Source organism: Brassica napus, unplaced genomic scaffold (assembly GCF_020379485.1).
Source record: "Brassica napus cultivar Da-Ae unplaced genomic scaffold, Da-Ae ScsIHWf_1320;HRSCAF=1886, whole genome shotgun sequence".
Lineage (NCBI taxonomy): Eukaryota > Viridiplantae > Streptophyta > Magnoliopsida > Brassicales > Brassicaceae > Brassica > Brassica napus.
The window spans coordinates 167,374-236,294 of record NW_026014737.1 but is presented as its reverse complement, the minus strand read 5'-3'; the positions used below and the strand labels follow the sequence as shown (position 1 = coordinate 236,294).

General features: G+C 35.6%; 9 protein-coding genes, 2 long non-coding RNA genes and 1 other non-coding gene across 18 annotated transcripts; 7 read left to right on the top strand and 5 right to left on the bottom strand.

The window, feature by feature from the left end:
• Positions 1–6,567: 6,567 nt before the first annotated feature.
• On the bottom strand, positions 6,568–8,447 carry LOC106453886. Of its 3 annotated transcripts, none has more exons than XR_007331317.1 (6): positions 8,365–8,441; positions 8,169–8,230; positions 7,959–8,052; positions 7,413–7,748; positions 7,118–7,336; positions 6,568–6,807 (listed from the first exon to the last, which is right to left on the bottom strand). It is a non-coding gene; the product is annotated as an uncharacterized LOC106453886 (long non-coding RNA). The 3 variants fall into 3 exon arrangements; XR_007331318.1 differs by lacking the exon at positions 6,568–6,807 and having other exon boundaries at positions 6,814–7,336; positions 7,413–7,502; positions 7,576–7,748; XR_007331316.1 differs by lacking the exon at positions 6,568–6,807 and having other exon boundaries at positions 6,814–7,336; positions 8,365–8,447.
• A 625-nt stretch (positions 8,448–9,072) lies between these two features.
• LOC125575506 lies at positions 9,073–11,891 on the bottom strand. Its single transcript, XR_007331319.1, has 7 exons — positions 10,286–11,891; positions 10,072–10,193; positions 9,813–9,904; positions 9,600–9,709; positions 9,424–9,519; positions 9,255–9,348; positions 9,073–9,176 (listed from the first exon to the last, which is right to left on the bottom strand). It is a non-coding gene; the product is annotated as an uncharacterized LOC125575506 (long non-coding RNA).
• Positions 11,892–13,242: 1,351 nt separating this feature from the next.
• Positions 13,243–15,519, top strand: LOC125596912. Its single transcript, XM_048771912.1, has one exon. The coding sequence runs from the start codon at positions 13,243–13,245 to the stop codon at positions 15,517–15,519; it is 2,277 nt and encodes a 758-aa protein (XP_048627869.1).
• An 87-nt stretch (positions 15,520–15,606) lies between these two features.
• LOC111198579 lies at positions 15,607–18,102 on the bottom strand. Its single transcript, XM_022687278.2, has 2 exons — positions 18,004–18,102; positions 15,607–17,920 (listed from the first exon to the last, which is right to left on the bottom strand). The coding sequence occupies exons 1-2, from the start codon at positions 18,100–18,102 to the stop codon at positions 17,237–17,239; spliced, it is 783 nt and encodes a 260-aa protein (XP_022542999.2). The 3' UTR covers positions 15,607–17,236.
• LOC111199032 (uncharacterized protein At4g04775-like) lies at positions 15,911–16,440 on the bottom strand. Its single transcript, XM_022688467.2, has 2 exons — positions 16,285–16,440; positions 15,911–16,213 (listed from the first exon to the last, which is right to left on the bottom strand). The coding sequence occupies exons 1-2, from the start codon at positions 16,438–16,440 to the stop codon at positions 15,911–15,913; spliced, it is 459 nt and encodes a 152-aa protein (XP_022544188.1).
• Positions 18,103–18,690: 588 nt separating the features above from the next.
• Positions 18,691–21,239, bottom strand: LOC125596915. 2 transcript variants are annotated; one of them, XM_048771917.1, is made up of 3 exons: positions 20,745–21,239; positions 19,570–20,426; positions 18,691–19,479 (listed from the first exon to the last, which is right to left on the bottom strand). In XM_048771917.1, the coding sequence occupies exons 2-3, from the start codon at positions 20,422–20,424 to the stop codon at positions 18,691–18,693; spliced, it is 1,644 nt and encodes a 547-aa protein (XP_048627874.1). In that variant the 5' UTR covers positions 20,425–20,426; positions 20,745–21,239. The 2 variants fall into 2 exon arrangements, with proteins under 2 accessions (XP_048627874.1, XP_048627875.1); XM_048771918.1 differs by having other exon boundaries at positions 19,570–21,239.
• Positions 21,240–22,681: 1,442 nt separating this feature from the next.
• On the top strand, positions 22,682–22,754 carry TRNAR-ACG. Its single transcript has one exon. It is a non-coding gene; the product is annotated as a tRNA-Arg (tRNA).
• A 44-nt stretch (positions 22,755–22,798) lies between these two features.
• Positions 22,799–25,588, top strand: LOC125596914 (mRNA cap guanine-N7 methyltransferase 1). Its single transcript, XM_048771916.1, has 13 exons — positions 22,799–22,999; positions 23,352–23,491; positions 23,581–23,649; positions 23,721–23,792; positions 23,857–23,958; positions 24,115–24,171; positions 24,290–24,428; positions 24,548–24,612; positions 24,704–24,754; positions 24,841–24,903; positions 25,013–25,136; positions 25,209–25,270; positions 25,345–25,588. Exons 1-13 carry the CDS (start codon positions 22,924–22,926, stop codon positions 25,438–25,440), a joined length of 1,116 nt encoding a protein of 371 aa, XP_048627873.1. The 5' UTR covers positions 22,799–22,923; the 3' UTR covers positions 25,441–25,588.
• Positions 25,589–45,434: 19,846 nt separating this feature from the next.
• LOC125596909 (transcription factor bHLH123-like) lies at positions 45,435–50,033 on the top strand. Of its 2 annotated transcripts, none has more exons than XM_048771907.1 (7): positions 45,435–45,804; positions 45,916–46,612; positions 46,692–46,805; positions 47,212–47,277; positions 47,490–47,555; positions 47,681–47,731; positions 47,958–50,033. In XM_048771907.1, the coding sequence occupies exons 1-7, from the start codon at positions 45,566–45,568 to the stop codon at positions 48,105–48,107; spliced, it is 1,383 nt and encodes a 460-aa protein (XP_048627864.1). In that variant the 5' UTR covers positions 45,435–45,565; the 3' UTR covers positions 48,108–50,033. The 2 variants fall into 2 exon arrangements, with proteins under 2 accessions (XP_048627864.1, XP_048627863.1); XM_048771906.1 differs by having other exon boundaries at positions 45,441–45,804; positions 45,913–46,612.
• Positions 50,034–53,765: 3,732 nt separating this feature from the next.
• On the top strand, positions 53,766–59,347 carry LOC106357483 (ubiquitin carboxyl-terminal hydrolase 14). Its single transcript, XM_013797144.3, has 20 exons — positions 53,766–54,057; positions 54,153–54,324; positions 54,726–54,838; positions 54,916–55,252; positions 55,502–55,596; positions 56,024–56,157; positions 56,237–56,293; positions 56,448–56,525; positions 56,788–56,842; positions 56,927–56,950; positions 57,098–57,178; positions 57,292–57,490; positions 57,586–57,643; positions 57,716–57,838; positions 57,918–58,006; positions 58,095–58,184; positions 58,260–58,430; positions 58,501–58,613; positions 58,711–58,840; positions 58,919–59,347. The coding sequence occupies exons 1-20, from the start codon at positions 53,962–53,964 to the stop codon at positions 59,095–59,097; spliced, it is 2,394 nt and encodes a 797-aa protein (XP_013652598.1). The 5' UTR covers positions 53,766–53,961; the 3' UTR covers positions 59,098–59,347.
• A 1,195-nt stretch (positions 59,348–60,542) lies between these two features.
• On the top strand, positions 60,543–64,356 carry LOC106357484 (F-box protein At5g07610). 3 transcript variants are annotated; one of them, XM_013797145.3, is made up of 4 exons: positions 60,543–60,806; positions 60,990–61,077; positions 62,759–63,917; positions 64,033–64,356. In XM_013797145.3, exons 2-4 carry the CDS (start codon positions 61,075–61,077, stop codon positions 64,062–64,064), a joined length of 1,194 nt encoding a protein of 397 aa, XP_013652599.2. In that variant the 5' UTR covers positions 60,543–60,806; positions 60,990–61,074; the 3' UTR covers positions 64,065–64,356. The 3 variants fall into 3 exon arrangements, with proteins under 3 accessions (XP_013652599.2, XP_022549497.2, XP_022549498.2); XM_022693776.2 differs by lacking the exons at positions 60,543–60,806; positions 60,990–61,077 and adding an exon at positions 61,087–62,064; XM_022693777.2 differs by lacking the exons at positions 60,543–60,806; positions 60,990–61,077 and adding an exon at positions 61,087–62,068.
• Positions 64,357–65,432: 1,076 nt separating this feature from the next.
• Positions 65,433–67,916, top strand: LOC125574835 (putative F-box protein At3g23260). The gene is made up of 3 exons (XM_013797147.3): positions 65,433–65,645; positions 66,338–67,486; positions 67,596–67,916. The coding sequence occupies exons 2-3, from the start codon at positions 66,367–66,369 to the stop codon at positions 67,625–67,627; spliced, it is 1,152 nt and encodes a 383-aa protein (XP_013652601.2). The 5' UTR covers positions 65,433–65,645; positions 66,338–66,366; the 3' UTR covers positions 67,628–67,916.
• Positions 67,917–68,921: the final 1,005 nt, after the last annotated feature.

Here is a 68,921-nt window from a genome sequence, read left to right as displayed (position 1 = left end):
TCCTTGCATCATCTCGTCAAACCTTCGAATGCTATCTCCCGAACCGTACAAGCTCAGTCTATGTTTCCCCTTTCTAATTCTAATTCATCGATCAAACTTCGCGGATTAGAAACCGCGGAAAACTCGTGGTAAACGTGTCGAGTCGGAAGACGGCCCAAAGGGACCTAAACACGACTCGAGGCCCATCCTAACGATTTTTCCTAACCAAAAGCCCGTGAACCACAGCATGGTTCACGCTTGGCCCGCGAGGAAGGATAAATGTCAAGTTTCCGCGGATAAATACGGAAGTTTTGAAGATAATTGTGAAGATCGGGAAAAATGGAATATCTCCATTTTTATGCTATGACGGCTTAAGGGCAGAAGAGTAAAAGCGTAAACCGACCTTGGAGCTAGTATATAAGGAGTCCTAGGCGAGGAGCAGAGGGAGAACTTTTTCAGAGCAAACTTAGCACTTAGAGCGATTTAGGCAACTTTCCGTTTTTGTTATTTCGAGCTGCGACTCAATTAGGTTTAGCCGTCTTAGGGTTGCTAGAACTAGGAATCTCGCCGACAGCTCTCGAGCCCAGGCTTATACCTTGTTGTAACGCTCATACGCAGATTCGGAATAAGATCTACTTTGCTCTCTTTTTCGATTTCTTATTTTTATCGTTGTTATTCTCGTGTTCTGATTGCTTGACGTGTGGTAATTAACAGATATCCGGGTCCTCTGGGAAACTAGGGTTTTCTTAGTTTCCTTATTTAAACGGAAATCGACAGGCGAATTTCGGTTCCCACACTTTTATGCTCCCAACCGTTGAAGACAAGTCACTTTCACTCTCTGGATCAGAACACAATTCTTTACTCATTTCCATTAGTTTATTGTTTATGTACTTAAGCAATAGATTAGTTTAATAGTTTCTTCTGAAAAGGCTCTACTTGCCTTTAATACATGTAGTATGTTTCACATTCAGATTAGGAAAAATATCCTTCTTTACTCTCTCTCTTCTCTCCTCTCTCTCTCTCTCTCTCTCTCTCTCTCTCGCCTCTCTCTCTCTCTCTCTCTCTCTCTCTCTCTCCCTCTCTCCTGCTCTCTCTCTCTCGCTCTCTCCTCTTCTCTCTCTCTCTCTCTGTTTCTTGAGCATTATCACTCTTGTTCTTCATTTTCAACATGGTATCAGAGCTTTAAGCTCCTGATTACCTCAAACACTTCCGCAAACTCACTCTGTTACTTCATTTCTCTTGATTCTCTATTTTATTTCACAAATTTCTCTACAGATTTTTTAATCCAGTGGATAATAAATCTGAGTTCTTGAGTGTTCTTGAGTATTTTCTTCTTCAAATTTCTTGGATGTGCTCACTCTGTTCTGTCTCTAATCTTATTTCTTGAGAGTTTATCTTGTTTCTAAGCTTGAGATCTCTCAGTTCCAGAACTAATTTCTCTCAAATCCAGTTTGAAATTTCAAAATATTCTTGAGAGAAATGGAACAGTACAGAGCAATTCACATTCCAGTCACACTCAAGGGACCAGGAAACTATATTACCTGGTCTAGGATGGCCAGGACAGCCCTTGGAGGTAGAGATCTTTGGGAGCATGTCTCTTCAAGTTCAGCTCCAAAGAAAATCACCCAAGGAGAAGATGGTAAGGAGGTTGTAGTGGTAGATGAAGGCAAATGGGTTCAAGAAGATCTCATGGTACTGTCTACCTTGCAAAGCTCTCTTGATGGTCCTCTTATGGATTCTTACTCACATTGTACCACCACAAAACAGTTGTGGGATACTTTGCACAAGGTATATGGCAACACTTCAAATCTCACCAGAATCTTTGAAGTGAAGAAAGCCATCAACAACTTACAACAAGAAGAAGGAGACTTCACCAAGCACCTTGGGAAGTATAGTCAGCTGTGGTCTGAGCTGGAGATGCTAAGGCCAAGCACCAATGACCCTGACACACTTGAAGCCAGGCGTGAGCAAGACAAGACCTTTGGACTGCTTCTCACACTCAGCCCAAGCTTCAATGATGTGGTGAAACATATATTGAGAGACAAGGAGCTTCCATGCTATGATGAAGTGTGTGCTCAACTTCAAAAGGAGATAGGCTCAGATGGTCTCTTTGGAGGTGGAAAAGGAGGTCTTTCCGTGGCACACAAGGCTGAGAATATGGGAAATGCATCAGCTAACAAAGCTTACTTCAAGCCAAGGGGAGGAGTAGACAAAACAGTGACTTGTGAACATTGCAAGAAGCAAGGACACTCCAAAACCAACTGTTGGATCCTCCATCCTCATCTCAGGCCAGCCTCAGCCAATAAATACAACCAGGCCAGAGCCCACGAAGCAAGAGCTCAGGAGCATCCAGGACCAAGCTACATGCACATGGGAGATGGTGGGAGAGCCTTTGTCTCTACAACCCGCACTGGTACCTCCACCTCTCATGCCATGCCTCAGCCATCTCATGAAGATGAATTCATCAGGAAGTCAGACATTGAGGCCTTGATCAAGGCTTTCAATGCAAATTCTGGTAACCAAAGTATTAATGCTTTAAATTCTATTCACAATGAACCACACATTGCTAGGCCAATGATCATTGATTCAGGAGCTTCTCATCATATGATTAGGGATGCTAGACTGATTAGTGATATTAAACCAGCTCTAGGAAGTGTTGTGATTGCAAATGGTGATAGAATTCCAATTAAAGGAGTAGGAAATCTGAATCTGTTTGATAAAGAATCTCAAGCCTTTTATATGCCTACATTTACCTCTAATCTTTTATCTGTGAAAAGAGCCACTAATGATTTAAATTGCAATATTATTTTTAGTCCTAATGATGTGTGCTTTCAGGATATTGAGACAAGAAAGATGCTAGGCAAAGGTGTGAGTAAGGGAGAGCTGTATTTCCTTGAAGATGCCAAGCTTAGATCAGATTCTACTTATGCATTTACTTCTGCCTCTGTTTTAGCTAATGATGTGTTATGGCATGCTAGATTAGGCCACCCTCATTTTCATGCTTTGCAACTGATGTTACCTAATCTATCTCTTAAAAATGAAACTTGTGAGGCTTGTATTCTTGGTAAACATCATAAATCTGTTTTTTCTTCATCTATGACTATGTATGAGAATTGTTTTGATCTAGTTCACTCTGATGTTTGGACTGCACCTTGTGTTTCTAGAGAAAACCATAGATATTTTGTGACATTCATAGATGAGAAATCAAAATATACTTGGCTCACATTGATTCAAAGTAAAGATAGAGTTTTAGAAGCTTTTATTAACTTCCAAAACTATGTAACTAACCATTTCAATTCCAAGATCAAAATTTTTAGGTCGGATAATGGGGGAGAATACATTAGTAATACCTTCAAACAATACTTAGCAAAACATGGAATTATTCACCAGACAAGCTGTCCATATACACCACAACAAAATGGAGTGGCTGAGAGAACGAATCGCCACCTTATGGAGGTTGCAAGAAGCATGATGTTTCACACCAATGTTCCAAAGAGATTTTGGGGAGATGCTGTGGTTTCTGCATGCTATCTCATCAATAGAATCCCAACCAGAGTCCTCAAAGATGTCTCTCCATTTCAGGTATTGAACAAAACTAAACCTCCTATTGATCACTTGCGTGTGTTTGGGTGTGTGTGCTATGTGTTGCTACCAGGTGAGCAAAGGACCAAGCTTGATCCCAAGAGTATCAAAGCTATGTTCATAGGATACTCTCACACACAGAAAGGATACAAGTGTTACCTGCCAAACTCAAGAAGGGTAATAGTCTCAAGAGATGTCAAGTTTGTAGAATCAAAGGGGTACTATGATGAGAAGAGCTGGGAAAACCTTAGGGATCTCTCACATGGACCATCTGATAGAGCAAACAACCTGAAGATCATCCTGGAAAGTTTAGGAATCAGTAAGCCTCAGAGCAGTGAGGCGCCTAGAACCTCTCCATCAACACCAGTGGCTGTAACCAATGAAGAAACAATACCAATTGTTGAGCCAGTCCATCCTGATCCTGAGGAGGGCAATGAGCATGAATCAACACCAGAAACACCAGAAGATGATTCAGCCTCAGTTCATGATCAGGATGGAGCTGAATATGATCAGTATAAAGACACAGTGGTAGAACATGATCAGTATGAAGACGCAGTGGTAGAAGAACATATTCAACCACCAAGGAGGAGTACTAGAGCGAGGAAACCATCTAAGTGGGTCGACACCAGAGTATACTTCAACAGCAATGCAGTGGCTCATCCTATCCAAGCAACCTGCTCCTTTGCAAGCTATCCTCAAGAGCATGTAGCTTTCATTAGTAACTTGGACCAAGAGTATGTTCCAAAAACATATGAGGAGGCTATGGCTGATGAAGAATGGAGAGAGTCAGTTGGAGATGAAGTCAATGCCATGGTCAAGAATGATACTTGGTATGAAACTGAACTTCCGAAAGGCAAGAGAGCAGTAACAAGTCGCCTCATCTACACTGTCAAGTACTTTGCTAATGGAAAGCCAGAAAGAAAGAAAACAAGACTAGTTGCAAGAGGATACACTCAAGTCTATGGAGAAGACTATCTAGATACTTTTGCACCAGTAGCTAAACTCCACACCATAAGAATTCTGTTCTCTTTGGCTGTGAACTTGGAATGGGATCTATGGCAGATGGATGTCAAGAATGCTTTTCTTCAAGGAGAGCTTGAGGATGAGGTGTATATGAGACCACCACCTGGTATGGAAGACATGGTCAAGCCAGGAAATGTCCTAAGGCTGAAGAAAGCAATCTATGGATTAAAACAGTCTCCAAGAGCCTGATATCACAAGCTGAGTACAACCCTCAATGGAAAAGGGTTTGTAAAGTCAGAAGCTGATCACACACTCTTTACCCTCACAAGTAAGCAAGGAATGGTAGTGATTCTGATCTATGTAGATGATATCATCATCACAGGAAGTGACAAGGAAGGTATCATCTCTACTAAAGTTTTTCTTAAGTCTAACTTTGATATTAAAGATTTGGGTGAGCTAAAGTACTTTCTAGGGATAGAAATATGCCGCTCTAAAGAGGGGCTTTTCTTATCTCAAAGAAAGTACACACTTGATCTTTTAAAAGAGACAGGTGAACTTGGAGCAAGAGTAGCTAAGACGCCATTTGAAGAAGGTTACAAGGTCTTGCGTGAGGGGGAGTTTGAAGATACTCCATTTGGAGACTTCAGGCTATATAGAAGGATGGTAGGGAAGCTGATCTATCTCACAATTACAAGACCAGACATCTGCTTTGCTGTGAATCAAGTTAGCCAGCATATGCAAGCACCTAAGGTTCATCATTGGAACATGGTGGAAAGGATCATGAGGTACCTAAGGGAGGCTCCTGGTCAAGGTGTTTGGATGGCATGCAACAAGAGCACAGAGATTGTGGGATATTGTGATGCAGATTGGGCTGGTGATAGAGTGGACAGGAAGTCTACTACAGGATATTGCACTTTCATTGGAGGCAATCTAGTTACTTGGAAGAGCAAGAAGCAGAAAGTGGTGTCTTGTTCAAGTGCTGAGGCAGAATATAGAGCAATGAGGAAGCTGACTAGTGAACTCATCTGGATCAGGAACCTGCTGAGAGACTTAGGCGTGGAAACAACAACACCAATCACCATGCATTGTGATAACCAGGCAGCCATTCATATAGCTTCAAACTCAGTGTTTCATGAAAGGACAAAGCATATTGAAGTGGATTGTCATAAGGTGAGACAAGCTGTGGAGCAAAAGATCATTCTACCTTGCTACACTAGGAGTGAAGACCAGCTAGCTGATATCTTTACCAAAGGAGCAAGCACAAAAGTCTGTGAGTTCATTCATCCAAGATTGGGACTCATAGACTTGTCCAGATCATGATTTCCTTAGCCATGAAACATCTACTCTTTTTCCTTTGTGTGTGTTTTGTTCCATTGGGTTTTTCACACAAAGGTTTTAATGAGAGATGTGTTCATGGTTTCCAAGCTCAACCATGTTATATGGTTAAGCTTGAGGGGAAGTATTGACAAAGGATATAAAAGCTAGACTTCAGAAACAAATGCTGGACTTGAGAAGGTTAAAGAGCTGGACTTGAGAAACAAGTGACCGTTGGAGATATTATGGAACAAAAGAGATTATTAAAATAAGCAAAGTCACATGTTCCTTTATGCTCCCAACCGTTGAAGACAAGTCACTTTCACTCTCTGGATCAGAACACAATTCTTTACTCATTTCCATTAGTTTATTGTTTATGTACTTAAGCAATAGATTAGTTTAATAGTTTCTGGAAAAAGGCTACTTGCCTTTAAATACATGTAGTATGTTTCACATTCAGATTAAGGAAAAATATCCTTCTTTCCCTCTCTCTCTCTCTTGTTCTTGAGCATTATCACTCTTGTTCTTCATTTTCTAACAAAAATGTTAATGAAAGAAAATCTCAAAAAATTTCATTGAAGGTCAGTAATGCAACGATAAAATGTCGACTTATGTGAAATAATCCACTTCTCCTTCCTAGATGCAAATTGTTATGTCATTTTACAGTTTTAAAGAAGTGAGGAGAGTACATATATTTATTTTTATATCTGAAAAAAAAAATGCAAACAGTTTTAGACTCAAAAAGATAAACAATGTCAATTTTCTTTTAAAAGCTGATACTTTGCAACATGAGACGAAGATGAAAATTTAATATTTACCGTTAATCTTTTGGATCCATCAGACATTCTCCTAAACAAACAATACAATACTGGTCAAGGCAACCAGCCATCTCTTTGGGAGTACTGACGCTTACTTCAGTGAATCCTGCTAATGTGATCTGGCCGTTTATCTAAGAGCATGGGGTATTATCTTGCATGTAAGAAATGAACATGTTAGAGAAAAAGCAGATATAAGAAGGACAGCTGAGTAAAAGTATATCACGAGAAAGAGTTCCATATGCTTTACATGATCCTTTTCCATTCTAGACGAAATACAAACCAACATATCCAGCAAGCAGAAATGCAAACATTTGAGTTAAGAAATCAAGGAATTAAGGAAGAAGCTTGGCACCTGCATGAGCACAAAGAAAGGACATGAACACACTTGTTGAAGGCTAATTTTACCGCTGAAATATATTCTCTTTGATGTTAGAGGTGTGTCACTTGGAATCTGGAGGCACCTTGTTTCTGCAAGAGAGTTGAACATATATTGAAGCAAGTTCTTTGCCTCTCCCACTGAACGTAGCTGGTTCCAGCAGGCAGTTTGTTAAAGCATGTTCCTGTTCTTCTGCCTCAGAGAGTTGTGAGGCCATGGCTACTAGAGAATTTGAAGATATGCCGAGCTGTTCTCAAGTGAAGATATTCGAGCCATCCTTGCATTAGGTGACAACGATGATCCCCTGAGACAAAACTTGTAAAATAAGGTCAAAGGCAAAATTAGAAACCGAATGAAAAAGTTCATCCGAGAAGAAGTACCTAACAAAGCCATTCTTCCCTCTTGGAGGACTTAAGCCTTTCACTGCCAACTCTTCCACTTGTCTTAACACAGAAAACTCTTTGACAAGGCTAACCACACAAAGTGAACAGTCTTGGTGATGATTAACTTATTACAAAGGCTAAATGCATTAGGGACACATACACATGGCTTTGTTTCTTGTACTTCATGTACATTCACCATGACTTCCAATTCATGATCTAGCCATCGCTGCAACGCCTTCTCATTGGTATAGAAGAGTATGAACTAAATTAGATTTGTAATGAAGGTGATATGGTGAATGCGCACCTAATTTGTTCCAAAACCGTGTGTACCACCTGCACAAAGAGTGTTCTACTTAGAATCTCAAAAGCACAAAAGGATCACCATTTAATTTCTTTAAATACGAGGATAACTCATGTATGGCCCAAGCTAACTATTCAACAGGCTTCACATATCAACTACTTTACTCAGTGACATGATTCCATTTAAGTGTTAAAAGCATTTTACAACATACCTGTGTGTTCTGTTTCAAAAAAAAAACATACTTGTGTGTTCACGAGGAGAAGATTTTCGAGCTTCCAACAATTCTTTTAATCTCTTGGTACCCATTGCAGCCTCTTCTATCTTCCTCTGAAGAACCTGAGAGTGAAAATTTTCCTTAATATCACAGCTGAATCTTTTTATCTTTCAGAGACCATGGAACACTACTCAAGGTTCAAACTTATAGAATTACATAGTAAGAATCTTGTGCATACCATTTTCTGGCGCTGATTCGAAGCTTGTAGCTTATGCCTTTCATACTCGCTCTTTCTGCCATCTTGCCGTAATTTTGTTAGCCAGGAAGTATAAGTGTAAAGGTACAGTTAGAATCTAAGATTATTTGAGAGAAGATTTCTTATGGATAAAAATATCAACGCAAGGACTTAGGTAAGATATAAAAGGCAAAGGTACCTGCACAAGTTCCTTCTCCCGGGAGGCTTTCCACTGTCAAAACTGTTCTGCTTCTTGTTTCATTCTATGTTGCAGCTGAACCTATCAAATCCAAGGAAGAAAATCAAACAAATGCATTTTCAAAGAGAAGATGTGACATGAGTATATATGATAACTGAAAAATATATATTCGAAGTTGAAAAACGCATCATGCTTATACCTTCTGTGCCTTTATGGATAGAATTCTTCCTCTAACCTCTGAGCAGCGTCGTCACTCTTTTGTTTCTGCTTTAGTAGCTGACAATGGTTCTCTTTCTTTTTCTTAAGGTTTTGAAGCTGTACTGCAAGCGATTTCAAATTCTGAGCATGCACATCTTGCAACTTCTGTGCTTCACCAACAGAAGCAAGGTTATCAATTCCAGCCAACAAACGGTTTCTCTCTTCCATAAAGCAAGAAATAGACAAACAGTTCAACAACTCAAAATGGTCCTTTTTGATGAGACTTGAGCATCAAATGCAAAAAAATTTCCACCTGAACAAATCTCTTTTCATCCTCCACCTCGGCAACTTTCTTCCCAAAATGTTGCTTTAGTGCAGCCGGATCATAGCCGTCAAAAGGCTTCATTTCAGACTGTTTTCACACATCAATTATGTAGTTATGGACAAGAATAAATCTCAAACCCTCCAGGACGTTTTAGTTCTACGAAAACAAGTGAAAGATACCTCCTTTTCCTCCAGACAACGGTTCAGTTCATGCAACTCTTTATCCATACTACTTTGCAAGAGTTTGTGCTCCCACTCCTTTGCCTCTTCATCTATTTCCCTTGAATCACCTGCACATAATGAGAAGTCTCGTCTTAAATAACATTGTTTTCTTCTAGTATCAGAACTCTTTGGAAGATTTCTTTTACCTATTGTGGCTTCAACCATAGCACAATTGGACGACTCCATACTGTGCAAGCTCTTTTTTAGCCCATCAGGTTTGACGAGACCGATGATTTCATCCTACCACCAAACAATTCAATACTTCATAAAAATAACGAGTACACAAAATTATAAATGTATCAGTTCGAACATTACATATTGTATGTCTTTAAAGTCTTTTCATAATGCTTTACACCAGCATATCTGCTACGACACTGATGGAGTTCACGGCAAAGGTCTTCATTAGCGTTTCTAGATAAGCAATCCTTTCCTTTATACGTCAATTTTTTCTTGAATTTTCAAGTAAAAACTAGATAATAAGGTCAACATACCTAGAGTTTGCACATGAGGATCCTCCATTCCGTAAGGGAAGCTCTGCCTGCAAGTACTCTAGCTGTTGGCGCATTTTCAGCATCTCACTGGACACATGATCTCTATTAACCTATGTTTAAAGATATCAAATTATAGAAAAAGAAAATTAGAGTAACTTAGTTTCAAGCAATAACTAGTCTCTTCTATTGACATGATATATCAGAATAGCTTACAACAGGTTTGTTCCGGATGTTTCGAGCACGGATTGCATATTTAACTGTGTTAAGTGTTTCCTCAGCATTAATATCTGCAGTACTGATGCAAGCTGAAACCCACATAGCAAGCATTAGAGATACAAAACCAGCATTAACCAAAATGTTAAGGGCTTAAAAGAACCCTGCAGGTTACCTAAGAAGTTAGCATGCAACAACTTGTGAGAAAGGAGCAAACACTGAGCAATGTGATATTCAAGAAATTAGAAGACAAGTATACCTTAATTTATGTGTAAGTTTACTCTCTGTAAGGAACATGAGCACCATCTTTACGCTTTCTCTCATCTTCAAGCGCAGTGATGACATTACCCAGCGCAAGGAAGCCTTTATTTATGTAAACTCCTGGTGAAAAAAAGGATCAACTTCCATTACAACAAAATAATATCGACAAGGCTTTATTGCTGGTCTAAGAAATGAAACACAAGAACACTAACCTTCTTTAACTTTCATACCGTCAGAACCAGTTCTATTGGCTCGTTCTGAACCGGCAACGTACACTATGTGCAACTTGGCACAAAGATACTCTTCTTTCAAGCTCCCATTGTAAATACCATTTTCAGGAGAATCTGTATTGATCTTGCGCATTTGTTCCACAGTGATAGTGAAAATGGCATGTGAACGACTACAAGACAAACAGACTTTATGATTGCAGTGCCCAATATGACGTTTAATTAGTAAACACTGAAATAATAAAGATACAAGATTATAAGTCACATGGACTGATTGGTCAAGGCAAGCAGCCAAGCCATCTCTTTGGGACTACTGACGCTTACTTCCGTGGATCCTGCTAATGTGATCTAGCCGTTTTTCTAAGACTCCGGGGTAATATCTTGCATTCAGAAACTGAATAAGTTAGAGAGAAGGCAGATATAAAAAGGTCAGTTGAGTAAAAGTATATATCACGAGAAGAAGTGTCAGATGCTTTACAGGATCCATCCGTTGTAGAAGAAATAGAAACCAACTTATCGAGCAAGCAGGTATACAAACAATTGAATCAAGAAACCAAGGAATTAAGGAAGAAACTAAGAAAACACACAACCAAGGAAGGAAGCAAAGAGAATAGACAACAAAGAAAATAAGGACAAAGAAGCAAAGAATCAACGAAGAAACAGAAAATAAAAAAGAAGCAAGCTGTAAATAAGTAAAGTACAAAAAATCTAAAAAAGAAAGAAGTAAGTTGGGTATGTATGTAAGCACATATAATATATGTATGTTATTGTGGATGTATGCATATGTATATGATGAATGTATGAATAACATATGATGAAATGTATGAATGCACATGATGAATGTTTGAATGCATATCAATGCATGCAGATGTGTATTACTTTGAGTGATTGGGAAAAACCCATTTCAGATTACGTAGTTTCTGAGCTCTTACTGCAAAAGAAAGATACAGTTTGTGAAATTATAAAAATCAAAAGAGTAAAGTTACACCACCTCCCAAATGATTTCTGGAAATTTGGCGATGTATTATGTATAACTGCAAACCTAAAATCCCACAAGAAAAACTGAAAGAGAAAAAAAACTAGTGATGATGAAAATTGAAAAAAAAAACAACCAATTAATCGAACAAATTCATTACCCTGATGATTAAACATGAACAAATCTGAGAACCGGTGAGGAAACGACGTCGTCCTCTCGAACGCAAATAAACCTAAACCGTTGATTGGACCGGAGCTTCTCAGAATCAGTTGCAAAGGAATCGAAGAAACGACGTCGTTATGTCGAACTCGGCGACATTTGCGGCGGGGATTGTACGGAACGTCGCCGTCGTCTGAGTGAGATTGTAACCTAAATATTCAGATTAAATTTGAAATTAACCTAAACATTCTTTAACAAAAATAAACACCCAATTTCAAGTTCTGATTCAAATTCATCTCTATAAACGGCTACAAGAAAAATTAGATAGAGAAAAGAAGAAAAAGAAAAGAAAAGAAAAAAAGCAATTCATGTTCACGAAGAAAAAGAATCATGGAGATGAAACTTTAATATAACTTTGGAAAAAAATAAGAATGCAAACCTCCAATATCCAAGTTCGGATTCAAAAGCCATGATCCTCTAGCTAAACGGCTATTTGATGATTCATTTTAATACGTTAGTGTTTATATACTTTCAAATTTTGATGTTAAAATTTTTTTTTCAAAATTTGAATGTAAATAACAAAAGCTCAAAATAGCCCAATGCCCGACCCATTTCAATAGTCTAGTTCCTCTTTTTCTCTACAGAGTAAGAAGAAGTTCTTAAATGTTAATCTTTCGCCCGACTCAACGCATTTAAAGAGGCTCGTTTTTTTTTGTCAAAAAGAAGCTCGTATTTAAATGGAACGTGGGAGCTTCCCAGAGGTTCACCCAGTGAACCCGAGAATAAGTCATAAAGAAAAAGTTTTGGTTTTTAATAATTTTATCCAGCATACTCTTTAGTTTGAGGTGAATCAAAACACACTGTATGCAGAGGAGGATCTACATTGCCCAAAAGGTGGCAGCTGCCCCACAATAATTACAAATAAATTTATTTCTATCAGAATATACTTGTATCTTCCATTTTAGTTGGCTAGTTATCTCACTATGCCCCCACTTAACAAAGCTTGACTCCCCCATCCTTCCCTCTCTACAAAAAAAAATTGCCAAAACGGAATAGAAAAACAAGTACATTGTCCCTTTGCCATAAATCTCTTTTTGGTCAGATTTGGACTTAGGTACCCCTGATGAACTTTGAAAAATCATATCAATTATTTTAAGAATCCTAAAAATATGGAAAAATATACAAAATGTATATAAACAAGAGACAAACATATGAAAAATACTTTGGTTGACTAAATAATTGTGGAACACAATTTCATATTTTGGTCTACCGATGGCAGAAAACATAATCTAGTGTCTACGAGGATGTAGATTGCATATTCGGTTAACTACATAAATATCTGCAAACACCAGAAATTTAAATCGACCATTTGTTATAATTCTAGCATGATAGAATTGAACGACTACTCTTTCTTTTATTTCTGAACTACGGTAGACATGGTAGAAGTAAACGACTACCATAACTTTTATTTCTGAACTACGGTAGATTTGATTTACTATTATTTCCTGATATAACTACAGAGGCCAAATGACAAAATCTGCCATGTTTCACGAGTCTGCCATAATATTATTCCATAATCTACCACATTCCTTTATTCTTCGGACAACGTAATGTACGTTCTACGAATTTCGAATTGTATAGTTTCCTTAAATATCTCCATAATCTGGTAAGAGAATATCTTCTAAATCTATTTTCCTTAAATTTCGTGTATTCCAAGTAAATTTTTTAAAAAAAATCGTGGTCTTCTTCTTGGTGAGAGGATTTTGATATTTTTCATCCAAAAATTTTGAATTTCTTGTTGAAGAAGATGCATATCTATGCTTCTTGTGGGTTGTGGAAATTTGATCCCCTTAAAGGATGGGGATTTGCGGTTGATACGAACAAACGAGGTAGAGTATTGTACATGGAATTGACAAGTTCCTTTGAAGACCTAAGCCGTATGGTTTTAGAAGATTTTGGAATTGACCAAAACCTTGTCGAGCTTGAGTTAAGCTACTTACCTATGGAGTTAATCGGTTCAATAGACTGTCCTCCAGTTATCATTGAGAGTGATCGGCAAGTCAAAAATTTTCTTACTTATGTACGTGGAAAAACTTCTACAAGGTTGTGTGTGTCTACTTCACCTATCAGTGGAAACAACAGCAACATTGGGGTTGATAATGAGAAATCTAGCTCGCCTATCAGAGAACAAGGTGAACCTTCCTCGTTTCCACCTCGAGCTGACAGTGTTCGTTCATCTGAATCAAGCAAGGATGTTGAAGATAATTCCAACTCAAACGCCAATAAAGAAGATGATGTTCTCGCCATTAAAGCAAAAGAAGACGATAATGGAAAAAGTGTTCGGTTTTCTTTGGTGGATGTTGTGAAGAGGGGTGAAACGTTTCAAAACAAAACCATGTTGAAAGCAACTATGGAAATGTCGGCAATGACGCATAATTTCGATTACAAAGTTGTGAAATCTGACAGAAACCTTTGGTACATCCGATGCAAATACAACCCTTGCAAATGGAGTGTTCGAGCTGAGGGGTTATCAGGTTCCACATATTTCATCATCAAAAAATATGTGGCGGATCATACATGCGCTGCGTCGAGTATGAATAATGGTGGTCGGACAGCTTCTGCAAAGACAATTGGCAGTCTAATAATGCATAGGTATGATGGTGTGAAAGAAGGTCCCAAAACAAATGATGTCATACAGATTATGAGGATGGAACATGGATGTGAGATATCTAAGTCCTTAGCATGGGATGCTCGGGAGTTTGCAATTAGCATGGTTAGAGGTATTCCAGAGAAGAGTTTTGGAAAAATTCCAAAGTACTTGCACATGCTGAGAGAAGCTAATCCAGGAACACATACGTTTTATGAAACCGATGTTGATGGTAGATTCAGATTTCTCTTCGTTTCGTTTGGCCAATCAGTACGAGGTTTTCAGACAGCCATGCGACAAGTTCTTGTGGTAGATGGGACATTTTTGAAGAGCAAATACAAAGGGGTCTTACTTGCTGCGACCGCTTTAGATGGAAACTCTAACTTGTATCCTGTTGCGTTTGCGGTTGTGGACTCAGAAAATGATCGTTCATGGGATTGGTTTATGAGACAGCTAAAGGTTGTTATTGCGGACGAGCATTCTCTAGCTTTTGTGTCAGACAGAAATGCCTCACTTTGTAAGGCAATAGAGAATGTGTATCCTCTTTCTCATCATGGAATTTGCATCCACCATTTGTTGAATAATGTGGTCACACATTACAGAGGAAAGGGACTGGCTGGATTAATTGCAAAAGCTTCTAAAGCTTATAGAGTCATTGATTTTCAGAAGCGATTCCAAGCTGTCTGCAATATTAGTCCAGCTATTGGAAAATATTTAACAGATGCAGATGTTACAAAGTGGGCTCGCTGTCAGTTTCCAGGATTCAGGTATGACATCAGAACGACTAACCCAGCTGAATCAATAAACTCTGCTTTGCGCACACCAAGAGAGTATCCAGTCATTCCTTTGTTGGATAGCATCAGAGAAATGCTGACCCGTTGGTTCTTCGAACGGCGCACACGAAGCAGGAAGCACACAAAACCATTAACTATTGCCATCGAGAAAAAGATAGACAGGCGGATTAATAAGGGTAAAACGTTTCTGGTTCAGCCAGTTGATGAGTACCGTTTTTTGGTTCGCGGAGATACAATCGACTGCCTGGTTGATTTGGATAGAAGAACCTGCTCATGTGGGAAATACGACCTACTGAAAATCCCATGTAGACACGCAATCAAGGCTGGTTTAACAGTTGGTCGAGCCCCATCCTCACTAACGGATGAAATGTACACGACTTCCACTTGGAGAACAGCTTATGAAGAAACTATCAATCCAATAGGTGTTCCGGAGGATAGTTGGGTTGTTCCAGATGATGTCTGGAATGCTAATGTGGAACCTCCTGAATCAAGAAGAGGAGCAGGAAGGAGAAGAAAGCGCAGATACGAGACGGTCGAAGACAAACTTCGTTCATCGCAAGGAGCTGAAGAAAAGAAGAGGCGCAGATGCAGTCGATGTGGCGAAGAGAATCATAACAGAGCTACATGCGACAGAGTGATTTAGTCAGTTCGTTGTTTTGGATTTTTCTTGCTTTTGATTAGCTTGTTTTCATTATGGTGTTGGTTACTTGATTTACTCGTTTTGCTTGGTTTTGGATTTTTTTGTTCTTGGTTATGGATATTAGACATCGTGTTATCTCTCTTGTATTTTTACTAGCTTCGTGAACAACATGAAGGAGAAGAAAATTGTGAACTGAAGCTACTAGCTTTGAAACAACATGAAGGAGAAGAAAAGTATTAGATTGTGAACTGAAGCTGATAATAGTCAGCAACCGAGAGTCAACAAGAAGCCATCAAGTGTATTATAGGCGATCATAATGAAAACAATAATGCAATCTTAAGCTATTTTGAACCCATCAAACTCAAACGACAAGCAACCAATCACTGAAACTTGATCAGACAGTAAGAGAAGTCCATATTCCCACGATTGCTCCCACAACAACCATAGCAACCGTCGTAATCTTTAGCTTCTGTTTCATATCCTGTGCAACTCTAGCAATCTCCAAGTTCACCTTCTCTTTGAACTTTTCTGACATCTCAGCTTCAACTCTAACAATTTCGGACTTCACTTTTTCCATAACCCTTTCTTCAAACTTTGTAATCTCTTGAGCAACTCTCTCATGTTTCGCATCTACCATCCGTATCTCGTCAATCAAAGCTTCATCAATCCATTTAAATAGATGATTCTCAGTTTTTCTCTATAGCAAAAGAAACCAAAAATCAGTCAGTATGGTGTTATGTGGAACACAAAATTGAAACATGGACTTACATCTCTTGCGATTTGACATCTGTAGAATCGTCGATACCTATTCTCCGCCGTCGATGAACCAAAAGTGGTTATACCCTCGCCACACCAACATCTTGTGGGCACACCATGATTAGAGATGCGAGGAAAACGAGCAGAAGAAGTCGTCGAACTGGTCATTGTTAATTCGTTTCGAGGCTCACAGGAATCGCAGACAAAGAACCCTAATCCCCTTTTCTCTCAAATTTATTTTTCTTAGGTTTCGACAACTGAAAAGAAAATCACGTCTTTGGGGGTGTGTGGATCCGGGTTCAGGGTCGGGTTTTAATAACTTTCGGGTGGGCCTACTGGGTATAAACCATAAACGGTTAATACTCTATAACCCTTATATTGACTGGTAAAATACTACACCCTAATACACAAAAATCGACATTTGACAATTGTAAGAAGACAAATTTTGAAAATACGAATTTCTATAACTCCAACTTAAAATCGTCTTTTGAATATACTTAATTTTTATTTTTTAAAACAAAAAATTATTTTTCTTTCTTTATGTGATTTAGGGTATTGTATTTGAAACCTATCTATACTAAAGTTTTTGATATAACTTCAAGCTAATTTAGGGTGTAGGGTATGAATCATAGTTAATGTAGGATTTAGGGTATGAATCATAGCTAATAAACGGTTTAGTGTATGAATCATAGCTAATAAACGGTTTAGGGTATGAATCAAAGTTACTTTAGGTTCTAGAGTATGAATCGGAGCTGATTTAGGGTTTACGGTATTTTAGGGTTTAGAGTATATAATGACACCCTATGTGATTTATTTCCTTAAAGTAATTCATGAAACAGTAAAATAGTAGAAAAACCAATAATTCCATAACAATAAGAGTAATGTAAGAATCAATTAACCATGTCTTAAACCCAAAGAAGAAACAAACTTGAAATCTAAGAGGATCAAGCTAAAAATCATGAAGTCAACCGAGGTCAACAGGTTTCACCGGAGCACGTTTTGGAGGCTTAAATGTAGACATCCGAGATTGCAAGACCGCATCATTTGCTGCTTCCCAAAGATCAAAAGCTATCTTGTGTCGGGCTTCTTTGATGTTCTCGTCGTTCACCAATGAGAAATCTAATCCAAGTAGATGGCACTCTATGAACTTCAATGAATAAGCACCACAATCATTACCACTCATGTTTAGGCCGCGCATGGGGACATATGAAACAGTATACTGTTTCACATTGAAATCTTTCTTCCTCTCTGGCGACTGGACTGCCTTGACGATTCGTGGAATGAGGACGGCAAAAGCTTCGATGACCCTGTTGTTCTTCTTACCCCCACAATCGAAGACATCAATTGTCCGGTTCACAAGATTGACGCAAATAGAGATCCAGTGGATTTGGTTAACACATATAGGGATGTAGAGACGATCGACATCAACGCTCCATACTGAACCTGTGCTTCCATGATATGGAAGCTCGCCTCTTCCATACTCGAGAAAATTGTCGTCGATTTTGTACCCTCTCCTGTTTCCATCAAACTTCCCATAGGCCGTGATAATCTGATTACTGAACATACAGTTCAAAAATGCGACTCGGTCTGGACTCCACCGACGCAATGTGGTTTTCTCCCGAAACAAATACATCATGGCGTCCATGTCCTGAAAAAGACAATACAATTTTGTTTAGGAATGAGAACCAACAACAAAAAGCAATCTGCAAAATATTTCAGAGCTAAACTCACAAAGTTCTTCAACCAAATATTAGGCCCAATAATCCGCGAGGCTAACTCTGCATCAAATGTAGATGGCCCAATCTGAAGTACTCTGTAAAAAGAAAGCATTGCTGTGATGTTAGTGAAGAGGTAGATTTGAGGAAAAATAAATAAAACAATTCAAATAACTTACGTGGGATTCAATGTCCATTCAGTTAGTTTGGCCCATTTCTCTTCTGGAAGGAAAACTAGCTCGTAGTCTTTCGCTTTGCAACGAACTTCTATATCATCACTATCAACCAAGAATGGTGTTTTGAAGATCTGTGGCCGAAACGAAGTCATTGGCGTAGTGAAATCAGAAGGTCCTTCGGACTGCTTGTCTTGAGATGGATCAAAACCGTCAACATTTGACTCTTGTGTAAGGTTACCCATTGTCTTCTGTAAGTACTCTTGGGTCCCTATATTCACATCTAAGGTGCTAAATAAGCTGCCAAACACATCAGACAAATCTGCATCCTGGTTATAAAACACAAAACATGACATTAATATTTTTAAAAGAAAGATTCCATCCAAAACATCATCCTTACATAATTATTACACACAGCAAAGACAACATCATCCTTAAAATAATATTACAAACCGCAAACCGAGTACATGAAAAAGAAAAGCAACCAAAGACATGAAAATATAACAGCAACCGAAGACATGAAAAATGATCTACTTCTTGTTTACCTTTGTCTGAGACCTTGTCTTCGCAGCATTCGCAGGCCCACCATTGTGAGCAGTCGCAGAAGCTCGACTGCGATAAGGAGCAGAAGCCGCACTGCGAGAAGGAGCAAGACCACGAGTAGAAACTGATGCAGGAGCTTCGGTAGAAGCCCGAGTAGGAGCAGGAGGACGACCAGAAACCGAAGCCGGAGCAGTGGCAGCAGCAGCAGCAGCAGAAGGAGTCCAAAACGGATCAGTACCACGAGTCTGAGTATTAGCAGGCGCACCACCCTGAGTCTGAGATGAAAGGATCTTCTCCTCTAATTTGGTAAAGCGGTCTTCAATAATCTCGCGTACCTCGAGGCCTAAGGCAGTAAAAGAAGAGTTAAACATACTCTGGATATAGGACTTCATTTCCTCTTCAAGATCTCTATATTTCTCGGTTGATCTTTGGCAAAGTAACCTCTTCTTCCTCGACTCCGCACCAGTATCCCGAAACCTGTTCTTCCTCTTCTTAGTAGGAGACACACGGGTGCTTTCTATTTCTTCTTCAATTTCAGTTTCACTTGTCTCTACAGCCGCTTCCTCATCTGAACCATCTTCCTCAGAACTGTACTGAAATGGTTTCACTGTTTCCTTATAAGCCCAAACATGCTTACTCCAGTCATACTTGTTTCGCTGCATGTCAATGATTAGATCAACTCTTTCATCCTTCATCTCACAGGCTCGAACAAACTCGGCATCAGTAATCACGTCTTTGAAATTTCCAGATGTAGAAATGGATGGAAACACATCTCCCTACAAAAAAAAAATTTAAAACAGGTTAAAGACACACCAATTTAAGAACTATGCACATCAATAACATCAATTAAAGGAAACAGAACTTACGGTGGAAGCAAAATTAGACTCTATGGTAATAATATCCTCATAGGAAATCTTAGCAGATCCTTTCCAATTCCTGCACCTCATGGTAGTCACGCCTTCTCTCAGTTTCTGACCCAAAAGAGACCCAATGTCCGGAACAGCTTCCATCAACCAAATCTGAAGTGCATACGAGAATCCATCTACGACATAACTGTTTTGCGTCTTCACTTTATCCCTAGCGTTGATAATGGAACTCACCAGCATATCAAAAGAGTGAAGACCCCACGGATATTTCCTCATCTTCTCGAAGTTCATCACGAGCTTGATGTACTTGTATGGGATCCACACCTTCTCATCCTTCGCCATAAGAATACCAGCAATCACACACAAATAGACCAACCGCAGCCTATCAACACGAGACCATGTATTACACAACTTCACATGAACCTTCCTGATTTGCTGAACCGAAATATTTTTCTGTCTCCTTAGCAACTTACTCCAAAACCCTCCATCATATGCCCAGTCATCAATCTCCAAGTCGGGCTCGTCTTTGTATTTCAAACCTGTGATGGCATAGAATTCTTGCATTGAAAATCTGAGAGGCCTCCTAGCATAATGGAACCACAACTCATAACGCTTTGCGGACAGAAGCTGCTTGCAAACGAAGGTGTGGATCGCTCTTGCCGAAAACTGAAGCTTGTGTACATGAATGGCCACAATCTGAGCAAATAGCGGATCCTCCGACACTTCTTTGTACTCGTCTGGACAGTACTTCGCCACCTTCGCAAGTATGGAAGTTCGACAACTGTTGTTGACCTTCTCAACTTGTGTTTCAGTTCCCTCTTTGAATAAGCATTTAGGCAACTGATCAATTGTCATACCTATAAACAATGCAAGAAACACAATCACTACAGTCAATATTTATAAACGCATGCATCATAATATAATTCACAAGATAAAACAAGAGAATTAACCAAAGCTCAAAAAAGTAGGAAATTTTGATAAGAAACACAATCACTAGAGATCGGTTGCTACAAAAACAAATTAACCAAAGCTCAAAAAAGTAGGAAATTTTGATAAGATTGAAGCCTAAATAATAATTCACAGAAAAAAGAATCGAAACTTATGACATTCAAAATCGATCTTAAACAAGCTCAAGTAAGAGATACAAAGACATGCAAAAAAATTCATAAACAAACCTGAGGAGAATCGATTGGTTTGCTTGAAACTATGGCTGAGAGAGTGAGAGCGGAGCGGTGAGGCACGAGTTCAGTTATCGGCGAGGTACGAGCTTCAGCGGTCTTCGGCGACTTAATTGAGAACGAGTCGCGAAGTGAGACGAGGTCTCTGAGACTTCGATTAAGAAGAAGAAGAACACCGGCGGAGTATTACCGGCCAAAACGACACCGGCGACGGCGAGATCCCCTTCAAATCGTCCTTTCTCTCTGTCGCCAAAGGAGGAGAGAGCAATTAGGGTTCGTCGAGCTTGGGGGAAATTTTGGTCGATTTTCCCCTTTTGTATTTTTTTTTTAATAATTAAATTAATTAAAAATAATAATAATATTTTTTTAACATAATTAAATTAACAAAAACGTTTAAAAGATTAGATTAGGGGTTTAATTGGGTTTACAGAAAACATTATGACATTAGGACAACTTATAATTCATATTATGGCAAAGGGACAATCTACTTGTCTTTTTATTCCATATTTCCAATTTTATTTTTATAATATTGTTTTCTTCTTACTTTTCTGATTTTTTTTTCCATGTATTAGTTCTTCCCTCACCTTGTTTTCTTTTGAGTCTTTCCGTTCATGAGTTCTTTTCAGTCAATTAATTTTTTTTTCACAATAGTTCCAGTTTTTTTGTTAATGGGTCATTCTTTTTCTTCCGGTTTAAATTTTTGTAGCTGTATTATTTAGTTTATTTTTTCTTTTAAATGTTATCTTTATTAAATAAAACATCAAACAAAAAATTATTAATACATTAAATTTTTTTTTGCTCCCACTCAAAATATTTTCTAGATTCACCACTGACTGTATGATAGCTATTTCCACTTCATCAAGGACGGGCCGGTTTATGAGAGACTGGACATTAACCAGCTTTATGTGCCCAACAACATATACATCCATGTTGAGAAAATTACTAGTAAAAGGTGGCCTAGAGTTATCTAAATTAGGATGTATCAAACCAATTAATTTGCAGACGATTTTAGGGTTTTGACGCCTTACCTTAGAGGTCACCTTCATGTAAGTGAAACCGGGAACTGTCTGTGTCAATAGTGACAGAGGTGTCGTCGCTTAACTCCGATTCCGCAAGTCCTGGAGAGAAGTTACCGAAAAATTAGATCAGTAAAGTCTTGCTGGAGATCTTTACCGATTTCATCACCATTTTTTCCGCTGATGTATTGAGTTTAATGATGACCGTTGTAGCTAAGAATCTGAGGCAGATGAGTTTATATATTGGGAGAAACAGAGGGAGTCGGAGTGGTAGCATCTCTGAAGTGGTCATGATAAATGAGGAAAATTAATTGTGAAAGAGTGGGTCAAATTAACTGCATGATCCTTAACTACAGAGAACCGGCAATTTTAGAAATGCGAAAAATTTTCAGATAATTTTAGAAAAAAAAAAGGTTAGCAGATGATCACGATGAAGATTAAGTGGAGTCGCAAGTCGTTACGTCAAAGTTATGTTGAAGCTTGTTTGCATGTATGTGGGACACAATGAATTTGATTAAGTCCATGTGTTAGGCGTATCCCAGTTAGACAATGAATTTTGTGATGTGGAAGAAACTTGATCTCTCATATGATGAATTTCCAGGCCGAGGTGAACAACTTAAAAAAACTTCCATCAATCCTGTTTTATATATTGGGATTTGATTGATTGAATCTCTCCACATTTTTTTTTCAACTTCTTTTATTTTTTTAATATAGAAAAACTAAACCAATTTTCATTTTTGAACTCAGTAGGAACTATCTTAAAAAAAAAAGGGTTCCCATTTTAGAACTCAGAAGAACCTTGGGCTATCAGCCAAACCATGCACCGGAACTACTGCTATATACTATCAAAGTCTATAATCTGATCTAACGTGTTATACTATAAAATATAAATATATCTTGGTGAAATAACCAACATCTGGTTCCATGGCCCAATGGATAAGGCGCTGGTCTACGAAACCAGAGATTCTGAGTTCGATCCTCAGTGGAATCGATATTTTTAATCTTGTACGTCCGACCACTCGACCAGAAACTCCTTTCTTTTTGGTTCGGCAGTAGATTCAGAAATCAGAAAGAAGAGCGGCGTGAAACAAACAAACAGAGATTCTCTAAAATTATAAACCCTATTCTCCTCCTTTGCACAAACAGAGATTCTCTTTATTATGAAAAGAGGATACTCCCAATCTCCTTCAAGCTCCACTCCTCCTCCTTCTTCCAGATTCAAATCAAACCCTGAAGGTAATCGTCCCCCCCCCTTCTTCTTCTGTTGATTCGATTTGGGTTTTACAGTTTCTTTATCTTAATTTCATTCCTTTGCCCTGAAAGCTATCTTCTTTGCTCCCTGGGAAACAAAAAGTTGTGTCCTTTATATAGTGGATTGTGTGTTTGCTGTCTTGTTTCAATTCTTGTGATTTTACTGCTTATTGAGTGTGACTGTGTAAGAGATGACTTTGTTTGAGGACTGTGTTTTGCTGTCTTGTTTCAATTCTTGTGATTTTATTGCTATGTGAGAGATTACTTTTGTTTGTTGAGTTTGCTTAAAGCAATACTTGTAAAGCTTAGTGTCAGATTCGTTTTGGTTTGAGAGCAGGTGATTCTCAGTTTCTGGATGATGATACCACAAAGAACTTTGCACGGAAGGTTGCTGATCATTACAGTCGAAGAACAAACCAGACTTTGGAAGAGAGAGAAGCTAGTCCCATCATTCATCTTAAGAAACTCAACAATTGGGTTGGTTAATCACAGCATCTTCTTTCATCCAGGAGGCTTCTTGTGTTTAAAGATATTGATTTCGTTCTTCTTCTTCGCAAACAAAACAGATTAAAAGTGTGTTGATCCAGCTATATGCTCGTCCTGATGATGCTGTTCTAGACCTTGCCTGCGGGAAGGTTATTGTCTCTTGTTGTGTTCATGTCAGTGGTTATGTTTCTTAAGACTGATTGCTTTTAGGGTCTACCAGGGTGGTGATTTGATCAAGTGGGACAAGGCAAGGATTGGTTACTATGTTGGAATTGATATAGCTGAAGGGTCGGTAAGTGACCGCTGGATATCTTTATTTCTTGATATATATATTATGTAATGTTTTTATGTGACAGATTGAAGATTGTCGGACGCGTTATAATGGTGACGCAGACCATCACCAACGTCGTAAGAAGTTCAGCTTTCCCTCCCGTTTATTATGTGGGGACTGTTTTGAGGTATAAATGTGAAAAGCTCCTAGAATAGTTTTGGAAATTTTGGAATCTTGTTCAGTACACAAGTTCTTGGCATGATACTATATCAGATGCAGATGTAAAACACACAACTCAATGCTTCTCAATCTTAATAGTGGAATTGCATATCAATGATTTCAGGTAGAACTAGACAAGATTCTTGAAGAGGATGCCCCTTTTGATATTTGCAGTTGCCAGGTTCTTTTTTCTGTGTTTCAATTCTTTTTGTTTCCTCAAGATTAAGTATTAGGTGAAATGAGGTTCATGGTGTGGTTAAAGATTCTAAATTTGGCAAGCCATTGGGTACTAATTGTAGTTTGCTATGCATTACTCATGGACTACTGAGGCACGTGCACGGCGAGCTTTGGCTAATGTCTCAGCTCTACTTCGTCCTGGAGGCGTCTTTATAGGAACAATGCCAGATGCCAATGTTATCATTAAAAAACTCCGAGAAGGTTCTTAATGTTTTTTTTCTGTCTCCTTGCTTTACAATTTGATCTTTTATCTTATTAGCACTTGATTCTTGGTTTTGGCAAAACTAAATTTGGTTATTTGTTGTTGTCTGAATACGCAGCTGAAGGTTTGGAGATTGGTAATAGTGTATACTGGATTCGTTTTGGTGAAGAGCATTCCCAGAAGGTCATACTTGTTTTGTTACTTCAGTACCAAAACTTTTAATAGCTTTCTCATTTCCTATTCTGATGATGACTCTTGCTGTATCCTCCTTCAGAAGTTCAAATCCAGCAGCCCTTTTGGTATTGAATACGTATTTCATCTTGAGGTACTTAAATTTTTCTTCTATCTTATTCACTTAGTAGTCTACCACGGTTACACATTTAGAGGTATCATGCAAATTTTGTATGGTAGGATGCTGTTGATTGTCCTGAATGGATTGTGCCCTTTAACGTCTTCAAGTCTTTAGCCGAAGAGGTATATCATTTTCCTCCTCTCCATGTTTCATAGGCTTAGCTTAGAAACTGTTTATTTTTTTCGAATGTGTATGTATAAGCTTGACATTGTCCCATGAACTTGTGAACAGTATGATTTAGAGTTGGTGTTTGTGAAGAACTCACACGAGTTTGTCCATGAGTATATGAAGAAACCAGAGTTTGTAGAGCTCATGAGAAGGCTTGGTGCTTTGGGTGATGGTAACCAAGATCAGAGTAAGTCTTTGTTCGACTTCATATGACTCGTTTTGATTCTATTGAAACATAAACTCACTTGTTCTTTTTCAGGCACATTATCAGCTGATGAATGGGAAGCTGCATATCTATACCTCTCTTTTGTCTTGAGGAAGGTTTGTCTTCTTTTCTTTCACCATCATTATGTTTTCACTTCGTTTTTCTTATGATTCAGATATGTTTTTAACAGAGAGGAGAATCTGATGGAGCTCAAAGGAGAGGAGGGAGGAGGAAGAATGGGAAAATGAACTTGTCGAAAGACGATGTTTTGTATATCGACAACTGAAGTGTAACAGAGTTGTAACTTTACACACACTCACTTATGTTACTTGGCCATTTGCATTTGAGAGATTGTTCTATCTACTTCAAACAATATTTATCCCTTCACAGCGAAAGATGAGAAGATGTTTAGTAATAAGCCAAGTCTTTGAACACTTGCAAGTTTTCAAGTTGTGTAGGGCTTTAACAGAATATACCTGTCAAGATGCTTCTTCATCATAACACTATTCATGTTTTGTATTATGATGAATTTGCAGACTACTTTGTCTGACAGGGTCCACGGCATTTTATTTTTATTGAGAAAACCGATTCAAGATTCGAACTGTCTGATTGATCCTGTTCTTTTCAAACATCTTGAAGACCCTCTGACTCAGACAAAGACTTCCAATTCTTTGTCGGCAATTTCCAAGTTTATAACCACGTTTTACATAAGGATTTTGTATATTTTTGTTTGTTTGCAGGTTTCTTAAGAAAAATAAATACAATTGTCTTTAGTCGGTTTGGAGAAATTACCTAAAATAAATACCCATCTCTACCTAAAATAATACTTATATTATAATGCATTTAATTAAATTAATACAAAAAACTTTTGTGTATGTAAATTTTTAATTGTGATCCCTTTGAATAATTCTTATACTTCAACTAATATGAAAAAATGGTTGTTTCTCATATACAAAAAAAAAAAAAAAACTTCTGTCGGTTTGAAGGATTATACAAAAATACTTACTGAAAACTAGCTTTATTATGATACGTTTATTTATATCAATATTGAAAAAAATATTTTGTAAAAACGATTCAACTGAACAATTAATCTTTTTCATATGCATAAACTAATACTCCATCTGTTTCATAATATTTGATGTTTTGTAGTAGTGCACAAAGATTAAGAAAAAATACATTTCTCTAAAAAATATGATAAAGATATAATTTTAAAATTAATTAACCAATTACAAAAAGATAATAAAATCTAATTAGTTGAATAGATTCTAATAAAGTTAAAGTTAACCTTAAAATCTCAAAATTTGATGTAAATTGAAATAAAATTCTACTAAAACATTGTCTATATTGAAACAGAGGGAATATATGTTTTAAACATTTGTACCGACAACATTATTTGTCTTGTATCAGTCTCATTAACAACATTATTTATCATGTTGCAAGCATTCTAAGTCTAATAACAAAGATACAAATTCCTTTGGTACAAAAAGCTAAACCTCTCTCTAAACGTAGGCAAACTATATATACTTTTTATAATCTTATAGGTTAATCATTATGTGATAATCAAATGCACAAAGTCCAAGAATTAAACAAACGTTACTTTCTCTTTAAGATTATTCAATTAAGTATAATAAGTAAGTTTAGTCTCAAGAATATAATCAATCATCATGGCAGATCGAGAAAAGCAGAACAAAAAGTGTCTCCATTATTTGCTCTCTTCGTATTGTTATCATCAATCCTTTTTTCCCTTTTGGAGTAAAGAAATGTTTTTGTTTGTTTGTCAATAAAATATATTATTTTGTTGATAAAATATTTTGCTTAATTCATTATATTTTATGATGCAAAAATGAGGTATTGCTATCATCCGATCACGACAACCTAATATGATCTTATGCAGTGCTCTTACAAATTTTTCACATATTGATGACGATTGAAATTGAAAATATGAATGTTGTATCATCAACGAATAGTCTAGTGCTATACGTTTTAGTCTATATGTTAGAAGTTGGTTTATCGTCGCAAATGATATTTTCTCTTAGTTAAAACTGCAATCATATAAATTTCACTAGACGTTATATATACAGCTACAAATCGACAGTTTAAGTTATTAATGAAGAATGTGTTACAAAAAAAACTATACTAGTCTAGCTCTATAATATTGAAACTTAGCAGCGGCTTTTGAAAAAAGTAATTGATATTGATACACATGTATATGCACCAAATTATTGTATACTATATGTTAGATATTTAAAATATTAGATAAAAACTAATCTAATTTGGAAAATATGGTTTTGAAAGATTAATTCAAGATTGGTACCTACCTTTTAAGAAATAGTGATTTGAATGAGAATGAGCCTGCCCAAACAATAGAGATCGGGAGAATGTTCGGAGAGATGTGTCCCGAATGGTTGTCCATATCACTTCTATGATGTTTTGTTGTCAACCTTTTCGGTTTTTTTTTTTGGTTTTGTTTTTTTTGGTTTTGTTGTCAATCTTATATTGTTGTTTTATTGATAAGATGAATTCTTTAAAAAACAAATTTGAAAGCACTAGGGGAAAAAATAAGTAAATTAATATGTCAACTCCTATTCTTAAGGATATGATATTACATATTTATTTCTTTGTTGACTTGTAAGTTCCTGTCATACTTTAATGTTTTTTAAAGACCACTTAAAGTTTTCATTTTTTCCACAAATATCCATTTACGTATTTTTACCCGAAATTTCTGAGAAGTAACTCAACCTCGTTAAGGGTGAACCTAAGAATTTCTCCCTCACTAATATACTAGTCACTGCAACTAAAATACTGCTTCAATTGGTGATTATGTTGATATAAAAAAAATTATGGCAAATTTTTGTTCCTCAAAATTTATATTAATTAGATCAAACTTTTGGTCAAATTATTAATATGTGGATCCCACTTTTTCTCTAATTTTTTTATGGAAGAATAAATATATAAAAAAAATTCTTCGAAAATACTAATGATGAACAAAATAAACAAATTTTTTTTTTCAGTTTCTCAAATAAAAATTTATTTTTCATTCTGTTTATTTTTTTCATTCATCTAATGGTGGTCACCAATCAAAACCACCAAATTATCAAATATTTTTTTTTCTAATGTATCGATAACTGCTTTAGCTTTACACGAGTAATCAAGGGATACAACCACTTTAATTTGTTACAAAAAATAATCTGACAGTCTCGTTTAACTTAAAACTTCTCTTTTATTTTATTTACGAAAAATAACATTTTACGATATTTTTTTTTAAACGATAAATTAAAAAATAAAAAGTTAAATATATGAATGTTATGTCAAATGAAATTCCCATAAAAATACATCATGGACAGCATATACCTCGTATATTACACACACAATAAAACATCTGAACTGGTATTTTGATTTCATCCGTATTATCAGAGAGAGTCACAATCAGATAAGATGTTATTTAGGAGGGGTGAACATGTTTTTGTATATATGTCAACCCCTATTATACTAATTTAAAAACAGAAATCGTTAATGACCTCTAGAAAGAAGGATTATGATTTGGTCTACATCTCTGTGGGGCTAGGACGGGTGGGAAAGTTGGTGACGATGAATACATTAGGTTTATTGATAAATTATCAACTCGATTATTAATCTTTCCACTTAAGTAATTATTTTCAGGATATATTTAAATAACTAATTAAGATGTTACTTAAACGAATATAAGTATGTAAGTTCAACTTTTTTTTTCCGAAACTGATATGTAAGTTCATACTTCTGTTCAGAGGTACGCTTAACTAAAAATCCTATTATCAAATTAGTTTTTATAATCACTAGGACAATATCGCAGTTATGATCTATTAGATTTTTAACTATATAACGTTTTAACATTCTTGAAATTTTTAAAAACAAAAGTGAAATCAGAAAACTTTTAAACAATGGCTAAGCCGAGGACAGTCACATAGTATGAACTATGAATTAGGGTTTTTTGGTAAAAATGTTAAATTATAATTAGGGTCAGGTTAGACTTACATAATAAATTAAGGAATGACGAGGTTGGGGTTTGTTTTCTTGTAGTAATAGGAATAGATTATATTAGTCTTAGACTGTTACGTTTTCCTTTAAACCAAAGACTATTAATCATGAAAATTCCAAGAGAAACACACATTTTTTAACATATCTACCAACAAATCAAAACTTGAATTATCCGAAGGTAGAAGTCATCAATATGGATATTAACTCTACCACTAACTGACCTTAATGTAGCTTTTACATAATATTTAATATTACATAGGTTTAAAATATAAAATAATGTAATAATCAATTAATCATAACATTTGTGAAGGGTAAGATTTGCTACTAGAATAAGCAAGTACGGCGGAGATATGATTGAAAGAAGAAAAATAAATAAAAATAATAATGAAGCAATCGACGAATTAAGTGCGCGAGATTATGATTAATTAACTAATATATTCAATATCATAAGGTAGTTGAAAGAATTAAGATATTAATATTATATTAGAAAAGGGGTTTTGTCACGTTATGACTTTTAGAAGACATATTAAGACGGACAACACATCCATTCGATCTGCCCAAGTTGAAGTCTTAGCTGTTTTTAATTCCTTCAACTCTTCTTATTCTGCTTGCGTGTTGCGTCTTAGTGCTTCTGGGCGGCTTATATTACTTATTAGTAGTATTTTTTTTTTTTTGAAACTCACTTATTAGTAGTATATAGTATGTAAATAATATTAGTACTAGGTTAAGATCCGCGCCTTGCACAGAATGAACATTATATATATAATTTTTTTATACATTATATGTTTTTAACATATTATAAAAATAAAAAATATATATTGAATAATTAAAATAACGGTAACTATTACTTATATAATTAAATTAGTGAGAACATATAAATAAATTTGATTAATCCAAATTTTTTTTTTCTATTTGATATGGTATATAATTAAATTTAAATAATAGTAACATATATATAGAATATTTTAATATTTATTAAATGTTAATTTTTGCTCATATTTTTTTTTATCATTTGTATGTGTTATAGCAAAATATTTAAATTACTGATAAAAATTTTTCACCGTGAGATTAATAGTTTAAGTGATTTATAATATTTTTAAAAATTAAGTTTTCAATATTTTTTAATTTTTTTATCAAAAACAAATTGTTCACAGTAAATTTCAAAATTAAGATATTTATATATTTGTATATGGTCATATAATTTAATTTAAAATGATATATATATATATATATATATCTTTTACTTTTAATACTTATTAAATGAGACTTTCAACTTATATGATTTTTTTATTTATTTGTATCAAGTCATAACAAAAAATTTAAACCATGGATCACAAAATTTGAATGTGAAATTTTTAACAATTTTAGTAATTTATAACCGCTTTTAAAAATTCAAAATATAACATACAAAGAAATTTTTTAATTTTTTAGAATATGGTTACTATGGGTTTTTAATTTATTTAAATAGTTTAAAATTAAACAAATATAATATAAGACACCCTTATTTTTATCAAACCTTTATTATTCAAAATCATTAATTGTCATATATACTTTAGCTACATTAGAAAATTCTGTTATTTTATTTAAAGAAATAATGAAGCATATTAATAATGTATTTATGGTTAGTTTAATAAAAAATTTATTTTATATTTAGATGGACCAATCTATTTCTCTAAGAATTTTAAGAATTATTCTAATGATGACACATGACTACAAAATAATATTAGTATTGTATATACTTTTAAATGTACATATAACATATATGCATCAGAATAAATGAACTATTCCCTCGTACATGCATACGACGGAAAAAAAAGGTCTTGGATATTGATTTTTTTCCGTAGTAAGTGATGAAAGAATTGATTATGGCGACGAACTAAATGACAAAACAGGTAAACAACAACAAAAGTTGATAACATATACGAAAGACTTAAGAAAGTATAATCTTGTGGCTACTTTTCTCGTCTATATATTTATTACAATCGTTTTTCCGCACTACGCGCGGATATATACTTTTAAATTTATATCATATTTTATCATATATAAATTATTATCTTAATTTTAGAATAATTGTGTTTATTTGATCATTTACAATTTACTATTGCCGTGAGAAAAATTTAATCTTTTTCTTTCATAAAAAAAAACTTTTCATTCTCTCTTTCATTATCTATTGTTACGCTTCTTCTCTGATTCCGGTTACTCCCTTAGAGCCGAAGTTGGATCTTTGATTTTAGTTTTTTATCATATTTTGTCAACTGAGATCATCTGGTTTTCTTCATGTTCTTCTTTTTGGGTAACTTAATCATGTTTTGATTTTGTCTTTTCAGGAGATTAATTAGTTTATTGATGATCTCAATGCAATGTGAATCGATCTTCTTTGCTTGATATAGCTAGTTAAAGCGGGTTGGGTTTTCTTACCCTCCAGATCTGATTTTATCTTTGAAACCATGTGTTGTTTTGTTTGTGTTGCATGTCGTCTCTGAGCTTTCTTTGGGTCACTATTGGTTTCGATCTTCGACCTTCTCGATCTTTCGAGCAAGTTTGAACTCGATTGTGAGTTGTTTCGCTCCTTTTCATTACCCTTAAGATTTTATCAAAATCTCTTCTTCTATCAAGCTTTACATAGTGTTTCGAGTTCTCTTCTCTGTCTCTGCCATTCAGGTTGACGACTAATGAACTTAATTGTTCTGTTTCCTGGTGTATGAAACTTTGGTCTTTATATTGCATGTGCTATTCTATATAGCAGGAGATGCAAGCCAGAGGTCCTAGTCTGGAGTCCTCGCCTTGTCTTTGTTCAAAGGAGCTCTATTGTAGTCAACGTACATTGTTTTGTTCTTGGTTTCTTATGATTTGATCCTTGTTTATTTTAATTTTGATTGGTAAAGTTAAAGATTGTGTTATCTCTATGTTGATCTTTGTCTCCCATATGTGAGATGTTGTTTCCATGGACTTTTGGTTTGGTTCGACGGACTGTTCTTGTCAGAATTATGGTAATCGCTGGTCTTTATATCTTCATTGATTGTAATGAAAATAGTGTTTAAAAAATATTTACAACTTACTATTTTGACTTTTATGGTAATTTTTTGATATATATGACTTTTAAGATTTTATATGCTGTTGCACATAGCTATTTTAATGTCAAATAAGTTTCAGTTACAGTATATGAAATGAAAAGGAGTAACCTGAAATGTAGTTTGAGTTACTTTTTTCCTGAAATGTTTTGCAAACTTTACTTGTATATAAGATTTGAAACATTTTAGGGAACAAAATTTCATATAAGTAAAACACATCAGAACAAAAAATATTTGTTCAATAATGCACTTAAATTTATTAATATTGTTTTATGTAAATTTTTAATATCAATTATTGTTGACTGTTTTAGAACTGAAACCATTTAAGATTTGTGTGACAGTACATTATTAAATAGTGAAAATATTAATTTATATAATAATATTAATTGGAAGCGTATTAAACAATATTAGTGACCAATATTTTAGTTGAAGAAATTTTTTTTATTTGTACTTGATTTTTTTAGAATGTGTAAATGTTGTTTTTGTAACTTTGGTCTAATATAATTTTGATAACATTATAATAAATAAGCTTATATCTTATTTGGTGTCAGACTTCTGTAAATTAATATTCAGTTATGGATAAATTGTTTGCTAATTAATTACAAAGAATAATAGTGTATGAACCAAAAGTTCTATTGAAAAAATAATTTTAAAAACATAGAAGGAAAAAAATAGAAGCGGCATTTATACATGAACATCACTTTTAGAATTTTTGGAGAAACAAATGCATATTCTGATTTCTTAGGAATTTTAATATAAAACTTTACCCCAAGTTTGATATCACTTTTTAAATTTATCTTTAAAAGATAACTATTTTCTTTAATATTTTAAATTTAAAAGCTAAAATTAACATTGTCATTTATAAATGTTTGATGGAGACAAACAACATTTGTGACGGGGACATTGCTGGAAACTAACTCCTCCTTTGCTCCTGGGAGCTAGACGGACATTGTTTTTTTTTCTTGATATGCTTATGGCAGAAAAGATACAGCCAAGGCCTTAGAGGACTTGGTAGGAAGATCAGGTCCAGTTACTTAGCTCATCATCACTTTTTTCTTCTGACCATACTTCTTCTTTCTACTGAGATATGAATTGCCTTTGTTGAAGGTTTTAACACTCTCTTGCTTGTCTCCTTATAGTTGAAGAGAAGCAATGTTCTTAACTTTGCACATTAACTCAAGCTGTTCAAGCCCGATTTCAAAAGCACCGGCTGGAGTCGCATAATATTTTGTTTTTTTTCAAGTCCTCAGGACAGCAGCTAAGGAATATAAAGACTTTGTACTCCGCATAAATAACCAGATAATGCACATCACAGACGCATACAATTGGCATGAATTACCTTGCTTGGACGGTCACACCCTATATCCATGGAAAAAATTGGTAGCCTAGGATAGAAAATAAAAGAGCATTTGTTAATCAGTAAGAAGATATATGTCACATAAATACCTTGATTCAACATTCAACAGCCGCAAAGTAAACTTACCAAAAGAGAATGTCTGACTTCTGATCGCCTTCTTTATTTCTTGCCCAGGCTGTTTTATTCTAGTCGTGGGTGTAATGGAATCTCTGTGAGGCACTGACACCAGTGCAGCTTTCTGCGTTAATGTAATGGAATGTACCAAATAGTAGAGAAGCGCGACTGTTGCATTGACACCAGTGCAGCTTTTTGCATAAATGTAATAGAATGTACCAAATAGGAGGCTGGCTTCTAATTTTCTTTTAATCGCAACTCTAATTCCTTAAGCTTCAGTCTTCTATTTTTGTTGGTGTAGCTCATACTGTTGCTTTGACATTTAAATCACTCTGAAAAAAAAGATGGTACGCTAGAATAGCAAACTCCACTTGAGCTTCTGGTATGGTTAGCACTGGCAAAAAGAAAATGTTAACATCAAAAAATAAGTTTTGGAAATAAACCAGTCACATTAGTTTCATTGGTATTGTTTTTTTTTTGGCTTCAAAGCTTAAATCCAGAATAATTATGAATCTTAGAGACCAAGAAAGATAATGTAGCTTGTTAGATTTAGCTTTAGAGGAATAACCATACCGTTGCTGGCCAAGTTACATTGGTCCATACACATATCTTCTATTCCATTGTTTGACCTGTCCAAACATTTTTTGAGTTTATTCTGTCTCAGAAACATCAAAAAATAAAGAGGTCGCATGACAACTAAAAACGAAACATTCTTAAGTTGTACTTACTTCCAGTTCAGTTCAAGTAAAGCTTTTTTGGTTAACGCAATCTGGTTGACTGGTTCTCTGCATCACCAGGTCTAAAGTTTGGGTTTACAGTGTAGAGTTTGAGTTTAGATTTAGATTTTAGGATTTAGGGTTTAGGGTTTAGCTGACGGCGTTAACGTCATAAGCCTCGTTAAAATTGACGTTATTTTTGTAGTTACTAGGGTCGGCCCGCCCTACGGGCGGGATATTAGTTAATTTGATATTCACTAAATGCTCGAGTTGAAATTTATTTTAAGATTCAAGAATTTGGTTATCTGTTATGTCTTACTTATTAGTATGCGGTGGTATAGTTGTTTTTCGATTATTCTTGCTTTGGTATTGTATCAAATTAACTAATTGTCTAACTCATAATTATAGATGTACAAATGTGGATTTGTGATAAAGTTTGATGACAATACTGTTTTTTTTTAATTCTTATTCATAGTGGAGTGTGCATGTGTCAGAAAGAGGCATATAACAATTTTTATTTTTTTGTGTATGAATTTTAAATATATATTATTTTGTATAATGCATACTTGTTTTACAACATTTGCTTGTAGACTAAAAAAATTGTTTTCTATATTTTTAAAAGAGAAAATATTTATTAGTCTAAAATATAACATGTACATATGTATTGACTATATATAGAAGTTGAGTGTTATTTTAAAATGACATATGTATAGAGATTTTTCAACCATTACTTCACTGGCACAAAACATTTATAACTGTAAATCCTTCTTTTAAAAGCAAAACTAATAAAAGCGTGTACAACAAATGTATTTTGATATATATTATATGCATCAAGTTATAAAGGTTGGAAACATTGCAAAACTGTTTGGAGCAAAGTTTTTAACTTCACGATCTTCATCTTGACGTCAGTTCAGTGTCGGCCCTGGCCACAAGCAGAAGAAGCATGGGCTTCCAGCTGACACGATAATAAGTATTTTCGCGGCCACATATTTATAAAAAGTGACTTTAGCCTAGTGGTTCTAAGAGAAATTACATGTGCTAGAGGTGCTGGGTTCAATTACCCTTAACTGCATTTATTTATTTTGGCCCTAAATATAAAATGGGACACGTGTCACTCCCCGAACGTACGAATTGATGACGTGGCTTCACGGGAGAGAGGCGAACATTTCTTTATATATATAGATTTTATTTTAATTTGATATTTTTTATGTATTAATAGATGTGGCACTTTGATTAGATATTAGAAGTGCGGTGAATTTATAAGTTTACCTAGGAGGTAAACCCTAAATATTTATCTTTATATATTGCGAAATCACGGAGAGGAGAAACTGAAATTGGTGAAAGCGTACTTAGAAATGGGAATGGTAGACTCTCTCTCTCTCTTCTCTCTCTGAGATTTTTGAGAGATCGAGAGTCGCGGTGGTTCCCTCCACGAGTTGTGATTACCAATTCTGGTACACGGCAGTCCCCTTGACGGCGTGTAGCCGGCTTTTCTTCTGGTGGTTCGCGCTTCCTTCGGCGGAACTATCCGGCGATGAAACTTTGATGACGTTGCGTGCTCTTTCTCGAGCTGTTCCGTTCGTCTTCGATGGTTATCGCTGGCTAAAGTATCGCAAGATTGGGTGGTGTCATTTGGGTTCCTCGGGTGTGCTCGAGGTGTGTGAAGGGTTCGTTATGGTGGTGGGGGCCTAAGCTTGGATGATTCTCTCCGACGTGTACGATTGAAGAAACTGAATCCATTAATCTTCCAATACAGGTGGTTTCAGTGGTTCTGGTCAAGGTCTCAGTTGAATCTGGTGTTGTGGTTCTGATTCCAGCGTGTTCCGGCGAAATTTGTTGTCGTTTTTCTTCTTCGCCGATGGTAACCTCGCGGTTGGGTCACGATCGGTGATGGTGCGATAATCTTGTGACGCGTGTCTTTCCTTGTTGTTGAGGTGATGACATGTGTTCTCCTCTTTCGGTTAAAACAACACGCGTGTCTTAAGGCGTGTTTTCGTCGGCTTGTCCGACTTGGTAGTTGGGCCGGAGGCCATATTTTTTAGTTTATTGTTTTTGTTTGGCCCGTTGTTTTAGGCTTATAGGGGATGGACCCTATTGTATGGTTTCTTTAGGCTTTCGGCTGTTTTTAATATATTATAGATGAAAAACAAAATTGGTGAAAGCAAAGATGTGAGTTTTCATTGATTTAATAATTAACTAATGCATGTTAACAACAAAAGGGCTTCTCTCTCTTATCGCTCTCTCTTCTCTCTAAGAAACAAAACCAGCAGCACCAAACCCTAGCTCCGGGCACCGCATCTGGCGCCGGAGGCGTCCCCTTCCCCCTAATCTCCTTTTCCCTTTGCTCTCACCCTCTCTTCTCTATCCTAAGTCGACATGCTCGCCTTGTGACTGTCTGAGATCTTCTTCCAAAGAGTCCTTTGCGACAGACGGAGGCAGATACCGGCGTTCCATGGACAGGCGGCGAGACCCAAGGAAGGTCGAGGGTGGTGAGAGTCGGCTTTTAGAACGAAGATTCGTGTCAGATCCAGTTTTCTATTTTTGAGATCTATGAAAAAATCTTCACGGAGATGGCACGTGACTCGGCGTAGACTTCTTCTCCACCTCGTGGCGGTAAGATTTCTGGAGGAGCAGTGTGAACGGACGGCAGAAAGGGGTTCTCAGGATTCTGGAGGCGACGCGTGGTGAGGTCTTTCAACGATGGAGTTGTCAACCAGAGGTGGAGACTTTGCTAGCGAAACGCGGTGGAGTTGCTACATCCAAGCGCCGGTGACGGTCTGGTGGTCGCCCCTGTGATAGAAACTACACACTTCTTGAAGCCGCGACTTAGTGTTCCCGTTTCACGACGCCATTATCTAGGTCGCTTTTCATTCCAGACTCGTGTTTGGTTTTAGGCTGAGGATACAGACAGTGATGGCCGGAAGGAAGAGGAGCTCAGGTTGGAATGCGCCTTCTGGTGTTGACACTACAAGAAAACATCCGCATACTGAGGGAAAAAATCGTCGGTATGTCGTCGGAATAAAGCTATTCCGAGGACATATTATTCCGACGACATACCGTCGAAAAAAGTCCTCGGAAATATCTCCTCGGAAATTCATATTTCCTCGGAATTCCGTCCGAAATTTCCGACAGAATTCCGAGGAAACTCCGAGGACACAAAGTTCGTCGGAAGGTTCCTCGGAATATACCGAGGGATGCCTTCCTCGGAATATTTCGATGGAATTCCGATGGTCCAATCCTCAGAAGTTTCGACGAAATATTCCTCGGAATGTTTATCGGGAAATTCCGAGGAACTTCTGTCCCTCAGAAAATTCCGAGGAACTCTCTTCCCTCGGAAAATTCCGAGGAATATCAGTCCCTCGGAAAATTCCGAGGAACTTTCTTCCCTCGGAAAATTCCGAGGGAAATAAGTTCCTCGGGAATTTCCGAGGAACTGCTTTCCCTCGGAATTTCGAAAAAAGGAGCCGAGGAACAGTGATGGCCGGAAGGACGAGGAGCTCAGGTTGGAATGCGCCTTCTGGTACTGTGGTTCACGGACTGAACTCGAATCATAAGGAGACCATCAGTCTGTTTTTAGATTAGTACCAACTGAGTTATTCTTTTTCTTTTGTGTTTAATTGTTGTCGTTGTATCTTGAGGTCAAATTAAGGGTCTAAGAGGCGGTTTATTCCGGGTAATGGGATGAACTTGTCCTCGTCGTGGAGGAAAATACAATGCCGGATTAGATTGAGTAGCGTTGGATCCATCTATGTGATCTAAAGTGATACTATATTCCGGTATTGTGTGTGGGGTTAAAATCTTGTACAGGTTGTAATCTTATATTTCACAATTGGTCAATTTATACAATTGGTCAATATAAAGTTGAAGTTGAACCAAAAAAAATAAAATAACTAATGCATATAATGATATAACCGTTGACGTCAACATGAATGGTACAACTTCGCTTCTTCGTCTCGAAAATATCTACCCAGGCTCCGCCTATACCATTTTTTACTAATCTCGCCTTAATTTGAAAAAAAAAGTTTAATTAACTATATAAGACCTTTTGTCTACATGTGCGTATATATTTATAACGCAGTTAATTATATATGTAAAAATAGTTGATGATTTTTTTTTTTTTTGAATAAGGGCTTTCAAATTAAAAACATAAACTATTACAAGATAAGACTATGAGTCTTATAGTTGGGTAGAGTTTGCATGAAACAAGTTTCATGAATGATTTAATCCCAATCTATGAAACAACAAAGATAGAGATCAGAATAACCAACAATACAATGAAAGATAGTAACTAGTGATAGGAACCACGACCGCGATGGCCACGTTTTCCTCTCCCTCGAACCGTCTTCCATTCCATGTCTTGGAATTTGGTAGGAGGTTTTGTTTCCCTCCCATCTCTTGTCAAGCTGAGCGAGCTAGCTGGCTCTAACACAACTTCATCCACATCTCTTAACACTGTGAAATGAGAAGGACTCTCAAATGCACAAGGGTTAAGCTTTGTGGTTAAGGGACCAACAACAAAAGTTTCACAAACCTCAGAGTTGATAATGTTTGATGGAGAGGACTCCATAATAGATGCTGTAGTGGGAATAGACTGCGAGTCTACTAATGTGGATAAAATGTTGAAAGAGTTAGGTGTAGCAGTGTGGTTCTCCTGATGGACAAGAGAAGAAGAGGATAAAGTCGCATACAGTGGGTTTTCAGTATCATCTCTATCAACTGTAGGAGCTGAAAGATGATGAACATCAACTTCCAAATTATGTTCCAAAGCAGGAGAGATTTCAACTATCTGTTTAGCATGATTATTATCCTTTTGCTGAGGGATAATATCTATATCCACTATAGGAATCTCAGAACGGGTGTCTGTTGAAGGCGATGTGGAAGCAGAAACCTGAGCAGTCATAGAAGGCAAGAGACATCTCTTAGCTTTGTGTCCTAGGTTACCACACCTCTCACACATAGATGGAATCCAAGTGTAATCAACATTAACCAGGAAAATATTACCTTGTTTATCATCCAAGGCAATAAGCTTCGGGAAGTCTCTATCCAGCTCCATCTCAACTAAAACCTTTGCTTCACCCATACTTGTAGGATCAAGTCGAGGTTTATGAGTAAGAATGGGTTCTCCAAGTCCTGAAGCAACATGACTTATTCCTAATCTCGAGTAGCAACAATCGGGAATGTTCTTCAAAGTGGCCCATACCGGCAGTGTAGAAATTTCAGGAATTTTGAAAGAGCCTTCTGGAGTCCAAGGCAAAACGAAAAGTAAGCAATCATCAATATGCCATACACCACGCTGAATAACCCAATGACGAGTAGGTTGGTGTGGAATATGAAACATGAAAGATGAATCACCAAGCTTCTTACAACTGATCTTACAGCTTCTGCCCCAGATTCTATTTACCACGGCATGTACCAAACCACCCGGAGGTAAAGAACAGTTGTGAAACTTGCCAATGATATACTCGTCTTTGTTCTCCGGACCTAGCTTGAGCACTTTCGAAGGAATAGATACTTCAGGTGTGCCATCAAGACGGTATGTTGGAGTGGCGGCTCGGTAAATATTTCGCGACTGAGGACTTAATCTCGCAGCCCACGGAAAGCGGAGACTCCCATCAGCTTTAAGTTTTGGTGGTGGAAGCTTTTCAACCGGTGGTTGGAGAGTACGAGGTGGGTACTTACCCTTTGGTTGCTTGTTTAAGATCTCATCGTTTAAGCTTGTTTAAAAATAGTTGATGATAGTGGAAAATATATGAAGACCCGTCACTTCAAATGTAATGCGTATCTAATGTTTTACTTGGAATAGTACATCATAATATCGTCTAATTTATTTGCACCATGCATCTCACTGAATTTAATATTTCAGTTTTGATAAAAAAGAATGAAGTGATGTAAATTATTTGCATCTATTTTCAGAATCACTCTTTTTAAGTGATGTAAAACTCTTTTACATCATTTATAACTAATGCATATATTCAAAATAAATAATGTAAAACTACCTTTTTTTGTAGTGATATTATCTGTTTTATGAATGCATATAATTTTTGGCACAACTAGAAACATCCTGCAAATATTTACCCCTACAATTAAAGGATAAACCTATGTCAAAGGAATAAAATACTGAAGCAAAACACAGAACGTGTAAACAATTAAATCGTTGACAAAAAAAAACAATTAAATCACTCAGAGGTTGACTTAAAAGGACGAATTGTGAGATAAACGTCAAACCGAGGCGACAAGAAAAGTTGAGAGCATTAGTGTGTGTGTACACAAATATTTTACAAACCAAAAAATTATGACGGTCGAGATCTAATCAATTATATCCTTTGGTCATTGGCGTAATGATGATAATCGTTTTGGACTATATAAACCATTTACCTTTACCTTGTTACCCTTAACTTTTTAACTTTACGAAATTATCTACTGTATTCTTTTTTCTTTGTCAACATCTACTGTATTCTAATATGAAAACATGCATGAACCCTTCTTACAATGTTAATTTATGCCGACAAAAAAAGAATGTTAACTTATTTATTTAAGGGTCCCTTTATTTAAAGAAAGAGATCGTGGGGGATTAGGGTTGGAACACAAATTCATATAATGATATATTTATCGTTAGATAATTTTTATAAACAATATATTTGATAGTTTCGAGTTTTTCTTTTGTCGATGTAATATTTCGTTTATCATATATAAAATGCATGATCTGGTAATAAGATTTTTCTTTTGAAAGATAGAAACATCATTACGCATTAGAATGCATAGTATATTTGTGTATGTTACATGTTACTCTGATAATCTTTGAGTATGTAGTCTTACTCTTAGAAATTGAAAATCTGATTTGATTTCCGTCTGAAAAGAGGGAAGACAACGGATCAAAAATAAAAAAGCTAAGGAAATAGAAGTAGTCGATGATGGGATGATGGAAGGCCATGAGAATGGCCGTGTGGGTTTGTCTCAGCGACAGTCTCTTTCTCTCATGTTTTTTTTTTTTTTGCTTTCTCAAACCCTCACTGTACAATTTACATGTTCATCTTCTTCCATGTATGAGTTTTTTTTTTGTCTTTTTACATCACACCGCATGCTTATGTCATTCTGACGTTTTCTCTCTACCTCAGTCTAGAATCTACATCCAGTATAGAAAAATTAGACTTCCCCTCAAAATATATGTATAGACGAATGATCATACGTTGCCTGAATAAAACTAAAAATTAAAATCGTATACAATATATAGGAGAAAGCTACGTACGTACGATGTTTGGATAGTCAAAAAAATAATATGAACCGAATAGCATGCATGACATAATCTAGCACGTAACTGTAATTTATGGAATACATAATCAATATAAGTACCATTAGGAAACACAAATTTAGTTTATTCCATTGTCATCTGTCGCTGTTCTCCGTTAGCAGTTGTAACACTAGTTTATTATAGTGCAGTAGTCAAAGTATAGAGAACATCATTGTAAACAATGCAATTGGATATTAATAAGCAAATTAGTATGTGTACATCAAGATGAGTTGATATCTAGTGGTGTAATAGACACAATAGCAAAGCATTATAAATTCAAATACTCTTGAGTTCAAGCTTCATGCATGTGTGCTATAAAATATAACCATTTCATTTCACTTGACTTATGCATATATCATATTCTTATATCTATAGTCGATTTGTGATACTTGTTTTTTTTTCTTTGTGAGTAATGCGGCGAACAAAACACTAAAAGAAAATGGGTTTTGCGGAAAATGACAGTTTTGACAAGTGCTTCACTTGTAAAAATGAATTATTTGAAAAAATGTTTTATTTTTACAACTTTAAACAGTTAAAACTAAGTGGAAACTCAAACCGACTAATGATGAAAAATTGGCGAATGAAGTTTGATTTAGGGGTAAAACGCCACTTGAACCTTTTTCTTAGAAGGGGAATTCAAATCAGTAGTTCACCAAGTAAATGGCATACAACCGTGGAGCTCTATCTTCTTCTCTTTTTTTCTACACGGAAATCATAATATAATAAGTAATTATTAGTACTTTTTTTTAACATACTCTGTTCTTTTTTTTCTTCCCCAAATGAAGTACCATTACAACAGTTTTCAAATTTGAAAGGAAGACATGACTAATTTATTAGTACTTCAATGTTAGTAAGTAAATTATTTTCAACATGGTGCTATCTTAAAGAATGAGAATTGAACACTTCAATAAGAAAATGCAAAGAAACTAACTGGTGCTATATATAGTTGTTAACTCGTGTTGCAAATAGTTATTCAAATACTTCAATGAAAAAACCAGGTAATATGGACCAGTGACCGAACTGATCTAGTGTAAAACGTAAAAAGGTAACTGAAATTTGTTTTTCTAAAGAATGTATATGTTTTTAGAAAAGAACAGGATCATGCAAATTGCAAACTAACTTTTAGCGGCTGTAAAAGAAAGTATGTGATAATATTAGACACGGTTTCACTATAATCCAAATACTAATGCAAAAGTGTAAGCATAATTCAATATCTATGTGACTTTGTACTTTGTCGGACTCGTTGAGAATTGGAAGAGAATGTGCGTATAGAGACCAACGTAAGGCAAAAGGAAATGATTAAAGAGACGACTGCTGAAAAAACAAGGATATTAAAATTGGATATTAATCTTATAATCTGTTTTAACTTTTAATATATAAATTGTTTTAGACATTTAACAATATTTTTTCAAAAGCTAATACAAAAAGTAATATTTTTTTTGGCAACAATACAAAAAGTAATAATTGAAATATATAATTTATTATTAACTATTTTAATTAATGCTGAAGTAAAATAATATTTAAAATATTTAAATTTAGTACTAGTACTTGTTTTTAGCCATAAAGAGAATACAATTTTATTAATCAAGATTAAGACAAAGATGCCGAACAAAAGAGGAAGAGAGGTGTCACATCCGGGCTCTGACTCCGAGACGGAACAAGTGGGGTCCATATGCCAAAGCACGCGCGCACGCCACGTGGAGCCCACTCGTTGACTTGATGTAACCGGGAAAAATATAACGGTGAGGATCATAGCCAAACGTCAGATACTGAAAATCAAAATATCTTCAATGGTCTGTGACTCTGATTGTGACTGACCGTGACGGTGACGCGTTTCTTGGTCTAGTCAGTCCAACACTCGTTTAAACTGAAGTCAAATTCTGTGTCAACTTCCTGCCTCCATTTTTATCCTTTACACTTATTCATAAAGTCAATTTGTTACTTGTTGGATCCTTACAAAACAAAAGTTAATTGTGGTTAACTTCTATACTCTCCCATTCCGAAAAGTAAGTTTTTTTAGAGTTTATTTTTATTCTACAAAAATAGTTTTTTAAAAAGTACTTTTGTATATTTTTTTAGGAACATTAACTGTAAATATTTGAATTGATTAAATTTTATTGGTGGATAGTTATTAGAAAGTGTATTAAAAATAAATTGTAAATTAAATTGTAAACATTTATCATATTCTTAATAAACGTGAAAACTCTACAAAATTTTAATTTTAGAAACGGAAGGAATATTTTAATTAATTTTAACTAAATAGTGAAATAATTTTAAACGTGATGCTAAAAACTCCACTAGATTTATGATAGAGGGAACAATATTTTAAACTAGATTCCGTTTCATTCACTGAATGAATTGAAGTTGACGGAACAAAAAAAAACTTTTTGGTCAAGTAGTTGGCATAGATGCAAAGTTCTTTAAACTAGATGGTTTGATTTTAAGAAAATGCTAAATAATACAGTACGTATTAGTGGATATAAATTTTACCTAACATTTCATGAAAGATATGGAGAGAGTTGTTCGTGGTGGTCTTAGTATTAACTGTGAAGTTGTTTATTATTCAGTCAAAAAAAACTGTGAAGTTGTTTATTATGAACATATATATACAGAAGTGTTTGTTCTCATGATGCCGATGAAAATGTTCCTCGTGGACTCGTTTGTAGAAAACGCTTACAGTGTATTCTTGTGTTTCAAATATTCGTCGCTTGATGTTAAAATTGTTACTTATAATTTAGTATTATATTAATGATAATATCTATATAAATGATGTTATAAGACGACAAACCCTAAAAAGAAAGAACTGAAGGTCATTTCGAATCTATACAATTAAATGAATGTTATGCCACTAGACATATCCGGAATCAAATAACCGAACCGAATCGAATTTACATATTTTTGAATCGAAAAACTGAAATTGAACCAACAGCTGAATGAAATATCGAAATATTTAAAATATGATTTATATACATAAAATATTAATTAGATTTAGTTTAAAATAACAAATTATCTAAAAGTATTATTTGTAAACCAAATAATCTAAAACCCCAAATTATCCGAATCTTATATTTCAGATTATCTGAACTACTCGATATTTATCCATAAACTACAATTTATCTGATATTTTTTTCGAAAACCTAAATTATCAATAAAATTTAGGTGAATTAACCAAAATTATTCGAAAATCAGAGAGAACTGAGGCTAATTTTCTGGATATAAATATGTTCTCAACCTTGTAATCCGAATACCAAAATAATCGAACCAAATTTCATAATATCCGAATGAATCAACATATATCTATAGAACCTAAAAAACAAACACCGAATTAAATGAACTGAACGGAACCGAAAACCAAAATGTCCAGAAATAAATGATACGAATATAAAAAAAAGTTATTAAGAGAGGTGATTTGATTATTCTTACATTATGTATTTTGTACAATAGTTAAAGGAAACTTTACCAAAAGATAACAAATGAATAAAAGTCGAACTACTGTATTCTTTAAATTATGAAATAAAAAAGACAACCAATGTAAAATAAACATTTTTCTTGAGAAAGCAAAAAAAGAAGGAGAAGTTGAGTATGACGTGGGCAAAAGAGTCAGCGAGAGCCATCTAAAAAAATGTCAACCAAACATTAATCGGATGTCTTCACAGATAGTTAACGAAAACCCTACCAGAAAAAAAGAAAAATATCCAATATAAATTGATAAATATTTACAACTATAAGTATCTCTCTCGTGTGGATCCTCATCATCATTTCATGTGAAGGACAATCTGAGAAGACACAACAAATTAAGATCCTCACCAACATATATATATATTACACACATAGTGATAACAAAAAAATCGATGGGAGATCATCATGATTTCATAAACTCTGGAAGCTGGTGGAAAGTATCTTCTTCTTCCTCAATATCTTCTTCCTCTTCCATGAGAGCAAACTCAAATGAATCTGGTGGTTCTGCTGTTTTCCATGATAAGCTTCATCATCAAGATCATCATTCGTTAGCTACTGATCACCATCTACAGATGATTGGTCTAGGGCTTTCTTCACAATCACCAGTTGATCAATGGAATCAATCTCTCCTGTGAGTCTTCAGATTGTTTCCTTTTTTCTTGGTTCGAATCATTGTGTAACAATAAACTTAATGATTGTGTGTTCTGTCTTTTGTTTTTTTCATTGCGGGGAACAAAAGAAGAGGAGATAGTAAAGCGGAGACAAGCTTCGGAGGGATGCTTCAAGAGAATCTCAATTTAGATGCGACCTCAAACGCAAACGCTAACACGACGTCATCCACAACGTCTTACCAGCTTCAAGAATCTGATTCCTCTCACCACCAAGCTTTGTGGCGAGACCCACATATCAATAATAACGATTTCAAACCGCAGCTAAACATGACGAGCAGCAACCGCGGGTTCTTTTCAGATCACCCTCAGTTCAGTCCTCATGGGAGCTCAAGTACCGACAGTAGCACAGTGACATGTCAAGGTTTCTCTATTGACAACTCGACCAACACCATGTACGGAACATCAACAACTCCTAACTCCTCTTCAGCTATGTTCCATCAACATCAAGGAGCTGGCTACAACTTGGCTGGCTCTTCCGAACAGCAACCGTCGAGGAATCATCAGCAATCAAATCTTGGTTACTCTCAGTTCGGTTCCTCCACCGGAAACTACGACCAGATAGCGACGGCGCTACCTTCGACTTGGTTTTTAAGATCTTCGCCGCCGAAACCACACAGTCCTTTGAGATTCTCTAACAACGCGACGTTTTGGAACCCTGCGGCGACGGCTGGAAACGTGGGTCCTACTCAACATGACGCGTCGTCGAACTTTTTTCCGTCGATACAGCCGCCTCAGCTTCACCGGCCGAGTTTTGAGGAGCAACCCAAGGTTTATATATATAATATATATAGCTGCACGAGTTATATCCACGGATGTTTTACATAGATATGGATTGTTTTCGGTTCAGAGTGTATCTGAGATTCGAGATTCGAGTAGCAGTGATGTAAAGAGAGGCGGAGGTGATCAACCGGCGGCGAAAAGGGCTAAGAGCGAAGCAGCGTCTCCGTCACCAGCTTTCAAGGTATATTTTGCTTTTATTATTAAAGATATAAAATAATAAAAGCTTCTTTTTGGGACTCTATTAAAGGCATCTTTATGCACATTGATATTTTTTATAAATGGTTTAAATATACAAATATTTCCCTGGTTTTGTCAAAAGAAAAAAAAAACGAATCTTTTTGTTAATTAAAGAAAAACCCTAATTTAAACACGTTTATTAGGTTTTATCATTTCCATCCAAAAATATTTTTGATTTAGACAACCCATATCCATATATTTTTTTTTTCACAAAATAAGCAGGCTTTCTAAGTTGTATTCTTTTGATATCATTAATACAAACATTCTTCCCCAAATTCTTGCATGATTGCAAGATTTCTTAAGTTTTTTTCTGCTTAATTATATTAAAATATTTGTTTCTGCTGAATTAGGTGAGGAAAGAGAAAATGGGGGACAGAATCGCTGCGCTCCAACAATTGGTTTCACCTTTCGGAAAGGTACTCTCTCTCTATCTCTGCAATTTTTTGCTTTAGCTTTCAGAAAGATGATGAGTGTGTATTAGTATATTTGTCTACTGTCATTATTAGTATATCTTTCTTTTTGTTATAAAGTACTCCTATGTTATTCTATAGATATTATTTTTGGGGATGATGAATGAAATACAATTCTTAGATTTTGTTTTACTGAATCTCATGTGGTTTTGTGTCAGACTGACGCAGCCTCAGTGCTCTCTGAAGCCATTGAATACATTAAGTTTTTACACCAACAAGTTTCTGTAAGTTTGCCCATCCCTTGTTTTTATAGTATATAACTTTTTGTTTTCTTTTGCTACACAATATTAGTATAAGTTAGTTATTGTATTTCTACTGATGTACAAACCCGCAAATGATTATACTTCAGGCTCTGAGCACCCCATACATGAAAAGTGGAGCTTCTTTACAGCATCAACAGGTAGTTATTTTATTATAGTTTTCTGTACATTATTACTGTTATCATTATACAATTGAATTAGAGTATAGCTCTCGTTCGTGTTCTTTATTACATGTATTTATTTAATGGTTTCTTCATCTTCAAGATTTGACAAAACATTATTCCAAAAAAACAATGTAGCGAGATGCTTTTGCAATCAAAGAGGATTATTGAAGTTTAATTAGCTTTTTATTTACCAATGATGCAGAGTGATCATCCCAAAGAGCTAGACGTATCAGAAGAGCCAGATCTTAGAAGTCGAGGCTTATGCTTAGTGCCAGTTTCGAGCACGTTTCCAGTGACACACGATACTACAGTAGATTTCTGGACTCCTACATTTGGTGGGACTTTTAGATAGATTCATATATATAGATGAAAAAATTATATTAGATGTCGGTTGACGTATATATATATACGTTGATTTGCTGATAAGAAAATCATTAGCATTTTAAACGAAGAGGGGAGTTCAATTAACGGACAAGTGAAAAGTGTCTGTCCCATTTTTTTTAGATTTATAAAAAATAATGTGTAACTGAAGAACTATATATAGAGATTGCTATCGAGATTTGACTTCCACTAGTAGAAATTACTCCTATAGTCACGTTTTAGTCACTTATGTGTGTGACTATTTTTTGATTAGTCACGAAAAAGTCTCGATTAGTCACAAAATATGAAAATAGGAAAAAACGTGACTAATCGTGTCATTTCCGTGGCACTAATAGTCATGTTTTTGTCACAAAAGATAATGTGACTAGATATAGACACGTTTTGCCACAATAATTTCGTGACTAATCGGACATAATTAAAAACCGTGACCAGATGGTGTTACTTTTTTTAAGTAGTCATGAATTTGTCACATTTTGTTCACGACTATTTAAATCTCTAAACCCTAAGTGAAATTTTGAAACCCTAAACTCTGAATATGCAATGTAGTTTACTATATTATAGCTTAAACTAAGATCTAACTCTTATACAGAGTTAAAAGATTTTAATTTCTTTTTTCAAATCATAACTTTAAACATAACCACAAACCCTACTTCAAACCCTACTTTAAACCTTACCACAAACCTTATCCAAACATCAAAACTTAAATAATAAAATGACTCAAATATAAAAATTCTAGTTAGTTAAAAATGTAAATAAAAAATATAATTTTATATATACTCAGAAGTCAAATTTGTAGTTTAAAAACAATTTTTAATTTTTCTCCTTTTAAATGTGAACTAAATCATTTTAAATATGGATTGAATCCTTTAAAATTTTAAATTCCTCAATTTTGAAGTTAACTTCTACATTACATTTTTAAATTTTATATCTAATAATCTAAATTATCTGAAAACTATGAACCAAATACCTAGAAATAACAACCTAACGATAATAACAAAATACATATAATGGTAGAGGATGCATGTGTTACAAAGAAAAAAGAAAACAAAGTCGGGAAAAAAAGAAAAAAAAAGAAAGAAAGATAAAAGCAAGATACTTTAGTGAAATTTTCTCATTGGTCTATACCTTTTGACAAGGATAACTGTCTTAACCATTGATCAATTTGATCTAATGGCTCATATTACTTCATTCCTTTTTCTCTCGTTCTCCCATGTACCTTTTCCTCTGTAAACAAGTATTATCTTCTTCTACAAACGATTCTCTTCCTCTTAACACAAACAAATCGATTTCATCGATTCTGGTCACCTAATTCCTTTCTTCTACTCCACTCACATAATCTTTTCACCAACCACTATAGTATTTTATCAAACCGAATCTCTTCCTTCTGCCATCACCAGATCTCCTTCACTGTCTACCAAATCTACTCCTACGATACGATGTTGTTGTTGCGCCTGAGACTGGTGTGAAATGCAGTTATCGTCGGAGTTGTTCTCGCACACGGAGATTCGATGTTCGGCATCAGATCTAGATCGTACAAACATCTCGGCTCACAGATCTGGTATGAGACAATTTGGAGTAAAGAACAGCTGGAGTAGTGGAGGCACACCAGAGGCGAAGGATGAGATAGCAGAGACATGCCGCATGTAGTGACGAGGCGGAGGAGTGACGAACCGCAGGCAGAGGCGCGACTAACCGAATGCAGAGGCGCGACGTGACAAACCAGAGGCTAGGGCGGAGCTGTGCCGGCGAAGTTAAATCTCCGGTCAAGCTCACGCTTTTGTATATGTGTGTATATATGTTATACTTATATGTATGATATATAAATATGTATATGACACCATATATACGAAAAACATATTTGTATTGTTTTTTAATTCATTAATTCTTAATTTGCTAATTATTTTTTTTTTGTTTTTTTTTAATAAATAGTCACGGAATAGTCACAAACACTAAGCGTGACAAATATAAACCACGAAAATAACAGTGTCAAAAACGTGACTGTTTTATACACGTTTAGTCACGGTAAATTTTGGTCACGATCGTATACACACGAAATTTTTTCGTGACTTTTCGTGTCTACATCAATGTATAGTCACGAAAAATTAGCGTTAGTCAAGAAAATTTTCGTGTCTATATAACATTTTTCTACTAGTGTTCTACTTTCTTTTCACACGATTAACTCCAAACATTAGATAAGTCTTTTCTTGCTTCTGTTATACGATAGTATGTATAAAACTAAAAGATAGACATGAAATATTCGTTATAGAAGAATGTAGGGATCGATAATTCAAGTAGTCTTCATTGATTCAGAGAGGGAGAAAGATGATTTAATAATGGCGAAAAGGAGCTTTTGTTTCTTTCTTTATTTAGCTATTCAATTGTTTTTTGAAAAGGAATAATTAGATTCCACGAATAAGAGAGAGAGTAATGTGTTGATATGCACATTTTGATTGGACAAGAGAGAGAAAAATCGAACAGATATATTTTTATAACTTTGGAATAATGTTAGTGGAAGTAAAATGATGGCCCACAATCGTTTTACTTTTATTTTTCTCTCAAAATGTTTTTATCTGAATTAATTTTGTAATATAAAAAAGCACTTTGTGCCCTTTCCATTTTTATTACACTGAATTGTTTGTTTAAGACCATCGTTTGAATTTGCTCCAATGGTACTCTATTTTAGAGTAGAAAATAGAGTGATGAACAAAAAAAAACAAGTTACTCTATATTTGGAGTAAACCTATTTTTCACTCTATTATAGAGTGAGAAATAGAGTATCATTGGAGCATTTTTACTCTAAACTCTATTTTAAAGTGAAAAAATAAAGTGGGATTGGAGATGCTCTAAAGGGATAGCAGTAGTTTCAAAGAGAATAGTTTTGAGAAAAATGGATGGACCAACTTGGTCCTGCTATTTTGTTTTCAACTACTCTAGTAGTTTTAGAAAACTTTTTACTTCTTATCTGGAATTTTGAACCAACACAGTGTGATATAGTGACGTGAGATTATTGCACTGACCTATCAATTTCATGTCGATCTTGATATGTTTTATCCATTATAATTTTCCTTTTATAAATATGAAAATCCTAAAAATGAGATTGTTGTAAAAGGTACATGCAGACTTCTTTATAAATGATGTGATTACCAATTAACAATAAACAACAATTTTTTTTACCAATTAACAATCGTATTCATGGATTTAGCACTTGCTCATGCATAAGAGTTTACATTAGTATACTGGATTTATCTATCAATTAGTATTCTAAATGTAGTATACAAAAGTTATAGAAAATTCATGAGTGATGACTGACAGACATGTATTTGTCAGAAATAAATTATGCCATATATCAGATTATCTTATTTATTTGGTAGTAGCTGCGATAGTTTTCTTTAGAAAATGGTATTTTGGTTTGGTTTTGAAAATCTATATTAAAATACAGAAATTATAACCATTCCTTCTTCAGGATCATTCATACACTTACTTTAATTGTCTCTCTGCCAAAACTCCACTATCTATTTTTTTTTCGCCCAACACATGTAATCTATCTTGAAATCACCTAGCCAACAATATCTTCTTGTTATCACACGATGCATTATATCAAGGAAAGCTAACTCAAGCCTAGATATTAGACCAAATGTGGCTCTTGTGAGTATATGAGAATCAAGCCAGCAGTCATTTCTTGCACTTTCCCTTTGGCATTCACATCATTACTCAAACACGTGTACCTGGTGGCTTACTTAACTACCCTTTTGTTGAATCTGATTTGTTGTTACATGATGATATCCAGTGGTGGCGGAGCCAGAAATGTTTTGTAAAGGGATCGGAAAAAAATAAAAAAATAAAATTTATATACCACAAAAAACTATATATACTCTAGGCACACTCTATTGTCTGTCGAATGTAAAAATTTATTCAAACAAAAAAATGGTTGTATAATGACCGCTTCTTTATTTAGAGTGTTATGTATTTTTAAAGTTTTTAAGAAAAAATAGCTAACAGTGAATAAAAAACAAAACTCTATCTCTATCTCTAAAATACACATGATTATTGCAGTTTTACTCTACGCACACTCATAGCTTGAAACTTTTTTATGACAGTTTTATTGGCTAAAAAAAACAACCTAAAATTTAACTAAAAAATAATTTTAGAGCACGAGTTAGGAGTCCGCCGTCATCTTCTGTTCCCAAGGAAGAAGAATATATTTTATTTTCTTTTTATGTTTACTTGTTTTATAATATTTCTACATTGTAAATTAGTTAGACCTAATACAATTTGGGATTAAACTAACATATTACTAAAGAATAAAATAACAAAACATGTTTAGGAATTTTATATTTTTGGGTAATTATCAAAAAATGAGGTTAAAACTAATATAACTCCAAAGTTTCAATAATATAAAGTATAATTATTTTAGTTGTATAATTAAATTTTAGCTTCAGTGTTTAGTAATTATTTTTGTGGGATCAAAATTATTTTTTTAGTGGGGTCAACACAAATTTTTCTTAAAACAAAACAATATATATTTTTAAAAGTAGTGGGGTCAGCTGACCCCCTCCTCATATGCTGCCTCCGCCCCTGATGATATCTAATTCTTGTATAATCCATTGTTTACAATTCTTATTTTTACTAAATATTTTTGTTTTATGGATCATTCACTTTCTTCTGGAAGAGAAATGATGTCCCATCTTCCAAAATTTATGATCTAGAAAAGTGGCGTCGTTTTGACATTGTCATCTAAATAATTGACAAGAATGTCAAGAAGACTGAGGAACAATCCAATATTTTTAAAATTTTAAATGTTGTGTTTAATTTTTAAATATGAAGTCTAGAGCATAATTTTTCAGTATCTGACTGAACTATATCCATGCCAAGCATAAAATTAGAACATTAGATTAATTGGTTAGTTACTTTGAAGTGTAAACTTATTTAACAAAAGATGTGCACAATGCGAATTATAATTATTGTATACAATTTTAAAAACAATATACAATAGTTCATAACTTACAACATATTCTAAATATGCTTAGGCATTACGGTTTGTGTTTAAGTTGCCAAACTTAGTTAACTAAATCCCGCAATGAGCATTTAAATGAATTCAACACTGAGTTGCATATCCACTTCTTCAAGTTTGTTTGGTTACCTAACCGAATTTTCTTATTTCCAAAGTAGTATATAAAATAAAAGAAGACAAATTAGTAAAATAAACATGATGACCCAACAAAATTAGAATTGTAACATTTGAATTTAGTGTTTCAAACGTTAACCGAAAACGTTTCACCTAGGAACAATATATATAAACCTAATAATTATTTTCCAGTTGTTGACAAAAAAAAAATTATTTGCCAGTTATTTTACATATAGTTTATTTTCCTGTTTTGGATTGGGTAACTACAAAATCTATTGGGCCGTACAATATTCTCATGTGTACCCCAAGGATTGGGTAAATATAAAATTCGTTATTGGGCCGTACAGTATTCTAATTTGTATTATTATTATTATTATTATTATTATTATTATTATTATTATCCAAACTCTATCCAGAGAGTAATACTAATAATATTCCTCCATTTAGTGGAGTATTTTTTTAAGCTTATCCAACAAATGTTGGTTAACGAATTTTTTCCTACTTGACACGATTTACTTTCGTTTTTGCTTATGAAACCCAAAAGTTGAGTCAAGAATCAAGAGAAAAGGACTTCAGCCGAACGTCACCGTTTCACCTGAAACCTTTTTAACAAAGACCTGCTGAGATAATCACAACACATTTAGCGTCTCTCCGTCGAGCTTTCTCCGTCGAGACTTCGCCTTCATCCCCAAAAACCCTTATGGAACTTCTCCGATCCAACTTGTCTAGGGTTCAGATCCCCGAACCCACCCACCGCATCTACAAGCACGAGTGTTGCCTCTCCTTCGACACCCCGGTAAACCTCTCGATAACCCCTCTCACCTCGTTTTCTTGTTATTGACTCTTTCGAAGTGGCGGCGACTCACTGATGTGTGGTGATGATGTTTACAGAGATCGGAAGGAGGATTGTTCGTAGACATGAACAGCTTCCTTGCTTTTGGAAAAGACTACGTTGCTTGGAATCACGAGAAGACGGGGAATCCTGTTTATCTCCACATCAAGGACACTCCCAAGTCTGTTCCCGAGGATCGCCCTCTCAAGAAACCTACTCTCCTCGCTATTGGTATGAAACAATTCGCCTCGACCCCGATTCAGAAAAATATATAGTGCTGTTCGTTTGGTTGACGCAGCCGCAGGTACCTGCCTCTGCGTCAATTTTTTTAATAAACTCTTGTTTGTTTCATTGACGTTTCATTGACGCCGGTACTGCGTCTTCGTCTAAACGCTGCGTCCTCGCGTCGATCGCCGAAAAATCTGCGTCTACGATTAATACTGCGGCGTCTACGAAACGAACAACAACTATTTTCATTGACTATTTTCATTGACGCCGACATCGGAAAACTGCGGCAACCAAACGAACATGACTTATATATGCATTAATCATTTAATCCCTAACTGAATTGCAATGGCGTAACTGTTTTATAAGATTCTCATTTGAGGATTTTCTTGCTTGTAATTTTGCAGGTGTTGATGGAGGATTTGACAACAATGAGACTGAGTATGAGGAATCTTATAGCATAGTCATACTTCCAGACTTTGTTTCACTTCCTTTCCCTTCTGTTGAACTACCAGAGAAGGTATTAGAGAAATGATTTACAGCAACATGATCTGTGCATGTATTTAGCTCTTTCTATTTATTTCGTGATTATAATAGGTGAGGATTGCGGTTGATACTGTTCTGAGTGCCGTTGGTGCTGAGCGGAGAGAGCAAGTTGCAGCTTGGACAGCTGAGGAGAAGAAAGCTAGTGAACATGCTTTGACGGTGCAGCAGCTTAAGAGCGGCGTTGTTATTCCTCCCTCTGGTTGGAAATGTGCCAAGTGTGATAAGAAGGAGAATCTCTGGCTTAATCTTACCGATGGGATGATTCTCTGTGGGAGGAAAAATTGGGATGGGACTGGTGGAAACAACCATGCTGTTGAGCACTACAAGGAAACAAGCTACCCTCTTGCTGTAAAACTTGGAACTATCACCGCTGACTTGGAAGCAGCAGGTAATGGAAACTTGTCTTGTTTCCTTAATCTAATTTTAGTGGAGAAATGTTTTATGTGGTTGGAATCCCGTACGTACATACATTGTCAAAATAAAGATGAATCCGTATTCACTGTTGTGAATAGATAATGCAGTTGAGTGCTAGCTTTCGGCTGGACTTCCTTCATCACTTTGTTTTTATGTGTTCATTTTCATGTTCGTGGGAAGGTTTTAATATCTTTAGCACTTTCGGTTGCAAATATTTTGGCAGATGTTTATTCTTACCCTGAAGATGACAGTGTTTTGGACCCACTCCTGGCTCAGCATCTGGCCCATTTTGGAATCGACTTCTCCTCGATGCAGAAGGTCAGTATGGTCTTAGTCATGAATCTCGTAAACTGCGTTTTCATTAAAGGCTCAATCTTAGGTATTCTTGTAGTTTTGGGGCTTGTATAGATACCCTTTCTGGGTCACTTTGGTCAACTGCTGGTTGTTCCAGAATGCTTCTCTCTTGACCTCTTTTTTTTTCTCACTATCAACTGCCACAAAACAACCTTGTTTTCTTCAACATCTTGTAAATACGTGGCACATGTAGGCACATGTATGAGGCTAAATTTCCCATTTGCCAAGAGCAAGTAGACTCACATCAGTGTTATTGCATACTATTTTATGCTATTTCTTGTTCTACTGTCCCTGTTTGCTAGTTTATTGCTTAAAGATATGCTATTTTGATAAAGCATCTTTTATCTGAATAATCTCGACTTTCTTGGGTTGTTTGAATCAATCTTTACAGACAGAAATGACAACTGCCGAAAGAGAACTTGATCAAAATACGAATTTTGATTGGAACCGTATACAAGAGAGTGGAAAAGAATTGGTGCCAGTTTTTGGACCTGGATATACTGGACTTGTCAATCTTGGGAACAGGTATTCTTTGTAATTAAAATCTTATCAGGGATTTCATTTCCTTGTTGATGCCTTATGCCCGTTTCATTTCCTTTGCTAGTTGCTACTTGGCAGCTACGATGCAGATTCTTTTCTCGACCCATTCGTTTATTTCAAGGTACTATTTGCAAGTAGATCATTAGCCTTGTTTCCTTTTATTACTTGTATTACTAAAGGCAAAACAAATCTTGTAGAATCCACTGTAGTAACTAAAGGCAAAACAAACCTTGTAGAATCCACTGTAGTAACTTCTTGTACTAAAATTGTTGCAGATACTTCTCACATCAGAGCTTAAAGTTGGCATTTGAAATGGCTCCTGCTGATCCAACTTTGGACCTCAATATGCAATTGTGAGTTTCTGCTAGAAAAATTATTACTATGTTTTATACTCTTGAGTTTCTGTTATCATACGGTTAAACTTTTGACACACTAAAGATAAAAAGGTTCTAACATTATATTTGTGGATGCTTTGTATCTGCATGATCCATCCTCAAGTTTTTGTTATTTCTCCGCTTGGTTCTAATATGCTGTTCAGTTTGTTTTAAATCTGATTTCCATGAGGAAAGTTGCATGTGGGTTTTGCATATTCATTTCCTAAATTTTTGGTGGCAGGACAAAGCTTGGACATGGTTTACTATCTGGGAAGTACTCTATTCCTGTAACAGAGGTATGAATATTTAAAGAGACTTATATTATCCAAACCACGGCATTTGGCCTCAGTACATTGATTTTCCCATTCTTATAAATGCAGAAGGATGCTGCAACTGCAGAAGCTGTAAGATTCTATTTGATATGTTTATTAAATATCTTGTCCATATTGTCTTTTGAATAAAATATACATACGCAAAGATGGCACAAATTGTTTTGTACTGTGTTGATTTCTAATGACTTTACATATTTGCTTGGCTTTAATCGATAACAGAGGCAAGAAGGAATCCCTCCTCGCATGTTCAAATCGGTAGTTGCTGCTGGCCATGGAGAGTTCTCTTCTATGAGACAGCAGGTGAAAACCATGTCTTTTGGAATGTTAAGAATTTTGACTGGTGCTCCTGTCTACACATCTCTTTATTGAATTCATTAAGATTTCACACTAACTAGCACCATTCTGTTTTGTAGGATGCTCTCGACTTTTTCCTCCACTTGCTAGATAAAGTTGAGCGTGGCAACAACACGAGACCAGATTTAGACCCCTCGAGGAGCTTCAAGTTTGGAGTAGAAGAAAAGATCCTTTGTTCATCTGGGAAGGTCTCATATAATAAGAGGGATGACTGTATTCTTTCTTTGAACATTCCACTGCAGGAGGCAACTAATAAAGGTATATCTTGTTCTTCTCTGTTCCGCTTGCTTTTATCATTTGGCCTGTTCCTTAATTATGTGGTGTTTTGTTTTGCTATACCTTTGTTGATCAAGATGAATTAGAAGCCATTAACAACCAGAAAGCAGGCAAAGGATTGGAAGAAAATAATATGTGAGTTAGTTGACTCAAGTTTAGTATATTTCATAGTTTCTCTGCAGTATCTAAGATATTTATTCTAAGCAGGTCAACTGATGATATTGTACGCCCACGAGTTCCTTTAGAAGCTTGTCTAGCAACGTTTGCATCACCAGAGCAGATTCATGATTACTACAGCACTGCTCTGAAGGGAAAGACAACAGCTATCAAGTATGATGTTTCTTTTCTTAGTGAATCCTAGCACAAAATCAATGTATACTAATCTTTGAGTGGGTGAACATTTGTGCAGGACAACTGGTTTGACGTCTTTCCCAGATTACTTGGTCTTGCACATGCGGAAGTTTGTTATGGATGCAGGCTGGGTGCCAAAGAAGCTTGGTCTCTTACTGAAACACTAATCCTTTTAATGTTTCCCTACTTGCATTGTATATACAAATGCTTATTTTTTTTTTTCTTGATGAGACAGATGTGTACATTGATGTTCCGGATGTAATTGATATCAGCCACATGCGCAGCAAAGGGCTTCAACCTGGAGAAGAACTGTTGCCAGATGCCGGTATGTCACTGATTTTGTAAAAGAATGCTATTTCATCTAATTCGCCTGAATAATGGTTGACTTAATTCTGTACAGTTCCAGAAGAAGTGATGGAAACTGCACAGCCTGTGGCCAATGAGGAGATAGTTGCACAACTCGTCTCAATGGGATTTAACCAGCTTCATTGCCAGAAAGCCGCCATAAATACGTCTAATGTTGGGGTTGAAGAGGCGACGAACTGGTTATTTTCTCACATGGATGATCCAGGTAGCTGAATATATTTCCAGGCTTGATTTTACCAACCTATAACATGATGATGTATTAAATGTTATCATAGATATCGACGCACCAATCTCCCATCAGGCATCTGACGTTGACCAATCAAGCGTTGATACCTTAATCTCCTTTGGTTTTGCTGAAGAGGTTGCTCGAAAGGCACTCAAAGCCTCGGTAAAGTCTTTCTTTTAACGCTTTTCGGCAAATTAAATGTAGTTTTTTGGTGAGGATCTTTTTTTTTGGTCTCATTACCGACATTATTTATATTCAGGGAGGAGATATAGAGAAAGCAACAGATTGGATATTCAACAACCCTAATGCATCTGTTTCAGACATGGACGTTTCCTCTAGCAGTTCAGCGCAAACTCCAGCTCAGACTGGACTACCAGACGGAGGAGGGAGTTAGTTTCCTGAATACTCTTTATCACCTTCCAAAACGTTATCAGATCCTAACTCTAAAAGCTTCCAAAAAAATGCAGGATATAAGCTGTTTGGGATAGTAAGCCACATGGGAACATCAACGCACTGTGGTCACTATGTGGCACACATATTGAAAGAAGGTCGTTGGGTCATATTCAATGACAGCAAAGTAGGTATCTCGACAGATCCTCCTAAAGACATGGGTTATCTCTACTTCTTTCAGCGTCTCGAAAACTGATTAGGGAAACCGAGTGAGTGTTGAAATTTTATGGATGGAAAAGAAAAGAAGAGACAGAAACTAGTCCTTTCTCTCTATAGAACTTTTAGGGTTTTAAGATTTGGATTGGGTTATGAATTGTTTGGTTTCCCAGTTTTTACTTGTCGATTATGGCAAAATTACTAATTTTGGTCTAGTGATGATAAAAGCATCAAGAACAGGTCTCTTTCTTTTGACTTCGAAAATTTGAAAGATTAAAATGTCACAATCATGCACTCTGATTACAAAGCTTCCTCCATCTTTTTTTTTTTTTTTTTTTTTTTTAATATTAGGCTTCTCCGCTTTGTCACATTTCATATATAGCATACAGTAGTAATCATTTTTAGTCATACATCCAAGAGAAAATATAGGCATCGTCCGTATAAATTGGTGATGATGAGCCGTCTGCTGCCTTAGCCCAGCCCGTATGTATCGGAGGAGATCTAAACTGAATCCGATCCTAAACTCGAATTTAACTCCGATCCTATCTGAAAGGATTTTATTGTCCGGGACCGGTAGTTTGAGTATTGGATGTTACTCAAATTTAACCCGAACCAATTATGCTAAGAGTATTTAAAAGTTTGAAAAATCTGAAAAATCTTAGTTATAATATAAATAATATTGGAAGATTCAATTTAGGCTCGGTATGTTATAAATCTCATTACACCCCAATTAATGGTAACAAATTATTTTATTTATAAGTTGTATCTTTATAATTTTGTTATATTAGGACCGCACCGGATCTTTAGTATCCGAAACAAATATTCCAAATATAAATAAATAAATATTTAATGTAAAATGATTTAAATATAAAATATTATTTTTTATTTTTAGTATTCCGTCATATACTATTTTTTCAACATCTACCTATGTTATTGACCACATTTATGAATATTTTAAAATCGGTCTAATATATACATTTTATTAATTATTTAATATGTACCCTTTCCATTTTAGATTACTTGTTATTGTAGAGTAAAATATTTATTTTAAAATAAATGTCATTTTATAATTTTAATGTAAAATTTTTTAATTTTATATTTTAATTTATTTTTTAATTGATTGAAATGTGGTTAGGTTTATTGGTATTGATACTTTTATCTAGTAAATATACAAAATTAAATATTTTTTTGATCTATGTATCGAAATCTAAAAGAACAAGTAATTTGAAACAATGAAATTATTAGTTTTTAAATAAATTTAAGTTTAAATAAATATTTTGGATAACTTGATAAAAACCCATCAAATGATAAATAAAATAAATATTTCGGATAAAAATATCCGACCTCATCATAAAAAGAAGCGCCAAGATTCAAAAAGTTCTTTTAAGTTTAAATTATCCGACTCGAAACCGAACTGCCTCGAGCTCACCTGTATAAAAGGGAATATATCCGGATTCGCAAATCCCAATTAGTTTCAACACTTTTTTTTTGGTAAAATTAGTTTCAACACTTTCTAGGGATCAAAAGCTAAATAGAACACTAGTCGCCACTCTAATCTGAGAATCAGCAACACGAATTGATTCCTTTTCCTCTCTTAGCAAACACGTGTTTCTTCAGCATCTCGATTTTCACGGAAAAGAAAAACAAAAATAGATTCTTTTGCCGTCATGAAGAATTTGTTTCCGTTTTCGGACGCTCTCTCACTTCGTTCCACATTAATCTTTCGCCGTTATCTCGTCTTTTTAAGAGGTAAGCGATGGTGTTTCTTTGCCGTTTTCTGATTCTGAATCCGTTACAGAGAGAGGTTTAGCGGTTGATGACGAAACGGAAACCCGATAGAATTGAATTATTGATTTGATGTGATCACGAGGGAATATTTAATAATGGATTTGTTGCTAAAGTATTAAAATTGTGAATTTTCGTTTTCAAAAGGGGAGGAAAGCTTCGATGAAGGAGGGTCACGGCTGGAAGAAGATTATGAGCTTGTTGATTGTTGCTGAAGCAGAACACACCTCACATGGTTAGTTGGTTTCTACTGTGCATTGATTAGGCATTGGGACATCATCAACAATGCTTTTGGTTTTTCCTTTTATTTCATATGTTTCTTCTTTCTGCCAATTACACTAAACCTCTGTTTTAGATAAAATGACTATTTCTATGCTCAAGATAGAATGATTCTCATCTGTTGTTCTGCATGCGTGTGGGGGTGGGACTTGCTGCTCTATATGAGATCAAAGTGACTCTAAAATTTTCTAAAAACTCTCCTTTCTGAATTTGAAATAATTGATCTTTTTGCCCGGAAAGGTTTTCACAGTATATTAGATTGTACTCTGTTTATACACTATATTCCAGTTAATTGAAATATCAAATTGTCCATATGAATAAAGTTCTTCTTGCTTAAATAGACTTGCAAGCATTTCCTCTGGTCAAATCTTAAAACAAAATTATTTAGCAACTAAACTAAAGCCGTTGACGGAGTTAATACTTTTGAACACTTTCAATCATCAATCATTCCCTCGTGTAAATATCCGAAAAAGTAACATGTTAACTATAGTTTTCGAGTACATAGCAACTCTATTATGGTATTCAATATGTTTATATGTATATCTATGATCTTGTTGTGAATGCAAACAAAGTCTCATATTAAAAGTTTACGCAAATAATGTTTAGTATATAAAATGATGTCCACCAACTTTGATAGTACGAGATCTTTTGGTAAAGGGCCCAATAGCAAAACCATGCGGTCTTACCTCTTAAGCCCAAAGTGGACAATATCGTACTAATTGGCCTAGGTAAGATTGGATATGGGCTCGAGAAATCCCAAGAGATCTGAGTTTTGCAACAATATAACTTGTTAGATTTGTTTCCTTTGGTTAGGATTAGGTATGATCATTTATATGTGGTTCTGATCCTTTGAAGATATGTAACAGACGCTGATGAAACAATTATTTTGATTCCGTGGTGACGGATTTTGCATTTTGCTTCTGCAACAAATTCTTGATTTTGTGTAGGTGTATAATGATTCTCCTTTCTCGATCTAACAATAACTTATTTATTATCATGATATGATAATTTTCTATACGGTTTAGAAAATAAAAGCCATTGGTTTTAGAAGGCTTAGCCCCTAGGCGGCGCCGCCTAGATCGCTTTTTAGAACATTGGTTTAGATCATATTTCTAGGCTCTTTGTTTTTTTTTCAGTTTTTCCTTATGCATAGATATGAAAAAAGGCTTTGATGCATTTTCCTCTCTATGAAGCCCTTTTGCTTGGTTCTGATGGTTGTTTGGTGTTTGTTAGCTCTTTTTTGGTCTTTATCTGATGGATACCAAGGGGTAACTATGTTTTAGAAGGCTTAGCGCTTAGGCGACGCCATCTAGAACGCTTTTTAGAACACTGATTTAGATCATATTTCTAGGCTCTAGGGATTAGTTTTCAGTTGTTAGAAATTATCATTTTAAGTTCTCATGCATAGATATGAAAGAAGGCTTTGATGCATTTTCCTTTTGCTTGGTTATGATTGGTGTTTGTTAGGTGTCTTTTTGGTCTTTATCTGATGGATACCAAGGGGGTAACTATGCTTATGTATGAGTAGTTACCAGTTGTGTGCTGCTCACAGTCAGATAAATACACATACATGTTGCAAATACATTTGTTTCTGAAACCTTCTTTATGGGCTAATCGACGTTTTTTTGTCCATGCAGAGCCTTAGCAACAAGAAGCAAACAAAAAAAATGGTCCAGACGCGAGCTCAGCATCGAAGGCGAGTGACATCACAGACATGGGGTAAGGTAGAAGGTGCTGAAGATGTGTTTCATGACATCTTATCTCGACTGTCAGTAAGGTCTATCCGTTCATTCAAAACGGTTAACAGATACTGGCATGCCTCAATTAGCAACAAACATTTTGCTACAAAACAGCTAGCTCAGTCGAGAAAGAAGCCCTCATACATAGCCTGTCCTAGAGCAGACAAGGCTATGAAGTTGTACTTGTTGAAGCCAGGGAAGTTCAACTATCGACACCATGCTACAGTTGATCCTCCGGGAAGAAGCGCTGATCACAACATGCACATGATAGCATCGTTCAATGGATTAGTATGCTGCATCAACCAACTCTCTGATGAAAATGGAGATCATCAGATATGGATTTGCAATCCCTCTACTGAAGAGACTCTGCTTCTTCCTCAAGGCAGACCATCTGTTTGGACTGAACCAAGTATTGGAGTTGCATATGGTCCTGACATTAGCGACTACAAAATTTTCCGCATATTCTGTGTGGGCAGGAGAAACGCTGGAAAAGGGGATTATCTCTACGAATGTGAGGTGTACTCATCTAGCAGTGGTGCGTGGAGGGGCATCGGCCCTGTGCTTCATCTTCCAATGTATGTTTACTTCCGTCCACACAGATCCGCTCATGTCTTTGCAGGAGGGAAGATCTACTGGCTGGTTTCTCTGAAAGATCCTGCAGGTATAATGCTCTCTGTGGATATGGAGGAGAACTTCGAAGTTATGAAGCTGCCTTACTATTCAACAGACCTGCGTGACGAAGACAGGATAACAGTTACGACGTATCTGATAAACCTGGGAGGATCTCTGTCACTTGTAGTTCTACATGTGGATTACTTTGACGTATGGGAGTGGAAAGAAGCTAGTTGGGTACTTGTAATCGAAGATTATTTGCCATCCATGAACTTTTGTGATATTGTATTATTCATGACCTCGTTAGAGAAGGAGATCCTGTTTGTGACTGAGTCGCGCTTGTGGACTTATCATTTGGATACTAGAAAGTGGAAAAAAAGGGGCAGGCCTCCTACTCGATTTACGAATCCTGCTATCTTCCCCTTCACGGAAAGCCTTCTTCCATGTAAGCTCTATGTTTGTAAATAGTCTATATAGACACATACATGTATGTATGATATAATATGTCTCCTTTTTCATTGCTCTCTAATACAATGTGATATGTTGTTTTATTGAGCCAGGCAATGGTGGGGTGAGGCTAGCAGGAAAGTGAAGATGAGTATTTATTATCTCTGGCTTGCTGGTGGTGATGGACAAAGTCTTTGCGTGGTGGTGCTTGATTTATGTTGCAAGAGGCTGTGTGTTTCTCACTGGATACTCTGTTTTTATTTTTCTGTTCTAAAACTTTCCATTTCGTTTAAGCTTTCTGGTTTGCATCATGTCCTAATCTTTTGGTTTTGAACTTTGTGTGTTTTCCGTTTGTTGGTGTAAAGACTTATTTGTGACGTTTGTTTTTGGTGTAAAGCCTTTATGACTTTATCAATAGTAATAAGCTTTGTCTTGTCTCCGAAGTAGAACACACTTCACAAGGTTAGTTTCTACTGTGTTCATATACATTGATTTGACAATCAGGAAAGTAACAAATATGTATCCGTTAACATCATCATACACATTAATTGATTAGTGTGCACTAGAAAGAATTGTATTCTGCTTGAGGACTACTTCTATATGCCTAAGATAGAATGATTCTCATCTGTTCTGCATGGATTTGGAATGGGACTTGCTGCTCTATATGAAATCAAATGCGACTTTTTCTCTTAAATTTCTGAAAAACTATCCTTTCTGAATTTAAATAATTGTTTTTTTTGTGCAAAATGGACCCATTAATTAGACATCTAACTAGGCAACAAATAAAATTTTTTGAGCTTTTTTCTCGCCATTTTTTCTTATTAAGATGAGCATTTTACCAGTCATTGTTGCTATTCCTAGAGTCTGCATTTTCTGAAATCTATATTTTGGAAAATGGCAGAATATATACATATCTCATTTTCTCTGCATGTATATAACATGTAAGCAAGTTATTAGGAACTCATGGCCAAAAGGTGGATAGATATGAATGCCCATTTGACACTCTAATTTTTTTGTGGGAGGGTTCCATTCTAAATCAATGCATGTATTAGATTGTACTCTGTTATACACTGTATTCCAGTAAGTTGAAATATCAAAATGTCCATGAGAATAAAATTATTCTTGCTTAAATAAACTTGCACTCATTTTCCTCTAGTCATATCTTAAAACAAAATTATTTAGCAACTAAATTAAAGCCGTCGACGGAATTAATACTTTTGAACACTTTCAATCAATCTCTCTAGTCTATATCCGAAAAAATAACAAGTTAACTATAGTTTTCGACGGCTTTCAAGTATATAGCAACTCTATTATGGTATTCAATATGTTTATATGTGTATCTAAGATCTTGTTGTGAATGCAAACAAAGTCTCCTATTAAAAGTTAGAAAAATAATGTTTAGTATATAAATCGATGTCCACCAACGCTGATTAATACGAGATTTTTGGGAAAGAGCCCAATAACAAAGCTATGCGGTCTTACCTCTTAAGCCCAAAGTGGACAATATCGTACTAATGGGCTGATATGGGCTCGAGAAAACCCAACAGATCTGAATTTTGCAACATGATAATTTGTTAGATTTGTTTCCTTTGGTTAGGATTAGGTATGATCATTTATATGTGGTTCTGATTCTTTAAAGATATGTAAAAAACGGCGATGAAACAATTATTTTGATTCCGGGGCGACGGATTTTGCTTCTGCAACAAATTCTTGATTTTGCGTTGGTGTATAATGATTCTTCTTTCTCGATCTAACAATAACTTAATTATTATCATGACATTATAATTTTCTATGCGGTTTAGAAAACAATAGCCATTGGTTTTAGAAGGCTTAGCCCCTAAGCACCGCTGCCTAGATCGCTTTTTAGAACACTGGTTTAGATCATATTTCTTGGCTCTTTGTCTTTTTTTTTCAGTTTTTCCTTATGCATAGATATGAAAGAAGGCTTTGATGCATTTTCCTCTCTATTAAGCCCTTTTGCTTGGTTCTGATGGGTGTTTGGTGTTTGTTAGCTCTTTTTTTTGGTCTTTATCTGATGGATACCAAGGGGTAACTATGTTTATGAAGGCTTAGCGCTTAGGCGACGCCATCTCGAACGCTTTTTAGAACACTGATTTAGATCATATTTCTAGGCTCTAGGGATTAGTTTTCAGTTGTTAGAAATTATCATGCATAGATATGAAAGAAGGGTTTGATGCATTTTCCCTTCTGCTAAACCCTTTTGCTTGGTTCTGATTGGTGTTTGTTAGCTGTCTTTTTGGTCTTTATCTGATGGATACCAAGAGGTGGCTATGTTTTTGTTCGAGTAGTTAGCAGTTGTGTGCTGCTTACAGTCAGATAAATACACATACATGCTGCAAATATATCTGTTTCTGAAACTTTTTTATGGGCTAACCAATTTGTTTTTTGTCGATGCAGAGCCTTAGCAACAAGAAACAAACAAAAAAATGGTCGAGACGCGAGCTCAGCAACGCAGGCGAGTGACATCACTGACATGGGATGACGTAGAATCTAAACAAGATGTCTTTCGTGACATCTTATCTCGACTCTCAGTAAGGTCTATCCGTTCAGTGAAAACGGTTAACAGATACTGGCGTGACTCAGTTAGGGACAAACATTTTGCTACGATACATCTCGCTCAATCGAGAAAGAAGCCCTCATACATAGCTTGTCCTAGAGTAAACAACGCTATGGAGCTGTATTTGTTGAAGCCAGGGGAGTTCAACTTTCGACACCACGCTACAGTTGATCCTCCGGGAAGAAACGCTGAGCACCACATGCTCATGATAGCATCGTTCAATGGATTAGTATGCTGCATCAACCAACTCTCTGATGAAAATGAAGAAGATTTCCAGATATGGATCTGCAATCCTTCTACTGAACAGACTCTGCTTCTTCCTCAGGGCAGACCATCGTTTTGGACTGAACCAAGCATCGGAGTTGCATATGGTCCTGACATGAGCGAGTACAAAATTTTCCGCATAGTCTCTGATGGTGAGAATGGAGCAGGTTTGCACATAGAGTGTGAGGTGTATTCTTCTAGCACTGGTGCGTGGAGGATCATCGGCGCTGTGCCTCATCTTCCAATGTATGTTTTTCTTACCCCACACAGATCCAGTCATGTCTTTGTAGGAGGAAAAATCTACTGGCTTGTTTCTTTGGAAGATCCTGGTATAATCCTCTACGTGGATATGGAAGAGAGATTCGGAGTTATGGAGCTGCCTTACTATTCACCAGACCTGCGTTACGAAGACAGGATAACAGTTACGACGTATCTGATAAACCTGGGAGGATCTCTGTCACTTGTAGTTCTACATGTGGATTACTTTGACATATGGGAGTGGAAAGAAGCTAGTTGGGTACTTGTAATCGAAGATTATTTGCCATTCATGAACTTTTCTGAAACTGTATTATTCCTGACGTCATCAGAGAAGGAGATCCTGTGTGTGACTGAGTGGCAATGGTGGACTTATCATGTGAATACTAGAAAGTGGGAAGAAAGGGGCGGGCCTCCTACTCAATTTACGAGTCCTGCTATGTTCCCCTTCACCGAAAGCCTTCTTCCATGTAAGCTCTCTTTGTCTGTAAATAGTCTATATATACATGTATGTACGATAGTATGTTTCCTTCTTCATTGCTCTCTAATACAATGTGATATGTTGTTTTATTGAGCCAGGCAATGGTGGGGTGAGGCTAGAAGGAAGGTGAAGAAGAGTATTTATCATTTCTGGCTTGCTGGTGGTGATGGACAAAGTCTTTGCGTGGTGGTGCTTGATTTATCTTGCAGAGGCTGTGTTTCTCACTGGATATTCTGTTTTTATTTTTCAGTTCTAAAACTTCTCATTTCGTTTAACGTTTCTGGTTTGCATCATGTCCTAAACTTTTGGTTTTGAACTTTGTGTTTTATCGTTTGTTTCGGTTTGTAAACCTTTATCAACAGTAATAAGCTGTGTTTCCGAACCAAGGTTTTCATTTATATAAAAAGGGAAGCGTTTGTAATTTGTCCAGGGCCCGGCTTACACAGGAAAACTTTTGCGACCGTCCCAAGTCCATTCTTCTATTTTTAATAGGTAAACAATTTTATTTAAATAAATACTTATAATAGTTTGACAAAAATATTTATCAGAAACATTTTTAAGAATATAAGAAAGAGTGTCTCTTTACAAACACATCCAGTAACTATCTGGAACAAAGGAGCTTATCATGCCGGTTCCTGCTTTCATTGTAATCAATTGAGGCACTTAGAATCGTTTGGCTATGCAAGAGTTTATTATGATTCTCTGCCGGCAGGAGGAACCTCTTCTTTGAGGCCTTTCAGATGGGAAGTGAAGGCCTTTCAAAATTTTCATTGACAGCATGGACACTAAAAATGGGTTGGTCAGCCATGATATAAATAAATTATTACAGTCTCATCGATCATGTTTGGAAGAAAAAAAAACTACTAGTAAAAAAGCTGAATTTTTGGTCGGAAATTTTATAATTGAAGATTTTTAACCTTTTCCCATTATATAAATATTTTTTCTACATTTCAGAAAAAAATATTTTGAAGTTTAGGAAAAAAATCAAATGGATAATGGTAAATATCTTTTCAGTGTAGTACTTAACACTAACAAAAAAAATATATTTTGAAAGCAAAAATGCAAAAATCATCCACATGAACAATATGGAGGACTGCCGACCTAACTCATAATTTTTCATAACTACAATTCCATCACTCTCTAATCATGAGATACTCCCAAGACTATCTGCTAAATCTATGACAATTTCTCAATGTGTCTTGAAAGTTGAAACAATAAATAAAATCCTTACTTTACACTACAAATTTCACCGAATCTTTCCTAACCATTTTTTCAAAAAAAAAAAGTATATATATATATATATATATATATATATATATATATTTCTTAGGGGAATTTGCCAAAACTAACCCACAACTTGATTTTAACCCTAAACCTATATCCAAACTTGAATCAAATGCAAAACTAACCTAAAAGCCTTGTGA

Coding starts and splice junctions, on each gene's coding strand:
- LOC125596912 (XM_048771912.1), top strand. CDS start 13,243: ATGCATATCTATGCTTCTTGTGGGTTGTGGAAATTTGATCCCCTTAAA.
- LOC111199032 (XM_022688467.2), bottom strand. CDS start 16,440: ATGACCAGTTCGACGACTTCTTCTGCTCGTTTTCCTCGCATCTCTAAT. Junction 16,214..16,284: donor GATGTCAAATCGCAAGAGAT/GTAAGTCCATGT, acceptor CTTTTGCTATAG/AGAAAAACTGAGAATCATCT.
- LOC111198579 (XM_022687278.2), bottom strand. CDS start 18,102: ATGCTTTCTTTTTACAGAGTACTTCAGATTGGGCCATCTACATTTGAT. Junction 17,921..18,003: donor ATATTTGGTTGAAGAACTTT/GTGAGTTTAGCT, acceptor TGTCTTTTTCAG/GACATGGACGCCATGATGTA.
- LOC125596915 (XM_048771918.1), bottom strand. CDS start 20,424: ATGACAATTGATCAGTTGCCTAAATGCTTATTCAAAGAGGGAACTGAA. Junction 19,480..19,569: donor AGTCTAATTTTGCTTCCACC/GTAAGTTCTGTT, acceptor TTTTTTTTGTAG/GGAGATGTGTTTCCATCCAT.
- LOC125596914 (XM_048771916.1), top strand. CDS start 22,924: ATGAAAAGAGGATACTCCCAATCTCCTTCAAGCTCCACTCCTCCTCCT. Junction 24,429..24,547: donor CATTAAAAAACTCCGAGAAG/GTTCTTAATGTT, acceptor CTGAATACGCAG/CTGAAGGTTTGGAGATTGGT. Junction 25,271..25,344: donor TCTCTTTTGTCTTGAGGAAG/GTTTGTCTTCTT, acceptor TGTTTTTAACAG/AGAGGAGAATCTGATGGAGC.
- LOC125596909 (XM_048771906.1), top strand. CDS start 45,566: ATGGGAGATCATCATGATTTCATAAACTCTGGAAGCTGGTGGAAAGTA. Junction 45,805..45,912: donor CAATGGAATCAATCTCTCCT/GTGAGTCTTCAG, acceptor GGGGAACAAAAG/AAGAGGAGATAGTAAAGCGG. Junction 47,556..47,680: donor TTTTACACCAACAAGTTTCT/GTAAGTTTGCCC, acceptor ATTATACTTCAG/GCTCTGAGCACCCCATACAT.
- LOC106357483 (XM_013797144.3), top strand. CDS start 53,962: ATGGAACTTCTCCGATCCAACTTGTCTAGGGTTCAGATCCCCGAACCC. Junction 54,325..54,725: donor ACCTACTCTCCTCGCTATTG/GTATGAAACAAT, acceptor GTAATTTTGCAG/GTGTTGATGGAGGATTTGAC. Junction 57,839..57,917: donor GGAAAGACAACAGCTATCAA/GTATGATGTTTC, acceptor ACATTTGTGCAG/GACAACTGGTTTGACGTCTT.
- LOC106357484 (XM_013797145.3), top strand. Junction 63,918..64,032: donor CACGGAAAGCCTTCTTCCAT/GTAAGCTCTATG, acceptor TTATTGAGCCAG/GCAATGGTGGGGTGAGGCTA.
- LOC125574835 (XM_013797147.3), top strand. CDS start 66,367: ATGGTCGAGACGCGAGCTCAGCAACGCAGGCGAGTGACATCACTGACA. Junction 67,487..67,595: donor CACCGAAAGCCTTCTTCCAT/GTAAGCTCTCTT, acceptor TTATTGAGCCAG/GCAATGGTGGGGTGAGGCTA.